The sequence below is a fragment of the Taurulus bubalis genome, assembly GCF_910589615.1.
Source record: "Taurulus bubalis genome assembly, chromosome: 6".
In the NCBI taxonomy this organism is placed as follows: domain Eukaryota; kingdom Metazoa; phylum Chordata; class Actinopteri; order Perciformes; family Cottidae; genus Taurulus; species Taurulus bubalis.
The window spans coordinates 14245307-14317395 of NC_136594.1; the positions used below are offsets into that span (position 1 = coordinate 14245307).

At 42.5% G+C, this 72089-nt stretch overlaps 5 protein-coding genes across 5 annotated transcripts; 3 read left to right on the forward strand and 2 right to left on the reverse strand.

The window, feature by feature from the left end:
- Positions 1-310: 310 nt before the first annotated feature.
- LOC306738357 (E3 ubiquitin/ISG15 ligase TRIM25-like) lies at positions 311-7520 on the forward strand (the record flags this gene model as incomplete). Its single annotated transcript, XM_079220201.1, has 11 exons — positions 311-907; positions 1463-1558; positions 1784-2017; positions 2569-2743; positions 3141-3206; positions 3365-3559; positions 3775-3795; positions 4087-4146; positions 4533-4670; positions 5066-5125; positions 5213-7520. The coding sequence occupies 11 exons, from the start codon at positions 311-313 to the stop codon at positions 5761-5763; spliced, it is 2193 nt and encodes a 730-aa protein (XP_079076327.1). The 3' UTR covers positions 5764-7520.
- A 3516-nt stretch (positions 7521-11036) lies between these two features.
- On the forward strand, positions 11037-14479 carry LOC306737428 (E3 ubiquitin/ISG15 ligase TRIM25-like; the record flags this gene model as incomplete). Its single annotated transcript, XM_079219162.1, has 7 exons — positions 11037-11633; positions 12265-12360; positions 12533-12766; positions 13480-13648; positions 13743-13769; positions 13919-13975; positions 14292-14479. 7 exons carry the CDS (start codon positions 11037-11039, stop codon positions 14477-14479), a joined length of 1368 nt encoding a protein of 455 aa, XP_079075288.1.
- Positions 14480-20180: 5701 nt separating this feature from the next.
- Positions 20181-24806, reverse strand: dgke (diacylglycerol kinase, epsilon; the record flags this gene model as incomplete). Its single annotated transcript, XM_079220267.1, has 11 exons — positions 20181-20396; positions 20824-20935; positions 21513-21640; positions 21935-22006; positions 22187-22300; positions 22420-22468; positions 22922-23079; positions 23199-23342; positions 23495-23614; positions 23693-23852; positions 24355-24806. 11 exons carry the CDS (start codon positions 24804-24806, stop codon positions 20181-20183), a joined length of 1725 nt encoding a protein of 574 aa, XP_079076393.1.
- Positions 24807-30094: 5288 nt separating this feature from the next.
- Positions 30095-35199, forward strand: cUnh17orf67 (chromosome Un C17orf67 homolog). The gene is made up of 5 exons (XM_079220324.1): positions 30095-30204; positions 30897-31083; positions 32397-32497; positions 33796-33917; positions 34977-35199. Exons 2-4 carry the CDS (start codon positions 31029-31031, stop codon positions 33910-33912), a joined length of 273 nt encoding a protein of 90 aa, XP_079076450.1. The 5' UTR covers positions 30095-30204; positions 30897-31028; the 3' UTR covers positions 33913-33917; positions 34977-35199.
- Positions 35200-36442: 1243 nt separating this feature from the next.
- cbx8b (chromobox homolog 8b) lies at positions 36443-52383 on the reverse strand (the record flags this gene model as incomplete). The annotated part of the gene is given in 15 exon segments (XM_079219163.1): positions 36443-37990; positions 38843-39016; positions 39020-39064; positions 39066-39132; positions 39366-39409; positions 39503-39648; positions 43577-43584; positions 46870-48350; positions 49088-49154; positions 51250-51315; positions 51845-51888; positions 52094-52181; positions 52183-52264; positions 52267-52336; positions 52339-52383. Coding segments are annotated over 15 exon segments (3276 nt in total). The 3' UTR covers positions 36443-37141.
- Between the last annotated feature and the right edge of the window lie 19706 nt (positions 52384-72089).

Genomic DNA, 72089 nt, shown 5'->3' on the forward strand with positions numbered 1-72089 from the left:
AATAAATAGTTTCCGAGCGTTCTGTTCATGTTTTTTGTTTTAATAGGCCATACGAGGTCAATTTGACTGCCGAAACCGGCGTCGCGCTGAATGTCCAAACCTCGTTTTAAGAATGCCTTAGTAAAATTTTACACTGACCGTTTATATTTCTTATTATTTTCCTCACATAAGCCAAACTAGAGGAAATTATTGGACATTAAGATTAAATAGAAACGAGTAGCTCTTCACTTTCGCTTTCAATAACTCGACAAGTTAAGTTTCGTTTCTCCCTCCTCCCACCGCAGTTTCTGCGTTTCTCTGACGCTTCATCATGGCCGACATGGACGAGAGTCCGTTTTCTCTGGTCAGCCTGGAGGATGAGCTGACCTGCAGCATCTGCCTGAGTACCTTTGACTGTCCGGTGACCATCCCCTGCGGACACAACTTCTGCCAGGGCTGCCTGCTCGCCACCTGGAAAGACTCCTACAGCTGTCCTCAGTGTCGGACCCACTTCCCCACCAAGCCGGAGCTGAAGAAAAACACGGTGCTCAGCAGCGTCGTGCGGACCTTCAACTTGAGGACGAGCAAGAGCGAGGCCACCCTGATAGCGGAGGAGAGCAAAGCCGAGAAGGAGGACGTCATACGCTGTGATGCATGCATGCAGGCAGAAGCGTCGCAGACCTGCCTCACCTGCATGGCCTCTTTCTGCGAGGAGCATCTGCGGCCTCACCGGGAAAACCCAACCTTCAGGCTCCACCAGCTGAGTCAGCCCCTCGGCGACCTGTCGGAGCGGATCTGCCCGGACCACCACAAGCTGATGGAGCTTTTCTGCAGCCAACACAGCCGTCCTATCTGCAGCCTCTGCCTCCAGCAGGTGCACAAGGGCTGCTCCTTCATAACCCCCGAGGAGCAGAGAAACCTGACAGAGGTGTGTGTCTGATATCTGGCCAATACTTACTGATATTAATTAAGCTTATTAATCACTGGACAACATTGGTAAACACTGGTGAAAGTCGGATCCGTCTATTCCCAGTTTAAAGGGGCAGTCCCCTCTACAGAGCACATCAACAGTTTCCTATAGAAGCTTGTTCCGATGAAGACTGTTCATGGACCTAGCAGAGCAGGTTCCATTGTTGTGAGCACTTATTGTTTCTACTTTTCCGAAAATATTTACTGTGAATTACAGTTAGTTTCCTTTGTCTTTCTCGTTCAAAATTCATGCGCATCTGCAATATTTTTTAAAAGCCAGTGGGACTTTGTAGCAAGGATGCTTTTTTTTGGTGAGATTTTCCAGTGAGATGGAAAGTTTGATAATGTGAGTTATCACTTATAATAATAATAATAATAATAATAATAATAATAATAATAATAATAATAATGGGTCTTTGAAAGACAGGGCTCTGTGCAAAATGAATCCTGATTCTTTTCGAGCTGTGTGTCTCTGTCTGAATTTTTTTAATGACTCTTCGTTCTCTGTTTATAGTCCAACCTAAGGGGAAAATTGGATTTGCTGGACGGGAAGATTATGAAGAATGAGAGTGTTTTACTTCAAATGGATGTCATGCAGAACAAGCTAAAGGTAACCATCAACATTTAGCATTTACTGTTTAAGTCACATCAATGACACAGATAGTGCCTTGAAAGAAGAAGAAGACGCTTGTATAAATGAATCAATTAAAGTTCATTTGTAATCCATAACACTGAGTTTTTGTATTGTAAGGTATTTCTTTTCTTTTTTGTCTAAGCCCTGTGTTCACCTGTGACCTACTGCTCTGTTTATGGTTCCTCTCTGGTTGTCCCCAAGGACTCAGCGACCAACAGGAAGAAGGCTTTGTTAGTGGAGTATCAGCAGATGCAGGATATGTTGGCACGAGAGGAGCGTGAAGCTCTGAATGCAGTGGACCGCGAGCTGGAGGGTGGTCAGACGAAACTCAAGGGTCTCGCAAAGAAGTTCACTGACAATGTTAACAATATGAGCAAAGCCAAAGAAGAGATCCACAGTCTGCTGAGTCAGTCCCAAACTCTGGCCTTCCTACAGGTGAGACCACTGTGATCATCAATCCAGATTCAATCCCTCAATTAGTGGGGAGTGAGAGTGGGATAAAAAAAAAACAGTGAGTCTGCCTCCTACTGAGCACAAACCCCATTTTGTGTTCGTCATGAAACGCTCTCTGTAGAACTAGTTTTGTGTATACATTACACAAAACTAGTTCTGAATATTAATTAATGTTCTGAATATTGTATATTTTACCTTTTTAATAAAGTTACTCTTCTCTGTTCATTTAATTGAGCTTGCTGCTATGTTCATAGCCTCCACCTGAAAGAAGGGCGTTTCTTTCAGCCATGATTGTGACTTCAAACAGAGCGGGGTGGTGTAGGGTCAAGGTTGAGATTGTGTCAATGACTGAAAAGAGACACTGGAATATGCCAGATGTGGTTGGTTTCAACCATCACACTGTAATCTGACAATTATATGTAAACCACAGTACCTTTTATATTATGTCCACAACATAAATAAGCTTTATCTCACTTGTTTTAAACAAAACCATGTTTCATCAAGAAAACAAAAATGTGTTTCTCTATTCTCAGGCTTCATTTAACCTGCCCCCAGCTGTAGACTTTGACCCTTTTACCCCTCGAATCAACGTGGACTCCAAGAATGTGACAGCAACACAGGCCTTTTCTGCTCTGCTGAAGGAGCATCTGACAGAGATCCTTAAACAGCCTGTTGAGGCCAGACTACTCCTACTTAAACCAGGTGAATGTGCAGATACATGTTTTGTGGCGATTTTACATTTGGAAATGTATTATGAAATTATAATGAAGCCAATCATGTCCAATTGTGTTGCAGAACTTAAGACTGACATTGTTGCATCTGGTGAGTTTGTGTAGTAGGAGATACTGGATTTGACTTTATTAACCCTGTGTTTTGTGGTGGTGGATAGGCAGGTTGATCGGGTTGTTCAATAAATGCAGGGTTCACGGTTAGATATCTAGCTCCTCCTGCTGTTCATGCATTGCAATGTCCTTGAACAAGACACTCAAATATATCGACATTGGGAGCATTGTAACCTACTTACTCAGTGTGAGAGTGTGAATGGGATGAGAGGTTAATTGTAAAGCACTATATGAATGCAGTCCATTTACCGTTCCATTCACAGATGGAAAAGCAGTTCCTGGCTCAGCACCTGCAAGTTCTGGAAGTACTGGATCTCACCCAGAATCTGGTATATTCATCTCTACCTACAATACAATATCTGCCCATGTGTATGATAAACATTCACACACATGTTTGCACAACTTTGAGGTCACAGAATTTTTTTTTTTATAAAATATCTTCATACATCTTACACAATTTTTTCTCATTTCACCTCCTCCGTTTCAGAAGTAACCAAGCCTCCAAAGCAGAAAAGACAGCCCAGGTCCCACAGTCCAGGTCGTCAACCTATCCACCCATTAATTCCAGTTCGTATGCCTTACATGGAGTCACATTCAGGCTGGCATCCACGTCAGCATCCACCAGGCCCCTTTATGCCTCCTCCCTTTATGGCTCCTTCATTTATGGGAGGACATAAGACAAGTGAGATATACTTATACAATCATACTCACAATGGCTTGACAGCAATGCAGAGTGCACCAATCTGCACTGTAATTGTATCACTTTTCTACTAAAACGTACGCCATCCGAATTGTTTGTAAGATGCTGGTGTAGATGCATTCATAAGTGGGACATTTTACAGTTGAAGATGCATTGAGAAAGTATAGTGAAGCCAATTATGTCCAATTTTGTTGCAGATCTTAACACTGGCATACTTGGTGAGTTGCTCATGGTGGAATCAAAAATCGAAATAGAACTACTTGATCTTAAATTGAAGCTGCGCTGTGTGGTGGTTGGGGTAAACAAAATGTATTAAAAGACTAATATAATAAGCTTGTGACATGTTCTCAGGAGCTTATAAAGGGGTTCTAGCTGTTAGCTGTTCATCTGGTATGTTCATCTGTCCAACACAAATGTTTTATGATACAAGTAAACCACTGAAATGCATTTTATTAGACATGACGGTTAAATGATACCTTTCTTTTGCCAATTTAAAAAAACAAACTCAGACCCACCTTGGACAGGTCCTGGTCCCCAACCCAAATCGGGCCCAAAGAAGAAACCTCAAAGTAAGTCAATTTATTTATTGTCAGGCTAATTTGGAACACTCAGTTGCCAGTTCATTAGGTACGTCTACTCTAGCGGAAACTAATGCATTCTTATTAGAGAAGGGACTGATCCGATATTGGTATCAGGGGTTGCACTATATACACACACGTTACAGAAATTGCGTCACCACAACATTAGTAGTCGCCTCTCACCCTTCATTATGTCAGTCGGTAAGAGAAACAGATCTCAGTCGGGTATACAGCTGCTAGAAAAGTTTTTTCTGTCGTGGCAGGTTGTGTCAGAGTAAAACCCCTTTTTTTATGTATGCATGTTGATTGCAATTAACAGCTTGTCAAAATGATCATTGCAGCTACATAACAATGGTACTATGTTTTTATCTTATCAGAACAAAAACCTCCCCAAGCCACAGAAAACAACATGGGGAAAAAGAATCAAGCCCGTTCAATGGAGGACCTGTTGAACTTCGAAGGGAAAGACAAACCCAAAGGCGGTGCTCCTGCAACTGAATCCAAAGAGACAGCAGGTAGACAACATCCATTAAATAGAGTAATCCACCAATTTAGTATTGCTACATTGTCGGACTCATGATAAAGAGTTAAAAAAAATATACATATAAAAACTGTTGCTGCAAAACCAGCCATATCATTTTCTTAATTCCATACATAATAACCTGGCACTTAAGTTACCCACAATACACTCCACAACCCCAGATTGTTTTCCAGCCTGTGGTCTTCAGCCCCAACTGACACTGACTCAAGTGACATCACTTGAGGCAATTTATCAGACTTTATGCAGCTTGCGCAAGAGGCGTTATACAACTTTTTTGACATATGCTTTAATGTATAAACTCTGTGTTTTTAAAGCTTTTACTCGTTATCCCTGAGCCTGATGACATTTTTTGTGTGTGTTCTGTGGTAGAAACCTCGGACATTTCCCCAAGCATAACATCAGCTGAAACAAGAACCAAACTTCTGAAATGTAAGTGAAAGTGTGCAGCAGATGTCCTCTTACGTTTGTAACAACGTGTTTGTTATTTAAATGTTTTTATTTTTCTGTCCCTCACAGATGGTACGATACTCACTTTGGATCCAAAGACGGCCCACAAACGCATTGCACTGAGTGAGAACCTCACTAAGGCATCTGTGTCAGACGAACAGACCAACTACTCCGACTGCCCTGAACGCTTCACCGTCTGCTCCCAGGTGCTAGCCTCCAAGGGATTCTCGAGAGGACGCCACTACTGGGAAGTCAAACTAAGCAGCAACAACTTTATTGGCATCGGCTTGGCTTACAGCAGCATTGACCGCAAAGGTCCCACCAGTCGACTGGGCCGCAACGCCCAGTCCTGGTGTGTCGAGTGGTTTAACGTCAAGCTGTCAGCGTGGTATAACAGCAGTGAGACCGTGCTAGTCAATCCCAATCCAAAGCGCATAGGTGTGCTGTTGGATTGTGAGGAGGGTACTGCTACGTTCTATAACGTGGCAGACAGGGCATATCCCTTCCACTCCTTTGTGTTCCCCTTTGCTGAAGCTGTGTATCCAGCTTTCTGGATTTTCTCAAGTGGCTCGTCTGCTTCTTTGTGTAAGCTGCAGGCATTGGGAGCAGATGCACATTGATGGCAGTCAGACCTTTGTAGTCAAAACACTCATTAATAACGTAAAAGAATACTTTGCTAGTTGTACCTATAAACCCAGTCTTTATTTTTCATAGCAAGAGGCTAGCCGGTTACATTCCATCACAGTTGTACAGATGCAACTAAATGGCAATTTCTGATGTTGGAATGGGTCCGGTCAAATAATTAATAATCCCCACTATTAGAGATTATAACGTCATTATGTTATCTGGGCTTCAAGCCAAGACAATGAAGGAAAGGATGGTTGGGTTATTCTGTCCAGTCTAATATTATACACACAACGCTTGAAGCATCACAACTGAAATGGTTGTCAAGAATTGATGGCATATCATCAAGTCCTTAGTTGTTGTCCTTAGCTATGCTGCTAAATGTGTAGTTATGTGACCCAAAAAATCAAGGTGGCTTTTCAAAACACAGGAAAAGCAATACACCTCATGTTTTCCAGTCTATAAACTGCATGTTAAGGGATTAGGACACACTTATGTGTCCCAATTACTTCATAATAAGTATTTAAAAACAAGATAAAACTGTTTTTAAAGCTATATTATAATGTGTACTACATGCAGATGGAATACAGACATAATTATGTGTTTGATGGCGAAAGATTAACAGGATAAAATATCTTCCCATTTTTGTTATTTTTCATTTCAAGAAATGTAATCGAAACCGATACAAAAAGGAAAGAGCAAGTAATGAAGGTAGGTGTGCTGTCGGTAACCTTCAGCCAGTTGCCTTGATGGGATGAAGCTGAGAGGAGTGGTAGCTGGGTTTTCTTGTGTTGGTTTAAATTTAAAGAGATTTAATCTACTTCCTCACACTGGGATTATAACAGAGCACACGTAACGCACACTGTGCAAGTACTGTACATTTATGTGTGTGCTAGTGCGTCTCCTGTATTGTGAATGTGACTGGATAAAGAAGTGAATTAATGACGTCAATCTCCAGCATATGTCAATGCAGCGATTTCATATGAAGTCTGCATGTGAATTGTTGATTGTTTTGGAGTGTACTGGAGCGTTGCTCCTAAAGTTATAGGTCTGGGTGATGTGGCGAAAATGTTATCACGATTGTTTTGTTCATATATCAGGATATTAATCATTTCTAGTCACCCTAAATATTTCCTATATTCCCTCAATCTATCCAACTTTTGATACCAAACAATACTTAACTAACCTTGTCAACATGGTTTGCAACTTCCTAGAAGCCAATTCCACGCATGCTTTAATGCTACACTGATTACAGAAAATGAGCCAAACAGTTCTCTCTGGTGATAGCAATGTGCTACGCTGTCTCAAGAGTGTGTGAACGAAGCATTACGTTGTTAACTCCAGCTCATTTACTCTGGCTCTTGTAACGTTACAGCTCATTGTAGTCGTTACTGCAAAACATCACCTCAGTAACCATAAGTCGGTTTAGTTTATGGAAGTAAGACCACTGCAACAGTCACAAGGGCGACGGTACACATAAAAATGTCGTCTCCAAGTTGGTTTGAATGGAAATGTCCTTTCTACTCCTAATTTATTTATTTGAGTGTACCCGACAGGACAAAGTACTGAAACTTTGTCAAGATAAGCACATATATCGTTCGCATCAACTAGTCCTATATCATCACTTCCTCAACTCTTTGACTGATTTGGCTGATGAGAAGTCGTATAGACTGTTTTCTTCAAGTCCAGGCAGTCTCTTTTTTTTTCTTTTTTAATATTTCTTTGGCATTTTTGCCTTTATTGGTGGAGTTTATGCCAGTAAATAATGGTGGTGGTGGGGGGGGGGGGGGGGGGGGGGGGGGGGGGGGGGGGGGGGGGAGAATAACATCAAAGCAGCAAATGGTCCTTGGCCAAATATGAACCCGGGATGTGATGCTTGCACGGTGTGCGCCATAGAAAGGATGTGAAACAATTTTACATCTTTTATGGGCACATTAAACTAACAAGACATCAGACTGCTCTCTTGGCTTTTTGTAAAGTGGTGGAAGGGTAGTTAGATATATAGACTAACAGTGATTATTTGTTGGGCAATAAAACGTTTACCCTGGCTTGCAAGATGACGTTTCACCACAATCGTGCTCACCTTGTAGCTGCTAAAAGGTGTGAAACGACAAACGGTTTAGGCTACAACAATTATTGTGGTTTGGGATGTAGTATCTTAGTGAAACTATCAAAAGATTTCCCATATCACAAAGAGTGTTGACACTGGTTTGCTTCTACCACCAAGCTTAAATCGCATAACAAGCGTCTCTATGCTTAGCAGAGTAAAGCAGTTAAAGTTGATTCCATGCAACATGTGACTTAATTGCTTGTGAATTCTATTTTTAATGTGTAATATGATTGGTAGATCATCCACAGACTCCAGTGACTTGCAGATCACATGTATGTTTGCTGATCCTCAACTAAAATAAAGTTCATTGTTCTTTGCATCTACTATTTTCAAGGCTACCAGTACATTGGATTTTACCCAAACTGCATGCTTTAAAAAGTGTTACAACCTTTGTGTAATAATGTATGCATGGTGGTTGTTTTCAGTTGTACCCAACAATGTTGGTAAGTTAATTGTATTAAACCAATTAAAAGATGTTTCTTGCTTCTTTTTTCTTCTTTTTCAGAAGCCACAAATGATTGAAGTAGCAGTCCAACAGTTTTGTGAAATTCCCCTCTTTAATCTCATCTGTCTCATGTCAACATCCATATCAACCCCCATCTCTGTGTCTCATTCGGATCTGGGTCCAGAACAAACTTGCCAACCCTCTGAAATTTCCTTGGAGACTCAGTTTTTCACTACCCTTAACTAGTTACCTCCTGGGGTAACAATTCTCCAGTGCCAGAATTGTTTTTATGGACTGCACACATAAAAGCTCTGTCTCAAAAATGTTGTTTCCTGGCAGAAGAGAGCTGCTTGCAGCACAATGCCGTTTGAGCTGTGCTCACAGCTACACACACACACACACACACACACACACACACACATATATATATATATATATATGTATATATGTATATATATATATATGTATGTATATATATATTGTATATATGTATATATATATATATATATGTATATATATAATATATATGTATGTATATATATATTATATATATATATATGTATATATATATTATATATATATATATATATATGTATATATATATTATATATATATATATATATATGTATATATATAGTATATATATATTATATATGTATATATATGTATATATATGTATATATATATATATATATATATATATATATATATATATATATATATATATAGTACATCATATACACATACTGTCAGGGTCATACGTATTTGGACAATTTTTCTTATTTTCTGCTACACGACTTTATACAGATTAGAAATGTCGCAGTCAATATGTGGTTGATTTTGTGTAGACTTTCAGCTTTAATTCAATGGATATAACAAAAATATGACTAACTGTTTCAGAATTACAGCCATTTTTACACAAAAGTAATTAGACAATTGTCTTACAAATGGTTTGATGGCCAGGTGTGGCCTGTTGCCTCGTTATTTCATGACAAAAAAAGGTTAATTCAAAATGTTGAATTTGCATTTGGTAGCTGGTCCAGAGAACTCTCAGCATGAGGACCAAAGAGGTGTCAATGCAATTAAAGGAGGCCATTAAAAGGCTGACAAACTACACAAAGCTATCAAGCAGACGGCAGAATCGATTGACCAAATCAACAGTTTGGTACATTTAAAAAAAATAAGGAATGCACTGGCAAGCTCACTCACACCAAAATCCCAGTAAGACCACAGAAGACATGTTAAGTAGATGTAGCAGAATCCTTTGTGAAGAAAACCCCTTCATAATGAATACTGAGGTCAGAAATACTCTGGAGGAGTAGACGTGTCTTTGTCAAAGTCTACAGTCAAGAGATGCCTTCATGAGTCTGAATACAGAAGGTGTACAACAAGGTGCAAACCACTGGGAACACTGGAGAACAGGAATGCCAGATTAGATTTATCTGAATAAGCCTGATCAGTTTTAGATGAAGGTTATTTGGTAAATGAAACTAATATTAACTTGTACCAAAATGATGCGAAGAGAAAAGTGAAGAGAAGGAAAGGAACGGCTCCTGATCTGAACAAACCACACCATCTGGTTAACAGGGTGGAGGCAGTCGAATGGCATGGGATGGTATGGCTGCCAATGGAACTGGCAGGATGAGTGTTGAGGTGTTAAGGGCTATCTGCTCAGATTCAGCCCAATGCTGCAAAAACTGATTGGACAGCACTTCTCATTACTGACCCAAAACAAAAAGAGCTTCTCAAGGCAAATACATGTAACATTCTTCAATGGACAAGTCAGTGACCTGATCTCAACCCAAGTGAGCATGCTTTTCATTTACTTCAGATGAAAGTGAAGGCAGAAAGACCCACAAACAAGCAGCAAGTGAAGAAGGCTGCATTGGCCTGGCAAAGCATCTAAGGGAGGAAACATTTTGGTGAATACTTTGGGTAAAAGACTTCAGGCAATCATTGACTGAAAATGATTTTCCTCCAAGTAAAACAAATCATTATATTCACTATTATGTTAATTTGTCCAATTATTTCTGAGCCTCTGAAAATGTGGGGGACTGTGTAAAAATGGCGGTAATTCCGAAACAGTTTGTTATTTGTTATATCCATTAAAATAAAGCTCAAAGTACACTTCAACCACATGTTGACTGCTTTATTTAAAATACATTGCAGTCGTGTAAATAGGGAAAATTAGAAACATTGTGTCACCATCCAAATACTGACTGTATACCCCCCCCACACACACACACACACACACACACATATATATATATATATATATATATATATATATATATATATATATATATATATATATATATATATATATATATATATAATTAATTAATAGTTTGTTGGCAGATGTGGTTTAAGATATTGTATACTTGAGAGAGAGAAAAAAAGAGAGAGAGAGAGAGAGAGAGAGAGAGAGAGAGAGAGAGAGAGAGAGAGAGAGAGAGAGAGAGAGAGAGAATTTGCTTCCTTATGCTTAGAAGTCATGAGTTGCCAGAGATAACGCAGTTGTTGCCTGACTTAATGCCAGTGAGCTGGAGTTAGCTGCACCAGCGACGAAACATATTGTGAGTAGGAGGATTGTATGTTTATGGTTAAGCTGGTGGCGAGTTATATCAATAAGAACATAATAGTGGCATGGGGGAAAAACGCCCGCAGATATTGTCACGTTAAGTTTCGTTTCCTCCCCTCAGCCTCATCTGGTCATGGCCGCCATGGACGAGAGTCCGTTTTCTCTGGTCAGCCTGGAGGATGAGCTGACCTGCAGCATCTGCCTGAGTACCTTTGACTGTCCGGTGACCATCCCCTGCGGACACAACTTCTGCCAGGGCTGCCTGCTCGCCACCTGGAAAGACTCCTACAGCTGTCCTCAGTGTCGGACCCACTTCCCCACCAAGCCGGAGCTGAAGAAAAACACGGTGCTCAGCAGCGTCGTGCGGACCTTCAACTTGAGGACGAGCAAGAGCGAGGCCACCCTGATAGCGGAGGAGAGCAAAGCCGAGAAGGAGGACGTCATACGCTGTGATGCATGCATGCAGGCAGAAGCGTCGCAGACCTGCCTCACCTGCATGGCCTCTTTCTGCGAGGAGCATCTGCGGCCTCACCGGGAAAACCCAACCTTCAGGCTCCACCAGCTGAGTCAGCCCCTCGGCGACCTGTCGGAGCGGATCTGCCCGGACCACCACAAGCTGATGGAGCTTTTCTGCAGCCAACACAGCCGTCCTATCTGCAGCCTCTGCCTCCAGCAGGTGCACAAGGGCTGCTCCTTCATAACCCCCGAGGAGCAGAGGAACCTGATAGAGGTGTGTGTGTGTGTGTTTGTGTACTTTTACGTCTATCTTTGTGAGGACCAATTGTGAGGTTTCAACCATAAGAGTGAGGACTATGTGGAAAGTTATGACTTTGTTGGCCGGTCCTCACCTATTGAAAGGCACACTTTGAGAGATTTGCTTGTTCGCTGGCTCTGACCATTTGTACAAGATGTAGTTGTTTAATTAGTGAGCATTGACATTTGGACATTGGCTATTTCTCCATGTTTTCCATCTTTGTGCTAAGCTAAGTTAGCTGCTGGCTTCTGCTACATTAACTGTATTGTTACAGACATGAGAGGGATATCAATCTTCCCATCAAACTCGCTCTATAACACACGTTATAAGTTAACTTATAAATGGACAATAAGAGGGAAATATCTAACTTTTCAGGCATTCAAGACTATTGCAGTAGGCTGTTGTAATAAATGAACTTTAGCATCATAAAAACACGTCACCCCTGGTGCTGCCGTTTAAAGAGGAAGCTGCATTAATAAAGCAGATGGTGTTCTTGTATTAGAAAAAGGATTGCTTGCATTGCGTTCTAGGCCCTCCATTGAGGTTTGTATCAAACATAACATCATTCTCTGTCTACTGAAGCTATGTTCCATATCTATCATTGTAGCTTGGCCTGAGAGACAAGCTGGGTTTGCTGGATGGGAAAATTGAGAAGATTGAGACTGCTGTGTTTCAAATAAATGACACACAGAGCAAGCTGAAGGTAATTTGTATCTATTACATTTCCTGTTTTTCACAAAAATAGGAAACAAATTAAGTCGGTATTCATTTACCAAAGGAAACGTAATGGCAATTACATCTAGTCACTTTGTCCATTTAATTAGGCTACATTTTCATGTATTTATTAATGACTCCTCTCATGTTCCTTTTTCTAGGTCGCAGCAACCCAAAGGAAGACCACATTGACAACTGTGTATAAGCAGATTCGGGATATGTTGGACCAAGAAGAACGTCAGGCCCAGCATGACGTGGACCACGAGCTGAACATTTGCCAGAGGAAACTTTGCGACCACATGAAGACGTTGACTGACAATACTGTCAAAATGACAAATGCCAAAGAACAAATCAACAGCCTACTGAGTCAATCTCAAACCTTAGCCTTTCTCCAGGTGGGATGAACATTGTCACAGGAAAATGAAGTAGGGGAGGGAGAGAGGGAAATTGATGTCATATACACTTAGAATATGCTCATGTTATTTTAAAAGGGCACTTGTTCATGCATACCTGAGACAGCATGTTAGAGGCGAGAAAGATGAATTAGCCTGTATGTTATTTGGGTGGATGTCGCAGCCAACACAATTTGCATGAAAAGCGAATGTGTTGAATTTTCACTTGAGCTGCAGAAATTTGTCGATTAGAAAATGAATAGGCAAATATTGATTTGATTATTTCTATTTTTTTGTTGATAATTGGTAAATAACTTTAATCTATTTAAAGCAACAACAAAACAGCTGGTTCAAGCTTCTCAGATGTGATGATTTGATGGTTTTCTCAATGATATATGTTGGTTTTGGACTGTTATTTACATTTAAAAAAAATATTTGAATATGTCAGTCAGTCTAGTCTGACACATTCAAATATTTTTGGAATGTTATAACTGGTATTTTTTTAAAAACTATTTTCAGAAATGAACAATTATTGAAAAAATGATGTTGATTAATGGTTAAAGAAATGAATCATTAATTGCAGCTCTAATTTTAACATTTGACTTTATGTACTATCAAAAAAAGGATAGACAATGGCTGTTACTATGCTCATTTGCACCTAGTTACGCAATGTCTTGCTTACACATATCATTAATAAGTATATTTTTTCCTTAAAGACTTCAGTTGACTTCAATGCTACAAAGTTTAAAGACGCTTCTGCCCCTCGAATCAACCTGGACTCCAAGAATGTGACAGCAACACAGGCCTTTTCTGCTCTCCTGAAGGAGCATCTGACAGATATCCTTAAACAGCCTGTTGAGGCCAGACTACTCATACTTAAACCAGGTGAATGTGCCGGTACATTTTTAGTGGGAGATTTTACATTTGTAAATATATATTGAAATTATAATAAAGCCAATCATGTCCAATTGTGTTGCAGAACTTAACCCTGGCTTTGTTGCATCTGGTGAGTTTGTGTTGTGAGAGATACTGGAGATTAAATAAAATGTTGACTTTATTAACGTTGTGTTTTGTGGTGGTGGGCTACTGGACATATACAATGATTTGCCTTGTGTACCTGAGATGATCTAATTGTGGACCATTTTCCATTCACAGAGAAAAAAACAGTTCTTGTCTCAGCACCTGCAAGTACTGGATCTCAACCTGAATCCGGTATAATAATCTCTATGAATGTTTTATCTATATACAATAGTGCCTACTGTAGTCAACATGTGCCTATCATAAAATATCTCTCCAAGACACAAGTCTGCACAGGCTTAAAGCCTTGAACAGAAACAATATATAGATCTGTGGATTTTTGTTTGTCAAAATGTGCATGTAGTGTCCTTACCAAAGTTTTGAGAGATGTATAAAGGTACCTTTTGCGTATTTATGCTTTGATAGGGCTAAAAAAATATTTATTTTTAATAAAAAAACAATTTGAGGAGAATTTTGTGACACTCTCCTCTCACTTTCTCTGTTTCCAAAGTAACCAAGCGCCCAAAGCAGAGAAGGCCGCCAAGGTCGCACAGTCTAGGTCGTCCACTCATCCAGAATCCACCAATTTATCCTTTTATGGGTTCACAAGCAGTCTGGAATCAGTTTCTGCAAGCCCAGCCAACAGGCTCTTATCAGGGTCCACCATTTATGGCAGGACCAAATACAAGTAAGATATAAAACACACACACAAAATCAAATTGTTATATTATATTGATCTCAACAGTATGATTAAAAAAGACTGTAGCAGGCACTTATTAAAGCATCCAGTATGCTTTTAATGAACCGAGTCCAAACATAAGAAATACCTCTATTAGTCCCAGAAGTAAATTGTGCCATTGTATATATATATATATATATATATATATATATATATATATATATATATATATATATATAGATATATATACACACACACACATGAAAAGGATCTCACTGCCTTCCCTGATAACTTTTTCATAATTGTTTGCATTGGGTGTTGCTTTTTTTTTTTAAAGGCATTATCAGCACTATTTACTATGAAGGTGGTGGCCTAGTGATTATTGGATGTTTCCATGTACAATAACATGGCAATGAAAGCCTGGGCAGTGGACAGCTGGTAGTTACTGTAATACAAAGTCATTATATCTGGTTGCCATGTCATTGTTATGCACATTTGTGAAGTTTAATGTACCAGATTTTTTATTATATAATTGTCCATATGAAGGCATGAGGGAGGACACTAGTAGAGGATAAGGATATTGTATTGTCATTCCAGTGATGTTAGACATGAAAAGGCAATGATATAAATAACTCAGGTCCCGGTGTATGAACTAGCAATAATAATCATAAAGAAAGCACTATATAAAAATATAACAGGAGAGATATATACAAAATACTGAGATAACAAGGTGGCCAAGTGCTCCCAAAGTGCAGCAATGCCTTAAAGAAATGACAAAGACAGTGGCAGCAGTTGGTTCAGTGGAAGCAAAAAAGCCATTCCTCAGCTGGGTGATTCTGGCCCTGATGCTGTACAGAGCAGTCACAACAGAGAGGAATCTCTCCACAACATACTTTGGTTGTAGGTGAGGACCAAAGTTTAGCATCTTCAAAGAGTAGAGGTGTTGGTGGGCCTTCTTAATTATATTGGTTATGTTGATGCTCCAGGGAAGACTCTGAGTTGTGCACCCCCAGGTATTTAAAGCAGAAGACCACCTCGACAGCTGGAGGAGAGGGAGGAGGAAAGTTGGTTTTTCTAAGGCCAACAATCTCCTTTTTATTGTTTTCCATTGATGGAGAGGTTGTTTGTTGAGCTTTGCACCAGGCCTCAAGTCTGTTTGAGTGATGGGCCCCACCCCTTCTTTGTCATCTGCGAATTCCCCAATATGATTGCTTGGTTGAGCAGTCATGGGTCTGAAGTGTGTACGGTAGGGGGCTCAGGACACATCCCTGGAGGGAACCATTGTTGAGGATGATTCGGAAGGATGAGATGCTGTGGGTTCAAACAACTAAGGCCTCTTTGTTCGACAGGCCAGTACCCAGTTGCGTAACGTTGAGTTCAGCCTGAATAGTGACAGTTTGTCTATCAGAGTTTGTTGGATTACATGGTTATTAGGGATTTATTTATTTATTTATTATAAATACAACAGTTTATAGCCTTATTATAGATCTGCAAAACCTGAATTACCTGTGTACCAAAATGTTGGCAAACTGAAGGCTTTGGTGAGTTGCATGTACACACACGCACAACACACACTGTTGAATCAGTTTGGCAAGTGGCACGACTCACAATATGGGCGAACTACGAAAGAAACCTTTTTTGTATATTTTTCTTTCAGAACAAGACAGAAGGCCCCCCAATGCTCCAGGAGGAAATATGCCAAGTACGAAAGGATTTGACCTCAATCAATTCTACAATCCCAGAAGATACTAGACACCATCCATGGCCTAATAAAAATAACGGACACTACCATATATCTTAAACCTCATAGACACACACACAGCCAGTCGTTGGTGCTTATTTGCATTACTTTATATAATAGTCACTGTGGATATGCAGTTGCTTTGAAATGAACATTTTATTCTCCCCAATAGGAGCATACTGTATGGCTGCTGTGATCTCTTAATAGGGATCATGGGAGCAATAGCCCCCTCTCGAATTCTTCAAGAAATATATAATATCACAATCAAAACACAGAGACACATTGCTTATTTATGAAAATATTTATGGGAATGTCTTCAAATTCAAAAGATTGCTTCATTACATTCAATCCAATCAAAATCTGTTTTTGTCACCTGTAGTAACAATTTCACTTTACTAGCATTTTTGTAAACTGCTATGATTTACTTGATTGTTACCAATAAAAGCTTATTCTCTCTTACTTTGCATTCTCATCCCTGTTTAGCAGAGGCCACACAAGGACCATATCGTGGTCAAAGTAAAATGTGTTATTTTTCGGCACATTCTTATCAGCATTTTGAGTTCTCTTATCTCTACAGATATTTGACTGCAAAAGGGTAAGCAATTCAAATATATATTAAATATTTAAAAGCATTTTGGTACACACAACAGTGAAATTTGCCTTGAGAAACTGAGTCTATATAAATAGTTCAGTATCTGCCAAGATTTAACAAATAATAAACTAACAGGATTTATCAGGAAACATTCAAAACAACCAATAACATCACAGTCATGTTGCTCCACCCCCAACAAGAAAACAAGTAAAGGTCTTTAGCCACGCAAACAAACTTCTGAGGCGTAATCATCAACACAACAGGAAACACATTTGTTGGATGTTTAAAATGGAGAGACCACTTTGCTATTCCTAAATCTTTAACACTAGTGGCGCCAGAAAAAATAAGCATCGTTACATAAATCAAAAGGGTTATCCTTCGATCGCCTTATCAGGCTCAGCTCTACTTTGTCAACTCCGATCAAAGCTGCATAATCAGAGTTTTGCGTCAGCCACTTAGGGGCATAACTCCACAACAAGCTGAACATCCACTCGCACATTAGGGCTTTACAGAGTTGCTATGCTAAATATATGAGCCAATAAAAGCCTACTTAGCATCCAGCAGACACAGAGCAATACAAGCATTCATTTGAAGTCATGTTTCCGGCAACCTCACAACTGTAAGTACAATAGTCACTCTCTTTGTGGCTCCGTTTTGGTCTATAGCAGGGGTCCACCATCTGACGTACACTTGCCACCATTGGCACGCGGTAGTTTAACCAATGGCATATGAGCAACAACTGTGTGAGAACGTTTTTGGGGAAATGTTGAAGTGCCCTCTCCTCCACCGGCCTGTCATCTACCGTAGTTTGATCGCCCTGCATTCTGCGTAATCCTGCCCTACTCTGCCTCTGATTGGCTAGTGCTCATAGTCTTCTTCCCAGAATGCAGGTGGGAAAAAAGTAACACAATGAAAGATTTGCGCAAATGTGGAGGTTTCCATAAGGATGGCAGCCTACATGTACAGTGCTCACATTTATGTTCGTTTATTATCTTTTTTTTTTTTTTTTTTAAAAGGAGACCATTATTTGTTAAGTTTGTGCTGGACATGCGACCAAAACAGGGAAACCATGAGACAAAACTAGAAATGGAAAGACGCTAAAGCGCGCTGGATATCAAAGGGGAACTGTAGCATTGGTGATTATAGTCTCTTTACATTACACATCGTAATTATATTCATTGTTAATATAAAAATATGGAGTAGTGAAGTTGTTTTTACAATCAACACCTATATTTAGGTCCAACTCTGATTGGAGCTGGAGGCTAGCATGCTAGCATGTTCAGTCATGAATATAGTAAGGATGTATTGTGCTAATGTTTAGGATGTTAGCATGCTATCTAGCATTAGACTCAAACTACAGCTGAGGTTGAGGGAAATTCGGTCAGTAATTTACGTGTAGAGTATCACATTTTGACCTGTTGGTGGTGCTAACTAAATACTCAGGATCAACAAAATTATTAGGATTCAATTTCAGGCGTCCATCAATATTTGGACTAAATTGCGGCACAATTCATCAAACGGTCATCGAGGTATTTCGCTCTGAATACAGTGCACTGGAGCCATGCTGCTTGCATGGCTGAAAACCCTGACAATAAACCCCAGTTACATTTAAGCTATTTCAGTGCAACACAACACACAACTCTGGTAAACATGGCTAAGTAGGTAAAAGGTCAAACAGGTGTCCTTGAGCAAGAAGACATTCACCAAACAAATAGAGGGTGATGAAACCACAAGGCTTAGTTACCTGCCACGGAGGTGCATATTCAAAAAGCATAGGCATCCTGGACTAAGAACTGATCCCTGTTCAGCCTTATGTGCAGCAAGTTGGCTCCAGGTTCATAGGAAAGCATAAGCTAACATACGACAGGCTTTTCTGATATGGCTGTGAGCAACAAGCAACCATTCTGCAATAAATAGGACCACCTCAAGTGGTAACATTAATTTCCTAACAAGTTTTTCGACTGACTTTAACACAAATGACCTCTTGCACACATTATGTAGAGAACAGGAAAGATGCAAGTCAACAGAGCAATGTCAACTGAACACTACACAGAGTACATGCAAGTGACTGATGGTATTAGTTTTAAAACTGGAGCAGTTAAGGAAACAATCTACTTGACTGGTCTGCAGATAATACTGTCTTTAGTCTTTGGTGACTATTTAGTAAACCACAAATTATGAAATGCAAGAGGATTACACGCATAACGTAAAACAACAACACGGGACAGCTTAATCTCATCAGAAGTTATCACTATCGGCAACCACATCAAGTGTCGGCATTATGGTTTCATGTATATTACCTACATCCTACGCAGTGTACGGTATTTATCAGTATAAGTGCCAAAACAGTGCAACACAAAATATGTAAACAGGAAGAAAAATGTAAAGGAAAGGAAACACTAAAAGGTTTTGCAAAATCAAATCGTCTGAACAAGTTACTTGGCAGTACTTTCAAAATAAAGTCAGGATGTTTCCTGTAGCTCTTGCAGGAAAAAAATATAGTTTCAAGACTGTATCTTAGTACAATCTAGTTTGGTGAGCTACTTAAGACAGGGCACCATGAAGTAAGTAAACCAACATGTCCAGTGATTAACAACACACTGCAGTTGTAACGGAGCCCTTGATCCATCAGATTCAGAGGCTTTCACACACATTTCAATGTCTTATCTTGCAAATGCAGGAGACACTTTAAAACCCAATCAATGCTGTGATGAGCCTGAAGGGCAAATCCAACAGATATTTTGAGCAGTTTAACATTTCACAGAAAGAAAATGTTTTTTGCTTTTCGTTTGTGCTCTTTCTGGAGTAAGAAAAAGAAAGAGGGATCAAGCTATAGATGTACCTTTCCCTGATACCTTCCCTGCACAACGTTGGGACTGTAAATTGAACCTGGGCCACTTAGTTAAAATGGCTCACAAATACCTGCAGGGCTACACTGGGCATTCAATCATAAATACAGTAGAATAAATACAGTTATGTAGTTGACTATAGATGGCTATGGCACAAGGGATCAGTGCAAATAAACAGCAATCTTTCTCACAAACATTAACCCACTCCTGACTGTCTCACCTGTAGAGGGGGGAGGGGGGTGACTGCCTGAGATCTGGGTTACAATATATGGAAAGATATAAAGACCCAAATCGCACCAGCCCATTTCCAAACCCATCCTTTTAACCCCAGTGAGCTCTTTAAAAACATAACTATTAAGACAGGAAAATGATAACACCGATTCTTATCAACGTGATTGGAGGATGAAGTGTGTTCAACGATCTTAGAGGGCGGAGAAGAAGTGCCACTGCAGCCGAGTGATTAATAGAAACTGGGCTGCAGAAAAGAAGACGGAGACTAAAATAAGAGGAGCTTCAGATCACATGATGTCTGGGGTGGGTCATGCACGAGCAGAGGCCGGGGGTCTGGGGGATTCGTGAGGGGTGGGGCTCGCCGTCTCAGAGGCGCTGGAGTCGTCGTCGTCATCGTCCGTCTGCTCGGCGCTGTGGTACAGCATGACGGCCTGGGTCTTATGGGTGATAGTGATGGTACAGGGACCCTGGGCCCACGGCTCCCCGTCCACCTGCATGGGCATCTTGGAGCTCTTGAGAACCAGCTGGGAAGGGAGAGATCACACCATAAAGGCAAGGCAGTTAAGGACAGGTGCTCTTGAAACGAGAATTACAGTTTAACTTTTTTTCCAAGATGCAAGTAGATAATCTATTATTTTCAGGTGTCTTTCAGTGAATCTAAAACTTATATGTGGAAGACAGTATTTCTAATTATTTTGACAGCCCTCATTATGTAAGGCTTAAATACCAATTTAATCATACCGTGTTATTTGCAGAACTGTAGGGTATTATAGGGTGCCAAAAAATGCAAGAGATGCACAAATTTCATTTTTTAACCCTCTTTGAACCCATGACTGTGTTCACCCACATGGTTAAAATCATTGTTTTTCAATAACCATATACCTACAGTCACTATGTAAAGTATTCCAAAAGTTGCAGAACCGTGTGCGTGTGTGGGTGTGTTTTCCTCACCCTGACAGTGTGTGCCTGTCCCAGCCGTACAGGATTGGCCATCTTGACCTGGATCTGGGCACAGTGGAAGGAGCCAAACACACCCACCACCTCCAGCAGACCATCATCCAGCCTGCAGGGACAGGAAACATCATCAGGGTTCGGTATTAGTTGGCATGGTAACCCAAGGTACTGTTATAAACACTTGAGTAAAAATACCATAACATGAATAGTAAAGCGAGGAATTAATTATTCTCCCTCCTGATGGCCATTTTACATTTTCGTGACGCATTAATTGATGCTCGCAGTAGGGCTGAACGATATGAGGAAACTGTAGGATAACTTTGTTGAGTATCTTGAATAACTGTGATAAATTACAGGTTTTAAACAGATATTTAAGATGTACTCAGTTCTGCCTTTCTGCTGCTTTCAGTATACCGCTAAAATAAAACTAATTGATTGTTGAATTAAAAGATTCAAATTATTTACCCTCTTTAATTATTGAACTGTAAACGAAAAGCACCAATAAAAAAAGAATGAAATTTACATTTTAAAGTGCAATTTTCTCCTGAAACTGTTTATTGAAAGAAATTGCACGATGCATTTATCGCGCAAGTTGACATGGCGAGGACGATAACAAAAATAATATATATTATTATATATAGAATAATAATAATCATCTCTGACTGTCCTGTTTGCCAGTGTCTTACCGTGTGGGAGGACAGGGTTCGTCCCCCATACCCTCCCAGAGTCTGCAGCCTCCACCCCAATAACCAATGTTACAAACTATGATGCCCTCCAGGCTGGGCAGCGCCACCCTCTCCCCATCCAACTCCAGCTGTGGTAGGAACACACAGACACAGTATTGATAGTGTCACCTTGCTAAAGAGCCCAAAGATTTCTAAAAATATAGTGCTATTTGTATTACTGTTGTTTATTTTAGACATGTTTAAGCAAGCAGGTCAAATAGAAAGAAAGTCTAATTCATGGTGTCATTCATTAGTCAGTGATTTTCCCCATGAATATCACAAATAGTGAAATTGCTGCTGATTCCGTTTCATTCTCCGTATGACTCACACAGGTGAAGATAGAAGTAACATGAAGCATTAACACATGCACACGGCTACTGTACCTCAATCCTCTTATCCAGATCCTTACATTCCTGCACTAAACAATCTTTGGTGCCATACAGGAAATATACAGTCTGGGGGGGAAAAACAAACAGAAAAGTAGGCATCAATGTAAAGAACGTTGTGTCTCTGAGGTTTCTGATGATGAGAAAGCCAGCATATTCAGAGATAAAGCCTTTGGATCACCATGCCAATTCAAATTCAGGTAACATTTGCACATGATTTATGTATTCAAATGAGGAAAATAATCTAACCTTGTTGATGATGCGGCTGGAGAAGAAGGAAGGAGTTTTCTCACGGTGCGTGTGGAAGTTGAGCGCCATCAGAGCATCGGGCCCCACAGAGAAGTAGTTGTTCATGGACAGAACCTGAGGAGGACGAGCAGTACGTGTGTTATATGTACAGCTGACTGAGTCACAACATATTTGCACGTAAAGGAAAGACTGAATATTGATAAGAAGAATTCAAAACAAGAGGTCACACTCACCTTTGGTTTACGAAAGTAGAGGCCTTTTGAAGCCACCTGCACCTTCCATCTGAAAATGTAGGAAATTAAAAGGAACGAAAGAAAACAGGGTGATAGCAAAGTTTTGAGAAATGAATGACTACACTTCCGGTGGATAAATACTGAAGCCTTTACTTGGTAAACAAATTAAAATATATTGTGGAGCTCTGAAAATGCTGGTAAAATAAAAGTTTGAATTGTTGAACTTGTCACTAGAAAAAAATCGAAATAATGAAGAAATGGAGAAGCTACGACCAGTGTTTAAATAAACACAAATTAGATTAAGTTCCAACGACTTCAGTTTTGACTTTTTGAGACCTTTAATGCTCTTAAATTGTGACCAATCAGAATATCTTCCATAGCTTCTAGACTGAATAATGTGTACTTTGTAGGACACATATAAACAGTACAATTCATAAGCTGATGAACTGATATCAAACAGTTGATCACAAAGTAAAGACTGAAACTTGCATTCCTGCCCCACCTGTCCATTTTGACCACCTCGGCATCAAGGATGTTACGGAGAACCTGCTCCACTGGGATCTCTCCAGCGTACCCGGCACCCCAGCCTAAAGTGTTGGAAAGGTCATTTCCTGTCCCCAGGGGCAAGATGGTCACCCTCGGCATGAACTGGTCCTGGCTCTGAAACAGGAGAGTATGAGAGCAGCAACCATGTTGGTAACAAGGCACAGAGAAGTGGTGGTACACAGGTGGATAAAGAAATGACACAACAAAAATCCTTCTCATAGCTCCTATCTGACCTTCAGCTTCATAGTATCGATGGCATCGAGCACCCAGCCCACGGTGCCGTCGCCACCACACACCAGCACCTGGACACTGCCGGGAGGCAGCAGGGTGCACAGCTGGAGGGCTTTGGGCGGAGTCAGCTCAGACAGGTCAAACACCTGGAGGAGAAAAGAAATGTTTTAAGAAGACATTTGAATGTTGAATGATCTCCATGCTTTTGTGAGGGGGGGGAAAGGGACGACAACTAAAGGGAGAGTTAAAGGATGATTTAATCAAATGAAATACAACGTAGGAGGAGCTCCAGCCTGACCTGCACAGGATTCAGAATGCTGCGAAATTCTCCAAGCAGAGCCTCCCCCATGTTGTTACCGCTACGTGTGTTAGCCAAGACCAACACTGGAGTCCAGCCACTGCCACACGACGCAGCCAGCTGCAGAAGCACAGGGACACTGTGAAAAACAGCTCTCGCATACCAAATAAAACCCATAGCATGAGCACACTGAAGCACCTTGCTGTACTCTTCGGGGTGCCTGCGGCGCAGCTTGTTGACGCGGTAGAGGTAGTGAGGAGGGATGATGAGGTTGCGGAACTCGCCCAGGTCACACTGGTCTGCAGCCGTCAGGCTGTCCATGCAGTCATCGTGCACTGTGCTCTGACACCACACGCACCTGAAGGAGGCAGAGAGATTAGAAAGGCAAGAAAATACACAAAAGCCATTCCTGCTGAAAGAAGCAAGCCCCTGAACCTTTTCTTGCTGCAGGGGTGCTAGTCTGTCTCTGACCTCTGACCTGAAAAACTGCCTGTCATTATCAGGATTAGCAGAGTAATTTATCTGGCAATATGAGATTAAGCCAGTGTGTGCCTGCTGCAATCCCAGAGAGCAGCAGCAGCAGTCCATTAGAGAAAATGAAAGACAGATTAAAATGAAATGTTGTTGCACCCCATTATGTTATGACATATTGACAAGGTGCAAGTCTAAAGCAGCCCTTCTTTAGTATTTGACTGCCATGTTAGTGTGTAAGTAGTCATGTATTCGACAGATTGTGCCACGCAGCTCTTGCTGGGGGCAAAACGCAAAACACACCTCTGTTACGCACACAAAGGTGCAGATTTAGAGTACACACACTAAAGTGGGCCTCACACACGCGCGCGCAGCACCGCCTACTCTACCTGAAGTCGCAGAGCTTCGGCTGGGTCCCACACTGCTGTTTGCACACGGCGCAGTAGCTGGCGAGGGGCACGTTTCCGCGCACCCATCGGTGCTTCATGGCTCCGCCCGGGCTACAGGGGGCCATGATCTCCTTGCACGACAGGCTCCGGTCGGCCCGGCGCAGGCACTGCTCGTCGGCACACACGCCGCAGCAGTCGCAGAAAGCCCCGTGGAGGATGTGCTGGGAACAGACGCAGCAGTAGGTGGGCTTGTTGAACAGGTCCGTGTAGTGCCAGCCGTGCTTGCTCTTGCGAAAGAAATCCTTCATGTGCGTTTTCCGCTTGGAGCGCTGGGCGCTGCACCACAGCGTGATGATGACCGGCACGATGACGGCCAGAGAGGTCCAGAACAGGAGCGTCCACTCCTCCCGGGAGCCGCAGTCGTCGTGCACCTCGTCCCCTTCCTTATGCATCGCTGCTGGAGGGGAGCGACGATGCTAACGAGCGGAAACCAGTGAAGAGAGAAGCTATGTTAACAACACGCAGTGTAGACGGGACGCACGCCACCTTTTGCCCCCGACACGCATGTTCACAGACACTAACAGGACGCTGGCACAAATACCAGCTTCAATATGATTTTTTTTGTTATGTATAACTAGCTATAAACAAGAAGACAGCGACGTGACGTTGAACCAATGAGCTACCGCGCCACCGTAGCTCCGTCAGAGATGATTAAATGTCAAGATAGTTCAGGTCACACACCGAGGAAACGCAAACGCGTACAACTGCGTGGACTCGTGCGGGAAGTACACTTCGCTGCAGCGTGCACCTACAGAAGTATTCAACTCATTTTGACCAAATACTCCATTACAAGTCCTGCATTCAATTGTTTAAGTCGCATTATAGGAGTACAGTATTAGCGATCAAATGTAGGCTGTGTTTTGCAGAATTGTCTTTGTCAGTGGTGAAAAAGTAAAATCCTTTACTTAAAATAATACAATAAAAGTATCAATACAACATTGAAAATAATACTCAATTACAAGTAAAATTCCTGCATTTATAATCCACAAAGTTGAATACTAATTCTGCAGAAAAAATTGCCCTGTGACTGGTATTATTGAACGTGACATTATTAGTTGTTTTTTAAAACTAATGCGTCAAGCAGCATTCATTTTGTTGGAGCTGTTGAAGCAAATTGTAGTTTTGTCCAGTGCTTTTCAACCTATGGGTCAGCAACCCTGTCTCCTAAAAATTACGTTCCCCCAGAAGGGTTGGGGTCAGGCCCTTCCAGCAGGTCACTAGATAGATGATGAGATGATTAGGAAAGGAAATTCCAAAGTTGTGTCCCACAAATCTGTCTTAATCTTTTGAGGGGGGATATTTCTAATCTATTTTTGTGACGTAAATGACAATTTGACTGATTTGGGCCTCCATCCATCTATTATCAGCCGCTTATCCGGGGTCGGGTCGCGGTGGCAGCAGGTTCAGCAGGCCGACCCAGGCTTCCCTCTCACCCGCAACACTTTCCAGCTCATTCTGGGGGATCCTGAGGCGTTCCAAGGCCAGCCGGGAGATATAATCCCTCCAGCGTGTCCTCGGTCTTCCCCGGGGTCTCCTACCAGTTGGGCGTGCCTGGAAAACCTCTAATGGGAGGCGTCCAGGAGGCATCCTGACTAGATGCCCGAACCACCTCAGCTGACTCCTTTCGACACGAAGGAGCAGCGACTCGACTCCAAGCTCCCCCCTGATGTCCGAGCTCCTTACCCTATCTCTAAGGGTGAGCCCGGCCACCCTGCGGAGGAAGCTCATTTCGGCCGCTTGTATCCGAGATCTCGTTCTTTCGGTCACGACCCAGAGTTCGTGACCATAGGTAAGGGTTGGAACATAGACCGACCAGTAAATGGAGAGCTTCGCCTTCCGGCTCAGCTCCCTTTTCACCAGGACGGACCGGTACAGCGCCTGTTTTACTGCTGCAGCCGCACCGATCCGTCTGTCGATCTCCCGCTCCACCTTACCCTCACTCGTGAACAAGACCCCGAGATACTTGAACTCCTTTGCTTGGGGTAGGCAGTTTGTCCCCACCTGGAGGGAGCAATCCACCGGTTTCCGGCAGAGCACCATGGCCTCAGATTTGGAGGTGCTAACTCTCATCCCTGCCGCTTCACACTCGGCTGCAAAACGCCCCAGTGAATGCTGGAGGTCACAGTCCGAGGAGGCAAACAGGACCACATCATCCGCGAACAGCAGAGAGCCGATCCCGAGACTCCCGAACCGGATCCTCTCCGCCCCCTGGCTGCGCCTAGATATCCTGTCCATGAAGGTCACGGACAGGACCGGTGATAAAGGGCAGCCCTGGCGGAGGCCAACACCCATCGGGAACGTGTCTGACTTACTACCGAGGATAAGGACACAGCTCCTACTGCAGGCGTACAGAGACCGGATAGCCCGTGCCAACGGGTCCGGCACCCCATACTCCCGCAGCACCCCCCACAAAAACCCCAGAGGGACCCGGTCGAAAGCCTTCTCCAAGTCCACAAAGCACATGTAGACTGGTTGGGCAAACTCCCAGGACCCCTCCAGTAGTCTTGCAAGGGTAAAGAGCTGGTCCACTGTTCCACGACCGGGACGGAATCCGCACTGCTCATCTTGAATCTGAGGTTCGACAAGCGGTCGGAGCCTCCTTTCCAGCACCCTGGCATAAGCTTTTCCCGGGAGGCTGAGCAGTGTGATGCCACGATAGTTTGAGCACACTCTCCGGTCCCCCTTCTTGAAGATGGGAACCACCACCCCGGTCTGCCAGTCCATGGGCACTGTTCCCGACCCCCATGCGACACTGAAAAGGCGTGTCAACCAAGACAGCCCAACAATGTCCAGCGCTTTCAGCATCTCAGGGCGGATCTCGTCCACCCCTGGCGCCTTGCCACCAAGGAGCTTTTTGACTACTTTAGCGACCTCTGCCAGGGATATGGGAGAAACCACCCCAAAGTCTTCCGGCGCTGCCCCCTCTCCGGGGGACATGTTGGCCGGGTTTAGGAGTTCCTCAAAGTGCTCTTTCCACCGCCCGACAATGTCCCCAGTCCGGATCAGCAGTTCCCCCCCCCCCCTGCTGAGAACAGCCTGGGGTAACCCCTGCTTTCCCTTCCTGAGCCGTCGGATGGTTTGCCAGAACTTCCTTGAGGCCAACCGAAAGTCCTTCTCCATGGCCTCCCCGAACTCCTTCCATGCCCGAGTTTTAGCATCCACGACCATCGCAGCTGCAGCCCTTCTGGCCTGCCGGTACCCACCAGCTGCTTCAGGAGACCCCTGGACCAGCCAGGCCCGAAAGGCCTCCTTCTTCAGTTTGACGGCTTTACTCCCTGCAACCCGTAGGCGCAGGGAGGCGACCCTCTCGTTCTCCGGGGAAAACTCCAACATAGGGGCGCTCAGCCGGTGGCTCGTGAGTATCCCCACTCCCGCCCGGCGCCTCTCACCCTGGGCAACTCCAGAAAAGGACAAAGTCCAACCCTTCTCCAGGAGCTTGGTTCCAGAGCCCATGCTGTGTGTGGAGGTGAGCCCAACTAAATCTAGCTGGTACCGCTCCACCTCCTGCACCAGCTCCGGCTCTTTCCCCGCTAGCGAGGTGACGTTCCACGTCCCTAGAGCTAGTCTATGCTGCCGGCGATCGGCTCGCCCAGGTCTCCTGCCTGGCCCGCCGCCCGGTCTGCATAGCACCCGACCCCGATAATTCTCCCCGCAGGTGGTGGGTCCACGGGGTGACTGCTGCTCCATGTTGTTTCTTCGGGCTGAGCCCGACCGGGCCCCATTGGCGAAAGCCCGGCCACCAGACGCTCGCCGACGAGCTCCCCTCCTGGGTCTGGCTCCGGGAGGGTGCCCCGGTTTCCCTTGTCCGGGCGAGGTAACTTCAGACCGTGGGCTGCTATTCATCAGGGTTTTTTGAACCGCTCTTAGTCTGGGCTCTCCCCCGAGACCTGTTTGCCTTGGGAGACCCGACCAGGGGCTGACGCCCCGGACAACATAGCTCCCAGGATCACTGAGCCACTCAAACTCCTCCACCACGTTAAGGTGGCAATTCATTGGAGGAGGATTTGGGCCTCACCGTTTTTAAATTAAAACATCTAATACAACGTTTTAATTCGCATGATGTCTGTGGCCCCACGTAGATACTGCTTTTGTATTGTATTTTTTAAGCTTATCATCATGCAACATAGTGGAGTAAACAGTACAACAAATCTCTCTGTGATGTAGCAGAGTAGAAGTGTAATCGTATTAAATGGAAATACATTAGTAAAGCAGGCTTCAAATATGTCAAAATTGGGCTTTAGTTAGGCTCTCGCCAGTACAATGGCCAAGTGCACTTATACCTTTTCAAAAGCATCTATTATATATGTAATATATTTAACATGGCCATTGCAGTTGCTGACAAATGTTTTGCAGAAAAGAGTTTTTTGATAGCAGGCACAGTGACACAATACATAGAATAGACCGCAAGCATTTGTGGTAGAAAACAATTTTCTTTTTTTTAAAGAAGACATTTTCTTTCTACTTCAATTAAAATACTTGACTTTAAAGAAGAAGAAAAAAACTGAAACAAATGTGAAACATTTCGATTATTTCTCGTTTGGCTGATGATGTTACCTCTTGCTTTTTATATCATCTCTGATTCTGAGCGCCCTGATGTGCATACTGCTGCTTCACCGCACGCATGCGCTCTGCGTTGCATTGTGAGCTAAGGACGTGTTAGATAATCACATTGAGGGAATAAAAGCTTTTCTATGACCCAGGAATTAACCAAAGCAACATTCTCATTTATGTGCGCATGCCACTGGAGACACATGCGCAGTACATAGGAGGCAGCAAGATGCGGAAACGGAAAAAATGACGCACAATGACGTTTTCCATCGTGCGTCAATGGCAGGGCTCCAATCTATCGTAATAAATTAATAAAAATAAAAAAACGTGGGTGATACCTAGGCAGGTAAGTGTTTAAACAAGTAAAGTATTAATTAGATTATATACAATCTGTATGGTCCTATGGAAATAATGTCATTGTAACAGCAAAGGTCAAACAACCATAATGTAAGATAAACAAAACAAATTGATGGGCTGATAGATAGGATAGGACGGTGTTGTTAACTGAGTTACCCTATTGCATCCAAGTTCACACGAATCCCAGTACAACCAGTCTGTGCGAAAATATTGCATAATTTGTGTTCATCATACATGTATGAGCTCTTAAAACTACATGACAGGGCCCCCAAAACATGTAATAAAGCCACCTTGATGAGATCACATTTGAAATTGTATGTACTGTATGGTTGACTTCTACATTATCCTTCATTTACAAATATAACATATTCTCAAAAAGTAGATAACCGAAACATATACCCAGTGGCGGTTCTACCCCCCCCCCCCCCCACCCCGCCTCCTCCGAGCGCCCCCCCCCCCCCCCCCCCTCCCCCGGTAAAAAAAAGAGTCGGAAAAATATTTTATTTTGAAAAAAGACCGGATACATCCGTCTGTGCGTAGCCTCAAACGTAACATCTTGACACATGTCAAGAGGTTCCTTACGTTGCCCCAAAAGTGAAACTTAAAAGTCCGTTACAACTCTGTGTTCTGGATTGAAATCAAGGCAGAGTTTCTGAGATCGCCAAAAAAGCTCTGAAACCCTGCCTCCATTTCAACATCCTGTCTTTGTGAAGCAGGTTTTAATGAAGTGACAGATTGCATATAAAGGTTTAAGGTACGGAGTAGAGTCAGTAAATTGGACATAAACAACAGACGTTGGGGCTCGGTCTTTTTCTCCCGTCACCCCGAGACGGACCGGCTCGTAGCAGAGAAACAAGCTCAGGGCTCCACTAATGCAGCGTCATGGTGAGATGTATCTTTATGCATTTTATAATTGTCTTTATGCCGGTCGTATTACGTCATATTTATTACGTCATATTTTTCGTCTACACCGTGAAGGCCGGTTCGTGAAAATATTGTCTGACACAAAACCGGTCCGGCTCAAAAAAGGTTAGGTACCACTGCATTAGAGTACGGCCCCATAGCCCACAGTGGATCCCCGCGCGCACGCCGCCGCACCCACACACACGACCCGCAGCCGGCACCCCCAGCAAGCAGCCGCAGGGGGCGCCAATCCGCCAACCCCCCACACAGTGACATGATATATATTGGAAAACCGCTTCACGGCCCAGATGTTTTTTTATTTTATTTTTATTTTTTTTTAAGTGGTCGTGCCGTGCCCAAAACCGCCCCTGCATATACCTGCCAAAACAGGGGAATCGCACTGAAACTATATAATACCCGATCAGTTTACAGAGCTCATCGCTTACTGAAATGATTTGAACAGCCTCAAAAGCTCCTCCTTTCTCCACATGACTGTGTTTGCACCGCCATCTAGTGGACAGTCTCGCATTTTCCTCAATAGACCTCACACATTTAGGTGCTTTCAATTGTTCCTGCATAATCATTTTGCAGCTTTAAAGCTATTATGAATAATATTTATATGTGAGTATAGATGCATCATCACTGATCGTGATCTATTTCAAACCTCTCCTCAGTAACATGAGCCGGTTCGTGACAGTTTGTGGGGTGACGTGCAGGAGGAGGAGGAGAATCTCCCCTTCACCCCCTCTGGACTCTGGTCGGGACCTCAGAGCAGAGAAGCCTCAGGCAGGAAAAAGGTGAAGAAGATGACGAAGCTGGTGGTGTTTTTGCTCGGCCTGGTCTTGCTGACCATCTACACAGGTAGGAAACTCACGGGTTTACTTGAGGAGAGCATGAAGCCAGTCTCGATGAATTATGGGTTGAAATGTCATCGAACCCTTTTTTCCTGCTGGGTGAATTTACAACAGTGAGTAAGTCAGATTTAAATCAGTTAAGAAAAGACATAAACAGAATCATGATGATCTCATTTAGGAAAGTCTGAATCTAGTGCATCTTGCTTTTGTTGCATGACCATATTGATGCTGGATCAAGTGCATTTCCAATACAAATGAAATAACTTCAGTATCAGAATCAGCTTTATTGGCCATGTGTGTCTACACATACATGGAATTTGACTCCGGTTACATGTAGCGCTCATCGTACATATTATATACAATAAACAAGATAAATATAAAAAAGACATTAATGACAACATAGACAGAAGGCAATTAAAGACAACAGAGTAGTCAGAGTGCTTTCTTGCTTTGAAAACACAAATTTGAATTGCACAAATCTTGACTGCTGACTTAAACAAACAAAATCAGTCTCTCTTAATGAGATAACTGAATGTGTAAGTGTGTTGCCACGTCGCTTTGAGGGCCCAGGCAGCAGCAGCAGCAGCTCTGGCCTCGTGTTGACAGAGCTGGGTTTATTCACAGCAGCTCCCTCTGGCAGGAGAGGAAGAGAGAGCCAGCCTGGCTGCCTGCTGGGGTCACGTGCTGCATGGGCCCAGCTCCCCGGGGAGTGAGGAGGATGAATGGGCGCTCTGTTGCCTTCCACCAACCACTCTGCCTCCCAAAACAGGCCTGGGTTAGAGAGAGAGGGAGACAGAGAGCCCTTGCAGAGGCCCGTGTGTGTGTGTGTGTGTGTGTGTGTGTGTGTGTGTGTGTGTGTGTGTGTGTGTGTGTGTGTGTGTGTGTGTTCAGCAGCTCCCATTGGGGAATAAACAGCCTCACATGGACCAGCTAAACAGATCAGGTCAGCCACAGCTCACCAGCAATAGATATAGTGGCGAGAGGCTTATTCATGGGTCTGGACACGGCTTTAAGAGGAATGTCTTCCTGATTAGCCAATACCCAGCCGCCAAGCAAACAGCTGTTATGTTCATTGAATAAACAAAATAACTCAGGCAGAGGTTAAACCCAGAGCACACAGTCTTAGCTCCCACTCACACACACACTAACATCTAGAAAACAACTTACAATCTCATTCTTTTATCTGTTTATGCGCCACTTTGTTAAATGTTTTCTTTCCCACCTGCGGTAGAAGAATTGTATGTTAGTATCACATCACATGAGAGTAAACATTTGATGTATTTTTTGTCAAATTCTTATCTTCCTCTCTCTCTCCTTCAGATGCCAACCCAATCATCAAGGAGAGCTTCGCTAAGCAGCTGCTTCGCAGCAAGAGGCAGGAGCGGCCAAGGAAGGCCGGCCACCCCGATGAGCCAATGAGGGTAAGGTTCATCCAGAGCACTGATACATTCTACAAGGTGGACATTTATCTGATTATTGATTATCGATTATGCTGATCTTCCTATTATAAGCAATGCATTCCTATAAACTGTAATGTAGCAGCAGTAAGACATTATAAAGACATTTTTGTCATAGTGTTCATTAACGATTTTATCAACAATAATATTCCCTCATATGAAGCATCAATTAATGCTTTATTAACAGCTAATCTAAATATTAACATATTTAATATCCTACATCAATTAGGTCATTAAGCATTCATAACTTGTTAATTAGGGATCCTTCACATAGGAAAATTAATGAAAACTTAAAAACTCAGATGAGCTTATTACTATTATAATGTATTCTAAGCCATTTATTCAGTGTATGTGTGTTAATGCTAAATGGGTTAAATATAAAGTGTTACTGCATTGTGAGTGTTCTATAGGTTTGGATAAGATATAAGATATGCATGTACACACTACATCAGTATCTTTTCAAAAATATATTTATTATTCATTCATTGCATTTTTTCCCCAAAGTTGTTTGGTCACTTTTTACATGTCATATACAGTTGAATCAGTGAAATCAGGTCAACAAAGAGTCAAGCAAAATAATATTACCAAGTAAAATTACCATTAATAAATAAACAAATAAATAGAAACAAATTATACACACAAAACTAAGTAATCAGAGAATATTTGGAGAAACAACATATTAGAATGTATTTTCTAATTTGAAATCAATGTCTATTACATACCACAGTCATTGGGGTATAGGAGGGACTTTTAGCTGAGCACATTAAGTTATTTTACATACACAGTTAGTTGTTAATTTACACTACAGTATGTCACCTGGGCATTACTTTTTATTTTAAAATAGAGTCATATTGACTTACTATACAACATATTCACCCCAAAACGTAATTAAGGTATTTCAAAAACAATTTTTAATAGATGTCTTACAAATCTGTCCTCATGCACTCCTAATAAAAGACATGTACCTTCAGCCTTTATCACTGTACTTAAGTGTAACTGAGGCAGCATTATAAAGTATTGTTCAAGTACAGGCATGTTTCACTCTGTTTAGCTCACCTCTGTAATTTCACTCTTCACTGCATGTGCTGGTTATTGCACTGCTGTGGTGAAATGCAAGAATGAAAGCTGGGGAATAAATTGTTCTGAGTAAGCACCCCTTTAACCCTTGGTTTCATTAGTGCAAATGTGGGTTTCAAAACACACATGCAGGTACATGTTTTTCATCTGTTTACACCTCCACCTTATTAATCACCCTCCACCAGGAGCATCTGCTCCACATGCAGGTCCTGGACCAGAGGGCCCAGGAGACCAACCTGGAGAACTGGCTGAACCCCCACTGCTACCCTCGCTGTGACCGGAACTACGGATACCCCGTCTGATGGAGGTGATGATCGGAGTCTCCACAAGTCTACACTTTCACTTCGGACCTGAACGCACCACTGTGCACATACACAGCAAGACACAAACACTGCAGGGCATAATCTTTTTTTCCACACTTACCAAACCTTTGTAATTCTTGCTTCAAGGCCGGAGTAAAGTCATTACATTCATCTACGTAATCTCTTTATTGCCTCTTCCTCTTTTTAGTTACTTATTTTTATGTTGGTAATTTCTCACTATTGGTGTGTTAACTCTCTTCCTGTTGTCTGTGATTGTATCATGATTATCTGGCTCAGCAGGAAACCTCAAACCTTCAAACTCATGTCACGTATTGCTTTTTAAACCAACTATTCTCAGCCATGGTGGTGGGCCCCATATAGTGGGATGTGGAGCTACTGCCAAAAGGTTTGGTTAAATAAATGCATGTATATTTATATTCTCATGATGTTACATTTAAGACACAGTATTTTCAAACAAAGCATGAGTTCAATAACCTGTTACGTTTGAATTTCAACACGCCAATCATCATGAGACGGATCTTTTTGCCACTGTGAGCTCCATGGATCAATTTTTTAATCAAACAAAAACCTTGCCGCCAAAACGTTTGGTGAGGAAATATGACCGTGAATACATTCAATTTGGATTCATAATGGCAGGCAGTTGAAATGTAAGGGTAAGCAGAATATATATTTGGGTCATTACAGATGACAGAGGCATAACATACTTTCAGCCAAGGTTTTTTTTGTGTGTTTTTTTTTTTCCTCATACGGTGTATAAAATGTGGTCATGTAGTTTTCCTCTTTTTTTTTTTTACAATTAGAAGTGCTTTAAATTGTACAATTGTTTGAATAACAGATGCCTATAAACTCAAAACAAAGCAAATCAACATGTCTAAGCTTTCTGTTTAGTGCAAGTCAAAGTGACGACCTGTTTCCATTCTGAGTGACGCTGTGCTGCATGTTTGAGATATATGAATATATATATTAATATGAATCACAGGACATGTATGACTTCTGGCCAGATGACAATGTTTGAACTGTTCTTTACTTTTTTCTCTTCACAGTAAAGAATCACATGAACAATGAAAGCTCTGGAAAAAGATGGACTCTCCTCTCTCTCCTAAAATATGACCATGTGAAGACTTCTGATATATAAATGGTCATGCATATAATCTTACTGTATTAGTTTACTTTCATTCATAGTTTCTGCATGTATTTTCTTAATTGTGTCTCAAAGAGGGAAATGTATTATAGTGAATACAATCACAAATAAATCCACATGCATGCTGGTAACAGTGGTCGTGTTATTTAATAAAATGATGAGGATGATGAGGATTATTATTGTATAAGAAGAGGGGTAAGCTGTTTCCCTCACATAGATGCCTCTAGGGCTCCTGTTTTTAGTCAGTGACAGAAGGTTTAATGCATCTAATCTAAAGAGGAGTTTATGACGTTGCGTTTAGTTCACAACACGCGAGAGAAAAAATGTCGTGCCTCTTACTTTGGTTCAGTATCACTTTTTGATATAAATATATTTTTTTGGGGGGGGGGGGGGGGGGGCGCAACATCTGGTAATGAAACAGTTTCAAACAGAGTAAACAATTAGTTTAATTTAGATCATTCCGGTACAAAAATAAGACGGCGTCGTTTCCGGTTTAAGTGTTCTGTAAAAGTAATTATGTACCAAAGACTGGAGGCGTAAAGGGAAACCTAATGTCGCGCCTGGAGAGAGCAGTAAAAAGTAAGGCTGCAGAAACAGGCCTGTAACACAGAAGAAAAATATACTATTTAGTACTCTGAAATATGTATTTTAAAAGCGCATTTGCGCAAGCTATACATGCTGCTTATGGCATTGGTTGATTCTTTATATCATCCCCAATAATAAAAAAATACATTTTACGCTTATTCTGAAATTATATAAATGTAATACTTTTCGGAATAAAGGACAGAATAAAGCAGCTGAGGCCTATGAGAATGAATAGCTGCATTTTTGTCAGTCAAATAATCAAATGACGAAAAAGCCGACTTGAGATGCGCGTGTATAGGCCTATAAATGAAATGTTCAGAGCAGGTCTGTGTGCTGATGGGCTGCTGGTGTTGAAGAGAGAAACCCAACTGTCTGCTAAAATAACTGATCCGAAATGAACGTATCGGCCCGTTGCAGCAGGCTTACAGCTTTATAAAAGGCCTTTGACGTCTGCTGCAATCATCGCAGTGACGCTTTATTTTGCTCGTAAGAATTTAAAATAAAAACATGTCATAGATTTCTCAATGTATGCTATGACAGAAAATGAGTCCATTCACATATATAAAGAATAAGAAAGACACCCTAACGAGAGACGGTGGATCTAAAGGCTTAGTTGCGTAACATGTTTTAATAACATGTTTAGGCATTGCCTTCAAATATATATATATTTATATTTTAAATGTCGAGGCCAACGGCGCTGTAATAAAAACTCATTAAAACACAATCAAATTGAGAAAATTCAAAGCATTTATTGGAAAGCCTCTAAAAGCAAATTGACACCAACTCTGTAAGTATCCTCTTACAATAAAGCTTTCTGAATGTTTTCTATGAAAATTTAAAATATACCATGTTAATGGAAAAAATGTTATACACACCTTGGGAAAACTCTTAGCGTGTCTGTGTTAAATTGATTACTTTAATTACAAATGTTAGAGACATTACAGTCTCGGTCTTTAAATGCAACACAAACTGATTGTTTTGTAATACTTTTGAATTCAAAGTGCTTGAGTACATTATTAAATATCGATCCCATTGAATTAATTGGATATTCAATCTAATCGTTTCAAATTATCGAGAAATAATTAATCCACTGATTAAATTCATAATCTAAACTTCGCAGCACTTCTCATGAATAAACTCAGACTGAAAGATATAAGAGTGAAAAAAATATATTCTAGTTAGTTACAATTGCAAAATAGTACAATTCACAAGCTCTTTACAGAAAGTATAGCCGGCTGCTGCAAAAGAAACATGTTCATGTTTCAACCAATGCAAGATGTGAAATGACCTAATTCGATTTGGTCAATACATTAAACAGAACATGTCCAACTTTATAATATATACACATTATGTAATTTGCTTTCATACACTAAATACAAAAACGGCTTTGCTTAATAATCACACTATGTCCAATAAGCTTCAGAATTAATATGATGCTAGTCAGAGTAAGCAAAGCGTGGCAAGAGGAAATTAGTCAAGCAATCATCTTTTGTCCTTGAAGAAGCCTTTGGAAGTGCTGCTCTCCTTGATGGTGACCGTCAGGAAGTTGGTAGTCACGTCCGTCACCAAGACCTTTTCCACGTTGCCGACAGAGGGCCTCCACGTTGCTTCATCCAAGTCGACGTCGAGCCGGGTCGGGGACGGCCTGTCTAAGAAGTAAGGCTTTTCCATCTGTGGAAGCTCAGCAGGGCGACTCGGGCTCTGGTTCATTTTGGACTGGTGCTTGAAGTGTACAGGTGCTAGGAAGCTGTCCTTAGTCCTGTGTGTATCCATGTCTGTCCTGTGTGGATGCAGGCTGCGGTCGGAGTAGAGCTGCTTGTAGGAGCTTGCACCTGAGATTCCCCGGTTGTGTGTGTGGTGGTGGTGGTGATGGTGGTGTTTATGACCGTGGATCTCTGGATGTCTGTGGGCCACTTTGATCAGCCTCATTGCTTCACCCCCCTGGAGCTTAGCCCGTTTGTGAGGGCTGTAGCTGACCTGCTCCTCTGCTCTCCTCCTGTTGTGTTCAAAGACAGCAGGGCTGCAACTGCCGTCCTTGAAGCGGAGCTTAGGCTTTGGGCCTCTTTTTTTGGGTAGGCGGATGAGACCGTCTGTACTGGTTTGCTGAAGGGAAGGCTGCTGGTACTGACGGGGGCTCAGTTCTGGTGGTCGGACCCGTACACTTTCGCCACGGTTGACAGTACTGGGCGGGAAGATGGTCGGGACAACGGCTCTCAGACCCTCTCTGGCCCTGGGGGTGACAACTGGCTCTGGAGTCGGGTAGGTGATGTGCATCCCTCGGACTACGTCGCTTCTGAACTCATAGGACTTGGCTTTATCTTTAGCCTGAGTCTATTGAAAAAGGTAAGAAAATGAGGGAAATTATTATTCAAAATTATACAAACAAATCACTATTCTAGTTCAGGTTTTTTATTTCTTAGTTGATTTAGCGGGCCTTTTTCCTGGCAGTTATTTTGGTTACATTAGGACAGCCATGACCAGGCAACATGCCAGGACCCTGAAACCTGAGCAGCGAAATGAAATTCAGCCATCATTCATTTTATTATTCACACGTGCTCTTCCTACTGCAACATGTCAAAATGTCTTCTCTGAAAAGGCATGTTGAATGTTTAAATTACTAGACACTGCAGCTAGGCGGTATTTATTGGTGAAATTCCACAACTCCAGTTGTAACAACATTGTCGGTCATTGAGCAATTTCCACGGTTCGTTGTCTTGAAAAGCTGAAACCGCTTGCAGACTGCAGCAGGCTACACTTAACTGTATAATTTCATTCACATAGGACAAAGACATTTATGCATCTGAATTTAATGTTGCTAATGCGAGCGGATTTTACAAAAAGATTCGGGACCTTGAGCAAGCTTGTAAACAGGAATGTCTGTTTGTGAAGGTATTCCCAAACCGTTAGCAGGTCAACAGTTCCCCACTGGCTAACGCACAAGCTAATACACACACGGAATACACACAGTTAGCATCACGCAGGAGCCTATGGTGCATTAATACAATGAGGCCGAAATGAATTAGCAAAAGCGTTAAGTAAAACGTTACGAATCCAGAATACACATTGACTAGGTAGTGATATAAAAACATATTAATACAAATGTGACGTAATTTGTGGGTAAGCATGCAATGCATAAACAAATTAATAAAAAAAAAAAAACAGAAACAACGCTGCTAAATGTACCTTGAGCAGAAACGTCTTGGGTTTGGGTCCTCGCTTTTTGGGCCCGTACAGCTCCCTCTCACGCTCCCTGTGAGGAATACAGTGACAGACGCCCATTGTAAGTGACACGGGAGCAAAGAGCACCGAGGACACCGTATATTTATCGCACATGTCAACATTCATTGGCTCATCCCATTAAAAAAAACATTTAAAAAAGCCAGACAGCTCAGACATCTTCACGTTACCTCTCCTCAAAAGCGACAAACAGGCGGGAGTCCAGTATATTCTCCTCTGGTTCCCAAGTGCTGTATCTGAGAATTAAAACATTGGCGTCAGGTTAAATTGAGGAAGCACACGCGCACGCGCACCGTGCGGGTGGCCGTGTCGTTAGCCTTGCAAGCTACGGTCTCCATCGTGCTATAACGCGAACGTTACTCCCCAGTTTTAATCCCGGCTGCTGTGTCGCTAGCTTTGCCGAGCTAACCACAGCCGAGACCACTACGGGCGGAAAACATGCAAGAGGCGCGAATGTAGCAGCACTTACTTGGGAGACCAGCCCTTCCATTTCACAAGGTATTCAATCCGACCCTAGACATGCCATCAGAAACACACAGAAACCAGTCCGTTAGCTCGCAGGGCAGCAGTACCAGTACACTTGAGGCGTTATATGCAGCCCTGTACCTTCCGGATCCTCCGTTTGATGATCGACTCAGCGGCGAACACCCTCTCCCCGACGGCAGACAGCTCCATGTTTACTCCAGTGCTACCTACCGTTAGCTCGGTAACCGCTAGCGGAGCAGATATTTTTTCTCCAGTCCCCGGCCACTCTGAATTCCCGACAGACCATAATACTCCCGAACAGAATGGACGTCAGCGCAATTTTTTTTACCGCGTTGCTAAGGAACCGCGGTCGGTGGAACCTAGAGATGAACGCCCATTGGTACAGTCGTTGCTACGTGCTCGGGTTGCTAAGTAAGGGGAGGAGCGTGAAGCCCGTGTAAATTAATTCGAGCGAGTGGGGGTGGAATGGGGGATTTTTTTACCCGCGAGGCGAGTGGATCATTTCGCGCAATTTATCTGAGATACTCAAAAAAAATGCACGTGGTATCAAATGTAGTTTAGTTGTATGCACGTGACAGAGTCTTCAAGCGAATAGAGAAACCAGGAAATAGCGATGCCGTTTGATTTATGCGACCGCGAGCGATTCCTCGTTTTCGTTAAGTAAATCCAGCTATTGTATCCATCCGCTAATGCAGCAAACTCGCTTGGCAGAGTTATGAGCGGATTGGTGCTGTTCGACACACGAGCCGTAGTAGTCCGTGTCCACTCGTTACGAGTGGATCGACTGTCCGCATTCATTTCGTTGCCCTTGCTATCTCAGGAGCAATGCGCTGTTCCCGTCAGGCGATTCGCATTCATATTGTTTAATCTTAACACCCCTCGTGGGTTGACTTTGAACGCAACGTTTTATGGCTTACATACTTATGGATGTTGTTGTTTTAAACCAAAGACCTGTCATAAACAGAGAGGCGGGTTCACTGGGTGGTCATTTAAAACATATCTTAAATCGGGTGAAGTGACAGTCCGTGGGATTTATATCACTTTGAATTTTAAGAAAACGAAGCGGATGTCATGACTCGCAATTAAGCAAGAATATTTTAAGATTATTTTATCTTGTAGTCGATGCCATTACATGTGTCAGTTCTGACCGACGTTACCTGCCAGCTCCCTCTGTCACTGTCTGATTGATCGTTTCAATAAAATATATGGTTGTGGTCTGCTTCTGGTATTATAATAAACCATTAACAGATGTTATGTCTGTACGTGTTATTTTTCTGCCAGTGAGATTACTCAACCAAAATCTATCAAAAGGTTTCATTGGGCCTATTGTTCTTATTGCACCGGCCAACGCAAAGAGTCACATTCTTCTTTAAAGAAAACACAACAGGAGGGAACGTTTTAGTGTCTTAAATTCTAAAACTTTGACGTAACAAAATAAAATATATATTATATATCCCATTCCTAATAGTGACTTTAAAAAACAAACAAACAAACAAACAAATATAGTGGCAATCACTTGGAAATATCTGAAAACAGGCCGATCGGTACATTTTTATATAGATAAATCTAAAGACAAAAAAATATATATATAAGAATTCAAATCTCAATGTTAGACAATCTGCAATAATTGATACGAATAAAGTACCTGACCCAAATAATAATAATAATAGTAATAATAATAATAATAGATGAACTACATAACTAATAGTTCTATGAAAAAGGAAAAATATAGCCAATATCTTTCTCAAACCTTAAACGTATATTGATTATTAATTGATTAACTGAACAGTAAAATAAGAGAACAACTGAGAGCGGAAATGGATGAACAAACCACCAAGTCTTAAAAGGCGAGTTCTTCAGCCCGGGTCGATGGACCGATAATAACTAATCATTACATTATTAAGTCATAATTTCTCCAAAGAACTAAACTACGATTCATATATTAGATTAGAAACAAATGACGCTCATGTCCAATGACGATTTAGATAGACAATAAAACAGGCCTGTAAATATGAAAGAGACTCTTGCGAAGCCTTATCAATGTATCGTTTATTTAATATAATGTTTAAACAAAGTTAAAGTGTAATTCAAAATATTTGAACACTTTCTATTTAAATAGTATTGTCGTCTCTCTCTCTCTCTCTCTCTCTCTCTCTCTCTCTCTCTCTCTCTCTCTCTCTCTCTCTCTCTTTCTCTCTATTCTTCCGGGGAGAATATTGACTTTCTGAATTAGACAACGCAACATGTTTGCTAAAGGCACTCAGACACTAAATGTAAAGCTTCTAAATCCCACATCTTGTAAATTTCCCCACTGCGGGACTAATAAAGGAACATATTATATGATCGTAATACATTAAGATGATCGAATATGTCAACATGCTTTTAAAAGGGAACCAATTGTAATGTTTCCTATTTTTTCCGATCTTTTTTTTAATGGTTGCCAGACAAGAACAAACGGCATTAGCCGACGGAATGACTCGGGCCAACAGCTTAATTTAAAGAATTTATAGACTTGTATTATCCCACGAGGCATTTAATATATATCTTCATTCATCTTAGCGCAGACATCAAGACAATAATAGCTATTTAAGACCCTGGCACACCGTGGGATAATGAATGTATTACACTAAACAATAACATCTTCTTTAGAATATTTATCGTTATGAGTCTGTTGGGTGCTCGTGATTAATGTGTTACTGTGTCTGCAAAGTGCAGAAATAGGCCACGTTGAATTTAATTTTTTTCAAAAGTCTCTCTTTAGACCCGATCGCCCTGTTGCCAAAAGTATTACTGAAACAATGTTCATTCTCATTTCTTCTCATTTGTTTCTAAAGTTATCAGTTCAAACTAAACGCATGCAGCCTGTTCTGACACACAATAGTCGTTTGCCAAGAGCAAAGCGACGGCCTAACACAGATAAATCATATTCTCAGGAACTCCGAATTTCCACTCATCACATTATTTGTTTATTTGTTTCATGCATGCGCACATTTGCTAAATGAGCCAGACTATGTCACAAGCTCTTTGCAGAAAGACCACAGCGGGTGAGTAAATCCATCGAAAAACATATTACCAAACAGTTTTTATTAAAGCACTTTACTGTGGAATTGTAAAGTGGTGGTAAATGCTATACCGGAATCTTCAGAGCAGAAATCCACCATTGCATTCGGAATGAATGCATTTCGGTGGAGGACGACGATTGTAGGATGCACTTTATGATTCTACTCCTCTTTCTGTCGTTCCTGTCGTATTTTGCAATTCACAAACAAACACGCGCGGTACAGACAGAGAGGGAAGATGGGCGCACCTCACACTCTGGATGCGATTGGTCTCGGCGCGCCTGCAGTGCCGCAGTGCTGCCGCCGTTAAAACACTATTGGTTGGCTTGTATCCGGGCAAGACGCTGGTTCCTCGTGTGCGCACCAAACGGGAAAGCTATCCGGCCACACGCACACACACACACACACACACACACACACACACACACACACACACACACACACACACACACACACACACACACACACACACACACACACACACACACACGCATGGATCATGAAGTCATAGGAAGAGAGAAACAGAGGGATAATTATCGGCAGGTGCGACAACCAATCAATTCCGGTGTTTGCGTCTTCATAGCAACCGTTGCCAGACCTCAATTTACTCCATGTCATACGCAATATATACTAGTGAAGCAGGGCAGTTTCTTCAGTTTCTTTTGGGCTCTCGACCCATATATGTTTCTTTCCTCATCTCCCTTGGCATAAAGGAAAATAGATTTCCATTGAGTCTACAAACCTTTTCCAAAAGCCAGACACGTAGGCTGTGTGGTGTGAATGGTGGGCATATACGTGTTAACACAACCCCATACTCGCTAATTTTGTCCGCGTGCCACAAACGCATCTCATTCCATTAACTACACACGTAAAAGCACAGATAGATGACGGGGTGATATTTTAACCGCTGCAGCGCGCACAGGCCCGTGTTAAAGCACCTGTGTCGTCACTCTCGTTGAATCATCACGAGGACAGAGGTCAGCACTAATGCACAAGTCACTGCTGGGTGATTTGGGGTTTAGTCATTGTTTGTCACTAAACTGGATCCAGCTGGGTTATTCCAGCAGGTTAAAAGCATGAAGCATTGTGAGTGAGTGCACTGTTTTGCCTCTGCAACAATTTACCACCAAGTTACTCATGAGGCTGAACACACAGAGGCAAAACAGGCATTATGTAGTTGTGACATTGTAAAAAGATAAATCGGTCATGAGTTTTGAAATTATCATTTTGTATCATTCTGATAGTGAAACCCTATATGTGGTGTTTTAATGACAGACATCCTGAGTTGAGTTCTTTTTTACTTTTATAAAAATGAATAAATTTTTACAAAACAATTCGATAGCTCAGAGTTCAAACAGTTGAATTCACAATTTAGGCTATTTTTGCCACCTATATGGTCATTGTGAAGCACAAGTAGGCCCAGAGGCCGTTTCGTGTGTTTAGTTCCTAACTGCGTTGGATCAATACTCATATTTACCATAAGTAAAGAAAATATTGTGTTTGTTGCAAATGTATTTAAGCCTCCATCCGTAAGAAACTGTTGTTACTAGATTTAGACATTTTTTTAAATCTGCATTGTGTGCACCATAACGTAGATGTGGGAAAGACCTCTATAAATAACAATGTTCCTATCAAAAGCACCAGCATTTTATTTTATTTTAATCAAAAAGGATCTCCTGAATAGATCAGTGATTTTGATCAAAACCACAGCACGCCAACTCTGTGTTCATAGTCTGTAGGAGAGCATTTTCAGGCCTAACTCATGCATGCGCGCACTCAGCATGAGAGGAACTAGAAGGTGGATCACCGACAAGACGTTATTACACCATGTACACAGTTCTTGTTTAATTTCAACGGATAACATGCAACTTGGTTAGAGGTTTGCAGGTTTCTGGCCTGTTCATGAGCAAACAAGCCGCGTGATACGTAATTCCATCGAGCACCCGTCAAGGAATTTACCGCTTTGGTTTCTCAGCAGAAAACATTGTTGCAATTATTCGTCAGCCGCAGCAGCTGCGAGGCGTTTCGGACAGACACGACGGAGAAGAAACTGGATGGAGCAGGGAGGGAGGACAGCCATTTTCTCTGTCGTCGCTCACGTTAACGCGCACAGAAAGCCGTTTTATTGGCGGGCTGCAGCCCCGGAAATGGTCGAGAGCTGCTGCCTGTCATGTCGCTCGGGAAGTCGTGTGTTTTGAGCGTCGGAATGGGCGAATATCAGTCACGATACATCAAACGAGAAAAAAAGGCAGAGGTTGCGTTCAAATGCGAGCAAACGGGACCGATGTTTCGGGAGGTTTGTGAACCAGGAGAGGACGGAGCTCCTCTGCACATCTCTCCTTTTAAAGCACCCTCCAGTTATTCCGAGGAACAGCAACTGTCAGCCTCATTATGTGAATGGCTGAAATGGGAAACCGTGGAAATGATATCCTGCGTTATGTCTGGAGCCTGTTGGTCAAGCAAAGAAACGTGTCGCCTCCTGCCGCTGCGTTTCTCTCGGCATGTCAGGAGGATTTATTCAAGTCACATCTGACATAAACAGTTGTTCAAGTCAAAATTATGAGCTTCAAACGACTAAAATCCTCTACAAGGGCACATATGTTGGTTAAACCACAAAGCATTGCAGCTCACAGTATAGAGCTTTGTTGGTATCTATTTAATGAACAGCAACTTAAGAACCATTATTATCAAATCAAGTTGTTAACGTTGTATGACACATTTAACTGTTGGGTAACATACCTGTTATCTTCATTGTACTACTATTGTCTGTGTTTATTATACACCAGAATTAAACAGTAAACCTGCCTCTTCATTCAATTTTAATTGAATCAGTTGTGAATGTTTCAAATGAATGCTTTCCGTATGTATCAGTAAACCAGGACTGACCTGTCGCTACATTATGCACACAGGGCAAATAGCTGGTCCGGGCAGCCCATCTGAAAATAAACGCTCTCAGTAATAATCCTCACGGCCTGCAGCATATATACACACACATAGCCACAAATAGAGCCATGTACAGATTTAGCAACTTCTGAGGAAAGATGGCCATGTGAGAGCGTTACAGCAGCCGCCCTTTCCAGTTAAATCTCGATTCCCTGTGGGAGGACAAGGTCACATGTGATGTAGGATACCAGCCACGAGCCTGGTCTGGGTTAATGTAAATCTTCAAAGACTCATTGCACACAAGTCCATACATCATTTGCAAACAATTTTATTATTGCAAAATTGGTCATAGGAAGCCTTCTTTTTTTTTTGTCTGCACACAAAACATCAAAAGTGCATCTGGTCAAGGTCCTCAGAGCAGTTCAATGCACCTCAGATCACATAGTGCTGGAAGGGATTTTAAAAACAGGAAAGGGGGGCTATGTATGACACAAGGGAACAGATCGGATTATTAAAAGAATGTGTGCTTTCACATTAACGCGATGATGCAAAAGTTGCATGACACCAGGACAAGTCCATTCAATCCCATTCATAACGGTGTAGCCATACAGGACGTGTCAGGGAGGCAGAGAATGGAAACATGACAAACGGAATCATAGAGCACCCAGCTGGTGGTACTAATCTATTGGATTATACAGCTCAACTGTCAGCGTTAACACCGATTTGTGACTGATATGATTCAATTGAAAAAAATAAAGGAAAAAAGGCCTTTTTTGTCACTGTACTGCTACAAAACATAAAATAAATAGAGTCCCAGGGTTGTATGTCTGCTGTCTTATTGGACGTGACTTGTGCTCAGGATCAGATCTCGAGACGCATGACTCAAAAAACACTTAAAAAGGAGCATATATCAAACATTAACAATCTTTCATTTAAAAACCTTATATTCCCTTCCAACAACGCAAATCACATTTATTGACAGAAAGGCGCTTTTTTTTATCTGCTTGTTTAAGCATGCCTAATAGCATAATCTGTCAAAGCAGCATGCATCCTTGTTTAAATCTGTCCATCTGTTCACACACACACACACACACACACACACACACACACACACACACACACACACACACACACACACACACACACACAGTGTAATTTACCATGTTTCAATATAATTTTCTTTGTTACAAAATTCTCCATATAGCCTACATGTGTTTAACATTTTTTGAGATGCAGACAGTTGAGTGTATAATCAAATTACATCCATAGAAAAGTGAAGAGTATTTACAAGAGTTAAGTGCATCTTCCATCAGACATCTATTTGAAGTTTGAAATAGCAAAGTTTAGATACTGCATCTCCAGCAATAACAACAGAGAGTTAGAAGAAGAAATATGCAAATGATGCAATAAAGGATTTTTTTTGTTTTTTGAAATCTGAACTATACAAAGTGAAAGCAACATCAAGGATCCATTTGTACATTCAAGCATCCGAAAATACAAATATATCTAATGTACATTTATGTAGTTGGTACCCAGTTCAGTTACACTGTGATGTATTCCTTAAACGTGACTGTGAGGCAGTTTGTAGTAATGTCTGTGATCACTATATTTCCAAGGAAAGGCTGGAAAGAGGGAAATGTCTCTTCTTTTGTCTTTTCGTTGTCAGAAACAGACAATAAGTTACTATTCTCCTCTTCTTTATTTATTTCAGTTTCACTCCGAGTTTCTGTCTCCGTGTCCGTTTGTGTTTGAGCTTGTGTGTCCGTTTCATCCTGTGTGTGCGCTTCAGCTTGTGTTACAGTCTGAGGTTGTGTGTGTGTTTCAGACTGGGCTGCGTTAGGCCTGCATTTGACAATGCTCAGGTCGATAGGTTCCTCTTGGTCTGCAAACCCGCAGTCCTGCAGTCGGATGGGACTCTGGTGTCCGTTTTGGTCAACGCTGACGCTTTGGGTGGGCGACGGCACCGTGTTCGGAGCGCTTATACTCCTGGAGCTCAAAAACCTCTTACTACTCCCATGAACCTCACTGTCGGTGTCAGAGAGGTGCCGCTTCAGTCCTTGAAATCCACCTTGGCTTCCTCTTTTGTCCTCTGGGGAGGGAACTCCCCTATCCAAAGGCAGGGAGAGCAGATTAGGCTTGGTTGTCAATTGTAAAGGCTGATCTGCTGAAAGCTGCCCCTGACCCCTGACCTCGACATGTTTATCCTGTTCCATCACAGTTTGCTCCGTTTTGGGGGACAGCTCCTTTTCTTTGGAGCAACGTCCGTTAAATCCAGAAGTGGGAAGTGTTGGTTTGTCTTTGGGTTTTTTTGCAAATCCATTCATGAGGCCGAGCTTCTTGACGAGTTTCATCTTCTCGAGGTGGTTCTCCATGCTGTTGTCAGTTCCTTGCGGTGGCTTTCCAGTGGTTTCAGAATCACCGTTTTTAATCTTAGCCGCTTTCATTCCGTTCTCCATGTACTTGCTCATGACAATAACAATCCGCCCGTTCTTGTTTTTGTTCTTCACGATCTTTAGCTTGCCGTTGCTGACGCCATTAGACTGCGGTAGAGCATCCTCTTTGGGTTTCACCTTCTCCGGCTCTTTGTGGCCATTGAGGTTTGCTGGAAGCTTCTTCAGCTCCATGGTGATATCCTTGACTTTGGTCAGGCAGCCAGAGTCCTTGTCCCGGACCCACTTTTGCTGCAGCACTGGGGGAAGGTTGTAACCCTTGTTAGCCAGCTCTGGCGCTTTTAATTCTCGGGGTTTAACAAATATGGCCTCGTGGTCCTTGAGGTCCGGCTGGTAGTGGTGATGCTTCTTGCTGTTGAGCTGATAGTAGAACTTCTTGCCATTGGCCTGTTGCTGCTCGGCCTCGCGCTCCCGGCATAGCGGCTGGTACTGGTGGTGCTTCTTGCTGTTTAGCTGGTACTGCTGGCCCTGGGGACGCAGCATCTGGATTGGGCTGGTCTTCTGACAGCTGTCCTCGTCCAGAGACGCCTCGTGAAGATCAGCCAGAAGACTGGATCTCCGTGCGAATGAAGGAACCTGTGAAACCAGACAATAAATTGTGTTATTTAAATAAGCCTGATTAGATACACACCTCCATCAGTATTACAGAATAGTGTACACAAGCATCCCTCTCAGTGGGGCATCTGACGGCTAATGGTGTAAGTTAACTGTCTCCAGTATCTACACATGCGTCTGTGTCAGCCTACAACAAAAAGCCATGGTTCATTGGGGCCCGTGAGTTGCACTGGAGAACAGTGCTTGGAATGTGAGGGGCTCTTCTGAGGCACACCGTTTATTTCAGGGGCCTTCGTCCATGTTTTCACAGCTCTCCAACAGCTACTGTGAAGCTCTTTCAGCCACCGGCCAGGCCATCAGAGTGACATTTCAAAGTGTCTCCTGTGGCTGTGACCTCAGCTAGGAGGAATGTCACTGGCTGCTTTGTGTCCCGTCATTGACTTTATCCCATGTGTTACCACCAACACCCTCCCGAGAGGAACAAAAAGACTCTTCTGAAGGGTTCCCCAGCCTTTTAGACCTGTGATTAATGCGCTAAATGTACGATTCACAGGCATTAAGCTACAACTGTTAGGTCAGGGAACTGGTCCCTGTTTTTTGGGAGACTTTATAGAAGTGCAATATTAAATCTCAGAAGGGGGCCTTTAAATCTGAACTTCAACATGATCGTGCACACTGGATCTAAATAAGCAAAGCTGTAGTTCATCTTTTGCATTAATGCTAATCAGGAAAAGCATCGAGTATCATTACTTCCTCACCTGAACCAGAAGGTGCTTGGGCTTGGGTCCTCTCTTGCGATATCCCATCAGCTGCTCTTGGCGTTCCCTATGGGAGAGACAAAGCAGCAGCCAATCAGGGAAACTGTCAAGCAGAGATGAGTTGCCGCTGCATGGCAATGGCAACACAACGTCACGGGTGTCCTCAGGCTCAATTAGGAAATACTGAGCCAGTGTTACAGGTTGGAGTTACACTTCCTGATGCACAGAGGAATGCATTCATAGATTAAAAAGAACATCTTTTAATGCCATTGTTATGTGTTTACCTTTTTTACAGTATCGGTTCTTAATGTTTAGCATCTCATTACACTCGTCGTCAACTGGGACAGTGTATTCCTTCCACCCTAAATAACACACAATGTCCCATGCAACGTCTGTAACCACAGTATAAGATAAAGACCAGCCCTTCTCTGACTTTCCTTAGCTTTACTCCGTCTCCATAAGTCTCTCGACGGCAGTAACTCAATACCACAGACAGGAGTGATGTCAGTCCCCTCCCCCACTCTCCTCGCTCACGTCTAATTACAATGACAACTTGGTGTATTTTCATAGCCTGGCATTCAGACGATTTGGCTCCCCGGAGAGACACGCAATTAGTTTCAATAAGGTCGCTCCTCTTTAGAGAGAGAGAGAGAGAGAGAGGTAATTGCAAAAACAGACACAGAGTGACGTTGGTGTTTTGCTTTAACGTGTGACCTAATCCTGAAAGGTTGCTGCAAGCTAAAAGGTGAGGGAGGCTAAGAGAAAAGCCAGTGACAGTTTAACACACCAGGCATTGAAGAAATTAAATTACACTGTCCTTCATGTCGAGCTGTCTGGACAGTCACTCAACAGACTAGTTAGCAATTAGCCAAGCAGCTAATTTCACCATGCTAGCCCACTTTGAAGACCATGGACACATTTCCCTCTAATAGAGAACATGAGGAAGTACCTCTGGTTAGAAGTTGAGACTGTGACCTGTGATTTATAACAGTTACTAAGCTGCTATTTAGTTCGCTGCTCACTTCAATCTTCATTTCCTCTTGCCTTTCCACTACATCATGAGCAGATTAAGAAAAGACGCGCATCATAATTTAAAGCCCCCCTCCACTCAAAAAAATGGTTTTCTTGTTTTTTGTTACTTCACTTGGATGTTGGACCTTCACTGTGCAGTGCGATGAGTAGAGTTTGACATTTGAATGGTGCTTCCATATTAATATGCTAAAGGGAGAACGTTTCTCTGCGATCACCTTCAATGAGTTTAAGACGTTGTCATAAGAGCAGAGTTTGTGACGTCACAACTTTAGAAGGCGATGGCGGTCCAATATGCAACTTCCACAAGTGAGGGCTTTTTAGTGAAGTAGGTCTCGTAGTTAAACTTTTGAATTGAACAATACTCTTTAATTCATAGTATCTGGACTTTTAACTAACTTTTTGGGGTGAAAAAAACCCAACCCATATCAGACATCCATTATTTCAATCAGATAATTTGTTTATGCTTCTTTAAAGATTTTAGCATTGGCGTCTGAAGTTTCAGTACTTAAATAATGATGTAAATGTTTGAAGTCTGAAAATTAAAATAGTTTGCTAAATTAGCGATTACTAGTAGTTTTTTTGGTTTACATTCGCATAATCAATAATAATTGGTTTATTGGGTAATGCAAGTGGTTGCCACGTCCTGTGGAAGAGGAAACAGGTGCATGTGGCGACTGGATGGTGGGGCAGCAGGTAGCACTTTAGCATGCTAGCCTTTTGCTGACACTCAAATAACTATCAGGTGACAAAGGAGATGCAACACAGTCCCAGTTTGCTCTGGTAACTCTGACCTGAGTCTCACCCGACCCTGACCCTCTGATGACACCCGTGTTAATCCTGATCCTGACCCCCAGGCGCTGCATCTCTGCACATTCACTGACACATTATATAGCAAGTTTATTATCCACATGGGATTATCCTGAGTCAGGCATGGTCATCATGAGTGACCATGCAGCATAGTTCCCAACTACAAACATACATGGAGTTCCTATTTCAAAAACGTGGATGAACAGACAGTCATTGTGTGAATAACTGGAAATGTATATACACACACATCGATTTAAAACCTGTTTGTGTGATTAATAATGGGAATCATTTCTTATCACTTGTTTATCAAACTCTAAACGTACCTGTCTTGGAAGGCATCAAGCAGTCTTGGGTCTAGGATGTTTTCCTCTGGTTCCCACGTGTTGTATCTGTTCAGAGAGCAGAAAGTGAGCATGAGGAAACATCGGCCTGTCAAACTGTGGCAGACATCATCAGACACAGGCTGAGAACAGAATGCCATCTTTCCACCAAGACAACCCTTGACTCGCAAATCCTCATATTTGTAGGCATGTCCGTGAGTAAACAACATGCTGAGACACATGCACTCCCTGTGGATGAACGTGTAATAAATCATGAGTAACTTTTACGCGCGGCTGGGGGGTGTGAAGGGGGAGGAGTACAAATGCCCAGCCTCCACTCAACTGTAGATATATGAGCATTCCTTAAACATAGGGATCAATAATAGACATGTCTTCCTTTAATTGGCACACTCGGGAGTGCATACATCGTAAAACCACATCCATCATCGAGGCCAACGCGTCGATCGCCCAGAGCCAGAACGCGCAACCGTCCATGTGCGCGCCCGAGCTCGTACGGATGCACACATTCACACACTTCTGTTTTGATTGTTGTCTTATCATCATCATCATGCGTATTATGTTTGAAAAAGGGACTTACTTTGGAGACCATCCTCGCCACTTGACCAGGTACTCAAACCTCCCCTGGGAATGGAGAGAAACGGGATAATCAGCGCAACGTTACTTTACACAGCACATTTGACTCTGCATTGCACCGCCCCCTTAGAAATTATCTAATGAAAAACAAAAACATATAGTCCATAACAAGGTGAAGGAAACCCAACGAGTAATGATCCTCCTTTCCGTGTGCATGTGTGTAAAAATGTCCTTCAGTGCTCTTGTGACAAACCTTTCTGCTGCGCTTCTTCTCGATGCTCTCCACCGCAAAGACGTGCTCTCCCGCGGCGGGCAGCTCCATTTTCCGATACAAGAGTAGCGGCTTTTCTGTTTTTTCCCTCCCGGTTTTTGCTATCCGACACCTCGTCCTCGCTTTCAGGCCGTCTTCTCCTGCTGCTGCTCTGATGTGAAACACAAGAGCCCCCCTCCTCCTCCTATTTTCACTGCGCCTCTTCCCTCGCTTTCCCCTCCGAGAGACTCGTTCTGCAGGCGAGTTGAAGCTGCAGCTAGGAAACACTTCATGCAAATAGCCGTTGGCGTGACGTCAGAAAAGGGGGCGGTAATAGGGGCGGGTGTTGTTCCCATGCGGCTTTCAGGTGCTGTGGGAAAAAAGATAATTACCGCCTCGGTGGCATATGAACTATATGTCGATACAGTCGATGTTTGAATGTAAAGACATATTTATAAAAACAGTACACTAAGGTGCGTGGCATTTAGTGAAGGGGGTGAAACCATGACATCAACTGGTTGAAGCCTTCAAGAGTGAATCATATTATCATAGATTTAACTTATTGTATAACCTATAGTAAATTAGCACTTCATTTTTAATTGACCTCGTTATTTAACTGATAGTCATGAATAAAGCATGAATGATGCCAAAAAGTGTATCAAGGAATCAATTAACACACAGGACACCCACACACACCCGTTCACACCTCTTCTTTGCTATACTCTTGCACAAAACCAAAAGTAAACTAAATTGTTGTGCAATATTTCCTCTTCCTCTCCCAGATTTATACCATGGAAGAACATTGTTTGCTCCAGCTAATTTCACCCCCCTTTCTGGCAAAGGAGTGCCAGTATTTGACGTCAGCTACTGCTGTATTTGGCCGGAATGAAAACCTACGCTTACTCCCATGACAGGAAGCCACACAGACAACAATCATTTCCCACATAACATATTTTATGTTTTTTTTATGTTCAACCGACGACAAAAACATTTAAAACAACAACAACGCAATGTGGTTCTCTAAAGTCCGAGCTGAGATGGAACATTGAACGCATCGTGCCTGCCTCTCGTGTTGCTGGATGTGAAGCGAGATCTAACTGCAAGAGGGTGCTAAGAAAGAGAATAGCGTTTCATCCGAAGCCGCGATGGCCTGAATGTGCTGCTCACCAGCTCAAATGTTGCAGCTTGTCCAGGCCTTTGGCTTCATTTTGCATTTTCAACTAGTACACGCCTGTGTTCGTATTACTGCGCCTTCAGAGCCAACCACACGCAGGGCTATCAGAAATGTATTTATGCGTCGGGCACATGATACAGTTCGGTCCATAAGACAATCAATATCACAAAACGAATTATTCCACCTGACATCTCACGATAGGCCCAACCAACGTCAAGGCCAGAGCCTTTTCGACACTGATTTATCACCGCCGCCCCAACAAGGCCTCGTCTATTAAGGGGAGTCCCGGTGAAATAGGGGAACACGTTCCCATTAGCTGCTGCTGGAGCGTTGGACTGAGCCGCTTATGTATAATGCGCCATGAATCATTGCTCGTGTTTAAGTTAAATTGCTGGCAGAGCCGGGCCGCTGTTGTGCGCAGATTTCCAGTATTCTCTCTTGAGTCAAGGTCACACAAAGAGATGACATTTCAGATGGCACCGTGTCGCGGGGATTTTCTGGTGGATTTTTTTCCGCGGTGTTAAAAAGATGGCCCCTGGTTGTGTGGCGGTCGATGTAGGTCAGCGTCCCTCTCACCCCGCCGGCTTTAACTCCAGCAGGGTCGTTTCTGACTCTGGAGTCCCGACAGGACAGGCACCAGACGGTTCAGTTATCGCTTGGCACGGAGAGCGTGCAGACATGACTCGCGGTGTGAACCAGCTTAGGCCGGACGCTGAAGCGACACAAAGACGTCTGCCACCAAACCTTTTACTTTATAACCTTTTAGAAATAGCAGTTTAAGGTTGTACCAAAGTGAAAACTCAAAACATGTTGATAGACGGACAAAGAGAGGATCACATCATATATCCAGTTGTTTACTGCCATTGTCTCTTCTATTCAGTTATTTAGTGTTATTCATTACACGTATATCTACAGCACGGATACATGTTCGATGCATTGCTTTAGAAATAAACATGTTAAATTGTCTATGAAGCCTTCGTTGCATTGTTTTATACGGTTGGACCAAATAAAATTCAGCAGTGAGAGGGTTAAAGTGCAGGGATCCCGCAGGCTGCAGCGCTCGGCCTATTGCAGAAAGGCACGACTGTCTTTCCTTATAAGGCAATGAGTGCAACTCGGCGGTGAAATATCTCATGAAATAAACGACCATAGCGCATTCACACGTGCACATTTGCGTCAAGTTGCCTTTCATAAGCACCCCGAGTGTCCAAACAGCCGGTGTTCTTCACTGGTTCGTTCTCTGTGGCGGGGCTCGCGCTCATGCAGCTCCGGCGCGCGCACAAGGGCGCATGAGCGCCGTGCACGTCTGCTAATTCAGCTGCGTCATTCCTAAATTAAAGGACGAGCAAAAGAAACACGGTGGTCAATTAGAAGCTAAGGATTTAATGGGAGGTATTACTCTCGAGTAATACTGGTCATACAGCTTCTAACCGACGACCACTCTGTCACCTGCTGCTGTGACACACACGCACACACACCATGTTGGTTTCACAAACAGATACCAGCATTGATCAGATCTGGTATTTAGGCTTACCAGACACTACATCTCACAAGTGAGACAATGACCGACGATGCCAAAAGGTTGATGCTCACAGCGCTCACGCGATAGTTAATGTCGAAATGTAAGAGCTTTGGAACATGGCACGTGGATGGAATGTGATGCAGCGCGTGCGCGCGTGATTAATGGTACGCGCGGAGAGACACTTCACCTGAGCATCGCCGCAGAGTCCCGCTCACTGTCCGCGGCGCGTTATGCATGAACGAGATAAACGAAAATCAGCAGACAATTACGTCCAGCTGGCGTTTCATGTTTAAAACATTATTAACTTGATAATTTAATGCAAAAGGAAACATCGTTTACGGGAATTATGTGTACAAAAAAAAAAACAAGCAAACAAAAAACGTGACGCCGGAGGTGAACAAACAGGTTTGGTGTCTTCAGATTAGCTCCTAAACAATTCCGACGTAACATGCTCACGTACATATAGTCTCATCTTCAGGTCGCCTTACAGGAAAATAAATAGAAGTTCACAGGTGGGTTAGGTTGCTCCCAATTTCTCAGAATAAATATACTGATCACTTCGTGTCTTCATTCTTTAATTCATGAACATTTTTCCAGCAATGTGCAGGTGCAGAGCCGCCACACTGGTGAAACTGACTGAATTACTGCACATGAAATGATTTTCTGAAGATGATCACTTCGTCCAGTAAAAGCAGCACTTGAGAAATTCACAAGAAATTTACAAGAAATTCCAGAGAAAGGTGTTTATTGAACACAGTATTTTGAATGGAAGAAACCCCCTTTTCATTAGATATATGCTAATACTCAAACCCATGAAGGCAAAGGAGTTATACATGTTAAATAAATCATATTGTTATTCAACATTTAGCTCAATACTTGTTCACCCACCCATACCTCTTTGGTAATTGTTTGCTCAGTTCAGTTTTTAAAATGTAAAGTTAACTCCACACCTGCACTTTTCACCTTAGATAAGAGATGATGTAACATTTCTCCTCTACACCAAATAACTAATCTACATGATTGCTCTGCAAGGGAGAAGCTTAAATGAAAAAAAAATGATTATCATAAACAGTGACAAAGTGAAGGGAGGAAATAGGTTGATGATATTACTGTGAGGAGTAAAACACAAAGCAACATTGAGAATATTTGCTTTCTAAAATATTTAAAACATGTCTTTTTCAGTGAACCGTTTGAGACGACTGTGTGCAAGGCTCCACTTACATAGAACATCATTACAGTAAACATGTTCAGCTGGAAATAAACCCACAAACATGGTTTCAGACAGGACATGAAGAGGAGCTGAACATCTGAGTTATAGTGAAGGGCTGTTAAAGGGCACTTGTGCTGCTGGGGAGAAGGAGCAGCAGGTGAACACAAGAGCTGATGTTTATGGACAGATTCACTTGGATCCATGACGCCACTGCTTCCCCCTGTAAATGAGGGCATCTGATTGAGATGACATTTCCACGTAGGAAAAAGTGACGCTCTGTCTGCGTCACGACAGATTAAATGATAGCAGAGGAAAAACAGGAGGATGTAAGGGAGACGAGGTGTCATGAAACAAAGTCCAGTGGGAAGGATGTGATTAATTTCAGCACATATTTGCTCACAAGGAAATAAAGATGTGTATTTCCAAGTCAGTATGACTGTTGAACCTCAGAGGAACGAACCAGAGAGGAGACTCACTTTGTTCAAGCATGAATAAAAGTCTTCTGACTTATGATTCATTAGAAACTGAATACACAGAGCTGGCATTTGATAATAAATGAAAAGATGACAAGATGTTGTAAAATAAAAGGATAATTGGCTCAGTTATGTAAACAAAATAATTGCAGGCTTTTCAGATTTTAACATCAGCTGAAAGACTGCACATATTCCCTTTCGGCTTTGGAAAATTTGACTTTGATGTTTGTTTTTATTAAACCTTTTCAAAACCAAACTCAAAATGCCTGATGTTTCACCTGATGGGATCAAGACTGGTTTTTCGAGCAGCTACTGGAAATGTGACAGTTTAAATTCATGTTACATTGAGCAGAGGTGTGAATGTCACTTTCAGTATGAGAACAGTGCAAAGGTTGTTGTTGAGCCACAGCTGAACAGCCCAAATTGTCATCACTTCATTTCCCTGTTTTTTACAAAGATCAAACAAGTGAGTCACCACTGAATGCAGGCAGGTTTTAATGCACCTTTAACAGCTCATGACGTCATTTATTGGCTTTGTTAGCAGTAATGGTTAGTCATAGGGAGAAATGGAGAACCGGATTAATAATGTTGGACATCTTTTCACAACCAACATTTGTATTAATTTCTTTGACAGCACCTGTCAGAGAGTTTATCATTAAAGAGACTTTCACCATTTGATGTGACATGCAATTTTGTATAATAATTAATGGCACAAAACATGTCTGAAAATGAGAATATCGACCACTTGCTCATTAGTATTTATTGTCAGACTTATGGGTTGGATCTTTGTATGTTGTGTATCGGTATGTGTTCAAAAGTACTAGAAACTAAGAAGTGTTTCTAGTATTGTCTGTATTTCAGACTGATTATAAACAGCAGTGGTGTGTTAGAGGAACTCACACCTTGAACATCTCACTTCTTCAGGGGTTTGGTCTTTGTGGCAGCCACAAAAGGAAAATGTAATCTTGAGAGCTACCTCCCAAAGAATCTGATTTCCCAACATGTGCCGACGTGTGACAAATGTTTTTAACCTGCCGAGAAGACGGAGTCAATTCTTTGGGATTCATGAAGTCACACTCATTATCTCCTCCTTTGAGTATAATTCAAAAGGCTTTGGAGATGCACAAAGCGAGAACTACCCATAAATCACCAGCATGCAGTGAGAGATTCAAGACGCAATCCTGATTCTGGAGTTATTTTTATCTGAAATGACGTAGAAGTTAATGGGTACACATGACTCATGGTGAAATGAGTCTCATGAGAGGTTTTCTAAAGACTCCTCCTGCTTACGTCAACTGTGCTCCTGCTCACGACACAAGCTGTTTGTCTCCTGTGCATTCACACACGCACACGCACACACACACACACACGCACACGCACACACACACACACACACGCACACACACACACACGCACACGCACACAGTGAGAGAGAGAGAGAGAGAATGAAGGTGTGCCCTGTCATCACAGTGACTAAGGCTTCTAACTAAACGTGTAATCGATGGAGATGTGTGTTTTTGTGCACTTGTCAACGACAAACGCAGGTACCTGTCATGACTGTCGGAGCAATGACTGCTGTGCTCAGTGACTCACGGTAGAAAAGCATAATAGATCTTGCGTTGATAGTGACGTGGGTTTAGCCTCGGCAAAACTAGTTATCATGTCTATGAATTTTACAATTATTTGTGGTCAATCTACAGTCAATAGAGCTTCTCCCCCCTGACTCATAGTTAGAACCATAAACTGATACTTACCACTAAATGACTCCTGTGAGATGTATTTCTTTGTCCACTGCAGCTCCGATGCCAACAGCTCACATGGAAATAAGTGTGTGTCTGGCAGGGAGCGGTGTAGGAGACATGTGTGTTGTTGGTGGGGAGGCTGGAGGAGAGACAGAGACAGCAGCTGAGCGGAGTCTGGTTTGGAGTGGACACATGGTTTCATTGGACGGTCGGGTCAACAGGTCAAGAGGGGAGCAGTCATGTACATAAAGCATCCAGACGGAGACACACGTGCACATAGGTAGAACAGGCAGGGGATTCATTTGACTGGCACACGAGGAAGTCCTGCAGAGAGGTGCCAAGCAAAACTGAGCTGTAAAACGTCGTAACCAAATGATGTGAATGTCATGCTGGAAGAGCCTATAAAAAACTAAAGCGAAGTCTCCGATACTGACACACAATTTCCCACAAGTACTGGCCCTCTCCCATCATTGTAAAAACACTTTTTTTGGTGCCATAAAACAGCCTTTATAGCCGCTTTAAATTCAAGTCTATTTTGCCACTGAAATGGACTGAATAGATATGTGTCAGAAAAGGGGGATGCAGACTAAATGTTTTGGGAAAGCAGGGGAGGGTCCCTGAGTTTTTGTTATTGCATATTTTCAGTATTTTATTTAATATATTCCTTGTGAGATTGTAATTTGTTTCAAGTTAGTTAACTAAGAACTAAATAAATAGTAATTAATAATATATTCTACACACTAAACCTGAATTGAGACAATGTCTACAAAATGTTTGATTTCCATTTGTTGAAGCTTCAGACAAAAGATCAGATTAAATTATTTTAGTAATTTTAATTTTAGCATGCATGCTTGTGAGCGCAGGTATTTTCCCTGATCAATAGGTCAAAGCTGGTCAAACTGCTGTGCTTGTATCCGGCTTTGTGTACTTTGGGAGTTCATGAAGTCTATTAAAACATGCATGACAGGGATTCAACAGAAATACGACCTGAATCATCACCGAAAGAGACGCCTCCTTTTCGTCACTATTCATAACATGCTGTCGAGTTGCAGTCTAATAATTAATAAGCATTATAAACTTATATAAGTCACCAGAAATAGATTTTCCCACGTGGTTCCAGATGATGCAGGATGACAATCGCCAAAACTGTCCAGTCAGTATTTACCTGTCAGTTGGAATAACCAGAACTAAAATGCAACAATGAATCGTTTTTCTCCTCGGTGCAGACCAAATGAACCCAGCTCCAGGTGTGAAAGCACCCTTTAAAAGCCATTGAGGACAGTGAACAACTGATGCTGAAAACAGGGACCAAGTCGTTTTGCCCAAAAATATTTGGACTTATTAATTTGAGAAACTATAAGTGTAGCTAAAATTCATAATTGGAAAAGATTGGAGGAAGGCCATAAATCAGCAGGAAATGGCTGCAGAATGAGGTGAGCCACCTCGAGGAGCTGAAACTAAAGAGGAAGGGGATGTAACAAGTGCTAGGAGCACAGAAGCCCACCATCAGGCTATTTGACTCTCCTCTGAACTGGAAAGTGGACAACCAAACAAAACACTGAGAGTGGACTGCAGAGAGGAGGCTCTTCAGACAGCAGCTCGGCGCCAGAGAGGAGGCCTTCAAGAAGGAGCTCCTAAAGCAAGCTCACTGAGAAGCAACAAGACGTTAAAAAGGACATGCTTTGGAGAGGAGTTGGCGGGCCAAGATACCATAGTTTCACAAATAAACACGATGGCAGCATGGCTGCTGGTGAAAATTGTTAATTGAAATAAATATAGGAAGCACATTGCAGACTTTCTGCCGGCACAATGGCAGCTACTTTGGCTTAAAATTAGAGACTGAAATTCACATAACTTTTTTTTAGGAAAAACTGTGGTTAATTTGTAATATTCAACATCTCTGTTTATTAGTGGTTGAAAGATTGGACTACAATAGAAAAAAGTTGCCCGCAGGTGATAGAGACAACCTATCTCCTGTTGGAGGACAGTCCATTTTAATAGTTTTGCCCTCCACATCTGCAGAACTAAATGTTTTGGCGGTACATGGAAGACTAAAGCTCACAGAAAAAATGTTTCAGCACAATGAAGCAGGGGTGGCAAACCACAGCTTGTATGGTTTGATCTGCAGTATTGACATTTTGGCAACTTCAACCAGTAAAAAACATAAAATGACAACCGTCTGTTTTTCCCCCACAGCTTGAGTGATGCAGAGCAGGTAAATCATTCGCATTATTGCGGACTTCAGGGGATTAAAGTCGAGTGACATGAGAGAGACACAAAAAGAAAAGTCAAAACTGAAGCATCAGAGGCCCGAGATATAACATTTAGTCATTAGTGATGGGTGTGTAAGCGTTTTTTTATTACCGTCACTCACCTGACCCGTTATAAGAGCCAATCCGTACCAACTAGCTGGCAAAAGAATTAGCAAAAAAATGCTTTTTTCAACCACCTGAACCGACCCTCAAACTGACAACTTTATGCAGCACAAATGTCAGGATTGAGGTCTGAGAGAAGGACAGAGACAAGCTGTCTCCATGGCTGTGTGTGTGTGTGAGTGTGAGTGTGAGTGTGTGTGTGTGTGTGTGTGTGTGTGTGTGTGTGTGTGTGTGTGTGTGTGTGTGTGTGTGTGTGCGTGTGTGTGTGTGAAATGCTGCATTTACACTTTTTGAACATCAAAAAGTAGTGGTCCAGCTTTAAAAATGCTGGATGCTACACTTCCCATAATGCAACTTGATAGCATGTTTTCTCAGACTTTCCCTCCCTGGTTTCACGTTTCTATAAAACTCCACACCCAGAACCCGCCTCAGGGCAAAAACATAGTGCCCTTACTGCCCCAAACCTACCACCCTCTGATAATGTGTATGAACCCTGCCACCTCCAAGTTCCCATTAAAGTCCAGTGCAACCAATACCCCCATGCTGGCATACATATTCATATGTGTTAGTTTGTGGTGAGTTCATTTAACACAATTTATAGAGGAATATCCAATGTGAGTACAATATAAACTAACATGATAAAAGCTCACACTCTTCCTCAGTGCTAGCATTCCCCACAGTGGTTCATGGGGATGTCATACATCACTCGAGTCGTCCTCCACAGGCGCGTCCTGTCTTTAGGATGCAGCAGCAGAGATCTTCAGGAATACGTATTACTCGCATCTTTCACTTCAGTTAAAAATGTCACTTTTTGCATTTTAACATAAATACACACCCTGGTCTACTGAGGCTACTTCTGAGGGGAGGCAGTAGTTTATCTGCCTCTTTCATGATAGCTTCCCCCCATATGGATGTGAACGTAGAGATCTCTGGGTTTCATGCAAATATTTAAGCTGCTGAAAATGTTTCCATTGTAGCTGCACTGGAACGATCTGGGAGTCACAAACTGCACTTGACACACAAATGCAAACCACTCTCTGTGTGTTGTGTGTCTCCATGTAGACTTGACTGAAAGCTTGCCTGAGAGGAACCTTGAAGCCGACCACATGAGAGGATGCTGATATGGGAGCGGCCTCCCTCCCGGCTCCACTGGCAGCCTTCTCCCCCGTCGATGCTGGTGGTGAGGCAGCTGGAAGCCAGAGCTACTGCGCAGACTGATGGGACTCCAGCCTGGAGGAAACGGCAGGAAGGTGCTGTGTGAGGAGGCGGAGGAAGAGGAGGAGGAGGAGGAGAAGCCTCAGCCCTCAGGACATCCCACTGAATCCATCCAAGGTGACAGCGAGAGAAGTGGTGGGCCTTGGGCAGGGCACACTGAGCGAGCTGGAAACGGATGGATGAGAAGAAGAAAAAGAGAGAGACAGAGGAGTGAGAGTAGATTTTTCTCACTTATTGGCTGGTGTTTATTGTGTGTGCGTGTGTGATCATGTGGTGTAAATGTTAAGAGCGGCCTGCAGCCATGCCATGCAGTGCTCTGCAGGGGGTGATTAGGGCTGTGCCATCCATCTCACAGGCGGACTACAGCAGCAGCAGTGGTGGTGATGATGATGGTGGAGGAGGAGGGAGGGAAAGGAAGGGGCCTGTTTGGAAGACATGACGGAAAGAGAGGGGATTACTAGCCAACGCTGATTAGCTGGCAGCTTAACGACACGCTGTGTTTTCCATCTCATCGTCAGCACATGACCTGGGGCTGATTGGGGGAAATGAAATGGTATTTTTGATTATTTGTAGAGAGGAAGAGAAAGTGGAGTAGGGCTGGTAGCTGGGACATGAATATTCAATTCAGTCAATTACAAGATGTCCTACTTGGAGAGGGATAAGTGATGTGACACTTTACTGCCGTGAATCCAGTCATTTTTGTGCCATTTTATGTAAGATGTTTTGAATGATTGGTTTAAGAGTATAAATAATTCACTTGTAATGTACTTCTGTATTTGATACATTTCAATACAGAAACCTCAGGAGTCCAATATTTAAAACAAGCAATCAAAGAATCTGGATTTATTTTTTATTCTGCTTGGTCAAGTTAATGTCTCCATCGGTTTTCAACAATCAAATATGCACAACATATTGCATTATCTTTTTCAAATCATGGTATGAGAAGAAAAAAAAATCTACAAATGCACATATTATTTAAAAAATCAATTTCAGTATAAATGGAGCAGGAGAGAGCATGTGTTCAAATCCACTTTTCTATTATTTTTTAGGAATATGAGTCACTGCATTCATAATGGCTGTTTTTATAACACAAGTCATACAATACATTGTATTAAGCCGGTGCTCTTCTCTCAGAGATGAATGTGATTGTGGCGAGGTGGTGACTGAGTGCCGTGCTTAGGAGGATGAATGGCAGAGGCGGCTCTGCGTTTTCTGGCTCATTGCTTCGAAATGACTCTCCCAGTGTCATTGTCAGCCAGCGCTGGGAGAGGGAGGATCTTTATCTTCTTTCTTTCCTGCTCCCTCTCTTTCTTTTTTCTCTCTCTCTCTCTCTCTCTCTCTCTCTCTCTCTCTCTCTCTCTCTCTCTCTCTCTGTGTCTGTAGTGTGGCAGCTCTGTCTTTTCTCTCTCCCCTCACCCCCTCTCTCTCTTCCAGGCTTTCTTTCCATGCCTTTTTCTCTCTCTGTTCTCAGAGCTGAGAGCTCCCACGTCACCGCTTCCCTGATGCTGCTGGAGTGGGGGATGGGAGATAGGAAGGAGGGAGGAGAGAAGAGGGAGGAGGGAGGAGGGAAGGGAGGGTGAACAGATAGTCTGCCAGGCTCGTGGGGAGGCGGTGGAATTCTGCAGGTTGCCACGGTGAGCAAGTCGATTGCATTGAGCCACTTAGCTGCCGCCTGCACAAACCTTCTCTCTGCCCTTCACCTGAGAGACAGAGGAGACAGGAGTGTGTGTTTGTTGTTTATCTGTATACTGTTCACTCAGCCTCGCTTCCCTTAGTTACTGTTGCTATGCCTGTCAAGCTTTCCATTCTTGCATAGCACAGCTTACAATGATAACAGTCTGCTACCACATTTAAAATTCAGAGTAACTTAGAAACTATAATCGCACTTGGAGAGCTCAGACCTTCGCCAAGGTCAATCCTCTCCAAAATGTAAAGCGTTCTTCCTTGACCCAGGCTACATCCTACAACAGTCTCCTGAAAAGAGGGATGGTAGTTTTTCTGTAATCTTGTTGACAAATCAGCTGAACCGAACAAATAACTTTCTGGATCCTTGATGTCACACACAGAGAGACTCTTTTGCAACCAGCGACTGGTGATTTTACCGACTGAAGACATCTGTCCCTGGCAGGTCTCATCAGCTGCTGCTAGCTCACTATGGGTAACTCCACGATTTGGTTGCAAACTGCATTTTTTTATAGAAATGTTTTAGAATTGAGCAACACAACGCAAAGATAAAATGTACTTGTCATTGATAGTATTTTTTCAAACAAATTGGTTTACTTCTCCAAAACAAAAGCCTTTTAAGATGGACAAAGCATTGATTTCAGCAAACATGTTTGTGGTAAATTTCCGGAGTGTTAGTGCAGGACCGCTCCAATGCAGTGGAAGTGCCTTTCCTAAATTAAGCTTTTTGCATTTAACCTGAAATGGGCACACAGCATGTATAAAATCCTCACACGTAGCGTGTATCTTGGAAAGGCTTAAAAAAGGCACAAACCTCCAAACCCTGCATACTAAATATCCCTCTTAGAGCCCCGTGCACACCGTTTGATCCTGTTGAAACTCGTTATTAAGCGATGATTGGACAACTGCTATTTTGTAGAGGGGTTTACGAACCGTATATTACACAGCACTCATAAACACAGTGATGATTTAGTGAACACACACACACCAGTCAAAGTCTATTATCCGCCCACCAGCAGCAGCAGACAGGAACCAGAACATGAGGGCTGCAGCAAGTTGAATTAACGTTCAGTGTAAACTTCACATCTACGTGTCATAAGAACAACCCGCCTCTCTTATTATTGTGGTTTTTCTCTCTCACTTTGTGCGTGAGTTTTCGAGCCCACATAGGGTGCATTGTGCATATGTGAATATCCTTGTCTTTTGTGTGTTATAGAGCTCAATAAGTGTGTGATCATAATATGCATGCAATTATGTTTGTAGTCGTGTGTGTGTGTGTGTGTGAGAGAGAGAGAGAGAGAGAGAGAGAGAGAGAGAGAGGGAGAGAGAGAGAGAGAGAGAGAGAGAGAGACTATCCGCTAACTCGTTCAATGTCATGCAAATTACGAGCTCCAGGCCTGTGTCGAGCGAACAAGGCCATTGATTGGAGTACCTTGCACTGTTGCTACGTGCCACTCAATGATGTCCTGTGGGGGAGCAAATTTGCTTATTGTGATTGAATTTTACTTTTTTTTTTTTAGGGTGCTACATAGTGTTTGGTAGACGAGACTGAAAGGAGGGAGTAAGGAGAGGCATGACTCTCCTTACATCTGAATAAAAATGGCTGCCACACAGAGGGATTTTGAGAGCCATTTAATTTTATTGATGTGTTCATTTTTTTTTTTACTGGTTTTTAAGAACTCGTTTCTAGAGCAAAAAGAGAAAATACTTAATATAATCTCCCCCCAAAAGGTCATACTTATAATAAAGAGTGAAAAGTATAAAGACAAAGGCCATTGTCAACAAATTCAATAAAAAGGCCAAAACTAACAATGAATTGATCTTACTGACTATCGGTGGAGTCATAACCTGATTTATATCTTCTTTCTCTGTGCCAGAGCTTCATTGTTGTCCAAACAGTGAGCCACATGCTGGTTCACTGGGTGACACGCTCCATTAGAATGAGCTATGTAGTTTATTTTGAGTCAAATACACATTCCTGCTGCTGTAAATACTACACGTAATAATATTTCCACAAACATGCGGTGCGAGACAGGAGAGGGGCGACCATATTCCGGCCGCACCCCAGCCCTTTCACGAACGGCTCTAGTACGAATTTTTCAGTATGAATGAATGGTAGGGGAATCCCAATACACTGTTGGTTTTAATCTTTTTCTGGCATTTGGCGTTAATAAGGAAAATATAAAATTGTAAACTTTGTTTCTTCATGCTAATCAATAAAAACACCTTGCACTGTTCTGATAGTATGTGGTGATACTGATTAAACATTTATATGAAGGTTATCAAATGCATAGATCTCAAAAAAATTAAGTTGATTGCAAATAACTGTCACACAATAGGGAAGAGCCGTGAATGGATATTTCAAAGAAGAAATAACGGACAAAGCAATGCAGTAGTAGTTCCCTCTCAGTGCCCTTTCCGCTGCTGGTATTAATCACCGTTCTTCACATCCCTGCCCTCATGTATCTGTCCTCAACCACTGTATTCAACTTGACCTTTTCCTTCTCTTGGCCGCTTCCACTCAGAACCCAGGAGCCTTTTGATATGTGGGAACATTTTCTCTGACCAGACATCTCGCACCCATGGTTACACACTGGAGGAGAGTATGGGGGGGGGGGAGAAAGGAGAAAGGGTGATGGTGGCAGTGGGATGGGGGGGGATATAAAGTGGGAGACAGACCAAAAGAGAGAGTGAGAAGGGAAACCAGGGAGAAGAAGAATGAACAGAGTGAGACAAAACAGTTACAAATTAGAGATGTTGCTTGAATTTAAACTGATCCGTTGCTGAAATTAAGATAACAAATTAAACAAGACTGGAATCATATTCATCTCATACAATTTTTCTGCAGATTTCTGATATATCTTTCGTCCCATAATATCAAACATTCTTCTTTTCTCAATTTGCTCTTGAATCAAAGATGGACAGAGAAGAGAGGGATGGAAATCCTGCAGCACATAGTGATCACCAGAGAGCAACTACAGCATGATAGCTTTTTAAATACACATTAGTGTGAGAGATGGTGAGAAAAATTAGATTTGATTCAGTGGGAGATTTTAAAATTACACTTGAATTTCACTCTGAGTAAAAGAGCCGCCGAGAGATAAGAGAGGTGGAGCAGGATTAAAGCATTAACGGCAAATTAGCAGGAGTGGACCTGAGTGAAATTAGATTTGATTCAGAGGCTGAGGGGGGGGGGGGGGAAATTTGAATTATCCCTCAGATCTGTGGAAAGAATTGGGTATGGATAAGCGGGAGATGGAAAAGGGAAAAAGGGGGGTTGGGGAAGAATGAGAAGGAAAAGCTGCTCTGCTTTGGCACCGACTCTGTTGAAGGAGCCGTCCCCTTCATCCAACGCGCTCACCTCTCCAGCCCTCCTACTTGTCCCCATAGTGTGTTAAAGACCCCATAAATAACTCACAGTCCCATCCAGACACACAAAAGACAACATGACACTCTCCTGCTGCTGTTTCATTTCAATGCTCTCTGTTCAGCTGCATAGAGTCAGTTAGAGGCTGAAAAACATCATTAAAAACCAATAGCTTCCTTTTGATGCGCACTCCATATCCCCGCCCCCCACATTCTTGTGTGTTAATCATGTTAAACAACACGGTGTTTGACCACAGCACGTTCCCCATAGACCCAGAACAGGTGGCCATTAATGGGGGTCAGGCTCATTTGGGGATTAAAAGCTTGTTAAGTGCGAGTTTAGTGTGTGTCGATGAGAAAACATAAAAACAACTTGAGCATTGAAAAAATGACAGGAATAAACATCTGAGCAAAGACACAACTGTGCAAAAGACCAAGATCGACATACACAAACAATTGTGTAACACACACACATACACACATACATAGATACCCGGGTGACTAAATGCTCTGCCTCTCAAAAGCCAAGTGGCGGAGCAGAGACCGGCTGAGGGGCCAGAGAGGGAGCGATGTCTGCAGATTCATAACTTAGAGGCCTTGTGCAAGTCCACAGAGCCCAGAGAGAGAAAGACAAGAGGCCAATCTGGCAGCGGGAGACAGCAGCACACAGTCACTTTACACACACACACGCACACACACACACACACACACACACACACACACACACACACACACACACACACACACACACAAACACACACACACACACACACACGCCTAACGGACACAGATAAACGTGCACATGCTTGTGAGAGCACACACGGGAATGACCATTCAGAGGCAGCCATAAATATGGATGGACACATGCGCTCTCTCACACTCTCTCTCACACACACACACACACACACACACACACACACACACACACACACACACACACACACACACACACACGGAGTGGGACCAGGAGGTCTTGGCTGTGTCTGCTCCACGTGTCTGAGCTGTCTTTGGGTTTCCGGCCCTCTCAGCGAGCCAACTGATTCATGAGACGGATCACTGTGTGTGCGTGCGTGTGTGTGTGTGTGTGTAAATGTGTATGAGAGTGTTTGTTTGAGGGAATGAGGTTGTATGAGACTAATATACTATATAATAAAACAATTGAAAATATACTGTGTATTTATCGACAGATACATTTTAGACTTTTAGAATGAACTTTCCTAACTTGCATTTTTTTTCCCCACAGTTTTGGCCATCATTTCTGTCAATTATGATAACAATGTGCACAATAAAGTAAACAACATTGCTACATAAAGTGTGACAGGACAACAAATGGCTAAAGGTTCAGTTAAATTAGATTATCTAAACCGAAAGTATGTACATCCAAAATGTGTTTATTTACACAGTGTGCACACAACTAGTAGGTGCAGCTGAGTTGTGTCGGAAGTTGGGGCGTAAAGTGTGATGGATGTTTAAAAAAATAATTTTACCATTTGTCTTGACTCCTTTCACGAAATGTTGCCTCATTCCCAGATTTCAGGGACTCAATTGGTGAGCACAATGTTCTTTTTCCTATATGGAGTGAAAGCCAAACTAATACTAGACTACAAAAATAAGATCCAAGTTGTAATAAAGCGGAATTATCCTTTAAGAGAGAGAGAAACACGTTCATACACTGAGAAAAGACTGATATTCATCAACTCATGTGCCTTGGCTTTGAGGAGTTAACTTGTCTGCTGTGAGGTCCGTCCTTAATATCTTATGAGTGAAGGGTTTACGACAGCTTGTAACCTAAATTCAACAGTGAGATTTATGATCATATAAGTGAACTATTCTGTCAGCTGGGAATTTGTTTTTCACACATACAATAAACATAATTTAAACAGCAAATTAGCAAATCTACTCTGCATTACAGAAAAACTCATTTTGGCAAAGCTTCTACTTTGAAGCAGCTTTTTAGCGTTCTGAATCTATCCCAAATGGCCTGCACACCCGGAAGGTTTGGACAGACTAAGCGGTTCTTTACATGCATTTTAATTTGTGTGCCACGGCATTCTCTTTGATTTACTACTATTTCTCATGTGCAGCATGTGTCAGTGGAAATATTTCTTTCATTTTCATACACAGTATCATTAAAATATATTTTTCCCTGCTTTGCTTACAAAGTCATAAAAATGAGCAACTATTCGCACAAGAGTCTAATGTGTGGTGTGTGCATGTAAACACGATGTGTGTTTGGAAATGTGCATGACATTATGTGTGTGTTGAACCATATGTTTGTTAGTATTTTTCCACAAGGGGTTTGCATCTGCATTCAGGTCTCTCTCTCTCTCTCTCCCTCCCTCTTTCTCTCTCTCTCTCACACACACACACACACACACACACACACACACACACACACACACACACACACACACACACACACACACACACACACACACACAGGCCTTCAGAGGGAGAAATGGGGGGAGACAAGAGAGAAGAGCAGTGAAGCGTGAGTTATGGATTTTAAAGGATTTCCCATTGCTGCAGGAGAGTGGATACACAGTGAGAGAGTGAGAGAGAGAGAGAGAGAAAGAGAGGGAGAGAGAGAGAGGATTAAGTCAGAGGAAAAAAACAGAAAAGAAAGAGAAAGACAGAGACAGTGGGGAAGTGGAAAGAAAAGCAAATGTCCAGCAGGTTGAATAAACCTGAAGGGAGAAAAAAAGCGATCCGCTATATTTTCTTTAGGCGAGCTCTGGGGCCAGGTAAGAGGGATGGCAGGCATGCCTGACCAGTTCAACACCTCTTTTTCCATAATTTGGACTTTCTCTTGCACCGCCTCTCTCTGTCTTTTCCCTTCCGGCCGCTGTGTGAAACGAAGCAGAGTCAGATGGTGAATGCTTAACCATGTGTGGCAGCGGATCAAAACATTTTTCTGGTAGAAGCGCTTTAACACGGGCAGTAAAACTCTGGATAGCTGATAACCTCCACACACGTCTGTGTGCGTACACACGCATGCACGCACACACACCCACACACACACACACACACACACACACACACACACACATACACACACACACACACACGCACACACACCTACACCTACACACACACATACACACACACACCTGAGATGTTAGCGGTTAAAGATAAGATTTAGTGCCGTATGCTAACTGCCAATCTAAACACATTCCACTCGTCTCTGTTGTTCTCATCTCCTTCACTTTTCTTTATTATTTTCTGTAACTGCACCTTCCAAGCGTTCTCTCTCTCTCACACACACACACACACACACACACACACACACACACACACACACACACATACCCCTTGATGATTATTTATGTCCTTAACAGCTGTCTGTAAAGTTTCTGCATATTTTAGTAACTGTCCCTGCTGGTAAAATTACCATTTGGACAGAATAAAGGTGGATGCATACTTCAAAAGTCAAAGTCTAAGGCTACATCCACACTAATACATTTTCATTAAAAAAAAGATCTCCGCCCATAAAAGCTTTTCAGCATCATTTTGGAAATGATCCCAGTCCACACGGCAACCTTTGAAAACGGACATCACATGACCATTTACGTACACTTGGGCGTGAGCATGACGTGTGTAAACAGGAAGCAGATTTTCTACAAGTTGCAGAAAATACTGCGAAGGAAGAACGGCAATGGCGAAAAGAGGGACAAGATATTAGGCTTGTTCGTTAGAGCTGCGCCTCGCCTGGAATCCAAACAAGAGCAGGCAGCCGCAGCAGGAGGCGTTGACCAAAAACTGTGGTCAAGTCGGACAGTTTTATGCTGCCTTTAAAGTGTACACAGGAAAACTCACAAAAAAAGACTTTCTGCTATTTGTAGTTTACAGATCATGTTTGGATGTGGTTATCAAGATATATTTATGTAGAAATGTGTGTGTAGCTGCATCCTTTGTTCTGTGCATGTCTGCCTGTGAAATGTATTACTAATTGTTTTGATGTGTGTTGTATAAATAATATTTTGTATTATCAACCTCATACAATATTTCTTCAGATTAAACCTTAGACTGACAGTCAAGAATCAAGCGTTAAGTAGTATTACAACTACACATAAAATAAAAATGTTCTACAACAAGTGGTGTTTGCTATCAGATCTAAGAGCCAATCAGCTCTCTGATGTTGCGACAGCCAGGCATTTCCCATCATGCACTGGGCCACGCAGTCGGTGGAGAGCTACTGCGGCACTTGGCTCTAAAATCGGCGGCTGCCTTGCTCTCGTGAGATTGTCGTTGACCACGTGTGCATGACGTCAGAGCAAGTCGGGACCAAGTCAGACACAAATCTAACCAGCATGCATTGCGCGCCGATCACCGGTGATCGATTCTGCGCAGAACTGGCTCATCTCGAACGAACCTATTTCTTTGCTTGGACCGGCGACGAGGTCGAACTGTTGCTCAGAGTCATGTGATCGGGGCGTGACGGATCAGGGAAGGACACGTTGTGACTGCTAAGACCCAATTAAGTAGCAGACACGGGTGTCTACGACATCGTTTCCAAACTTCTACATTTACGATCATCAACAAAAGGACTTAACCCCGCAGTTTTTGGTGCTCTAAAATTCCAGCGTATAGACGTTTAGTGTTAAACATAACAAAAGATATGCGTTTTAAAATGGAAACATAGTAGTGTGGACATGGCGTAAACTACAGCAGAAAAACACTGTCAAGTGAATGTAATCATTCAGCTTCTGTGCTCAAAACATTTATCATTAAGCCGTAGGAACAGGAACTTACTGGTAAGACTTTGCTTGCAGGAGTACATTTCAGGGCACATGCTTATTTGCAGCACTGAGCTGGACCTGGGACAGGGGTAGAAGCTTAAAGTGAGCCCTTTGGATATCTCTTGCAAATAAACAAAGTCATGTTCAGTGTTACTTACCAACATTCATTGTGTGTAACATTGAGGTCTAACAAATGTATTGAATATTTTTCCTTCCTCACAAAACATTGCAAAGCCACTCTAAATTCTGCATTGTTTGCATCCTTGTTTACTTGCTGGCAGTCCACTGGGTAACTAACAGAAAACATAGATGTAGGGGAACCACTTCAGCTCTGTCCAAAGAAAGAGATTAAACCAGCCTTTAAACACAAATTGTCACTTTTATTTGGCAAATTAAACAAAATGTGTTAATTACTGATGTTTAGAGGTGTCGCTCTGTGTAATTTTGGATAGAGCGAGGCTGTTTCCCCCTGCCCAGCACCTGATGGATATCAACCTTCT

Excerpts from the sequence above, each read along its gene's own strand:
- cUnh17orf67 (XM_079220324.1), top strand. The coding sequence starts at position 31,029 with ATGACGAAGCTGGTGGTGTTTTTGCTCGGCCTGGTCTTGCTGACCATC. Across the intron at positions 31,084-32,396 it reads CTTGCTGACCATCTACACAG|ATGCCAACCCAATCATCAAG; the intron begins GTAGGAAACTCA and ends TCTCTCCTTCAG. Across the intron at positions 32,498-33,795 it reads ACCCCGATGAGCCAATGAGG|GAGCATCTGCTCCACATGCA; the intron begins GTAAGGTTCATC and ends ACCCTCCACCAG.